This window comes from Lycium barbarum, chromosome 3 (assembly GCF_019175385.1).
Source record: "Lycium barbarum isolate Lr01 chromosome 3, ASM1917538v2, whole genome shotgun sequence".
NCBI classification, from domain to species: Eukaryota; Viridiplantae; Streptophyta; class Magnoliopsida; order Solanales; family Solanaceae; genus Lycium; species Lycium barbarum.
This window is the reverse complement of record NC_083339.1, coordinates 17,243,392-17,315,480: the sequence shown is the minus strand read 5'-3', so window position 1 is coordinate 17,315,480 and position 72,089 is coordinate 17,243,392. Positions and strand designations below refer to the sequence as shown.

At 34.9% G+C, this 72,089-nt stretch overlaps 3 protein-coding genes across 3 annotated transcripts; all 3 read left to right on the top strand.

Annotated features, from left to right (window-relative positions):
• The first annotated feature begins 38,035 nt into the window (after positions 1-38,035).
• Positions 38,036-39,736, top strand: LOC132633780 (universal stress protein PHOS32-like). The gene is made up of 4 exons (XM_060350248.1): positions 38,036-38,364; positions 38,878-38,987; positions 39,074-39,192; positions 39,445-39,736. The coding sequence occupies exons 1-4, from the start codon at positions 38,190-38,192 to the stop codon at positions 39,533-39,535; spliced, it is 495 nt and encodes a 164-aa protein (XP_060206231.1). The 5' UTR covers positions 38,036-38,189; the 3' UTR covers positions 39,536-39,736.
• A 1,778-nt stretch (positions 39,737-41,514) lies between these two features.
• Positions 41,515-43,024, top strand: LOC132630584 (universal stress protein PHOS32-like). Its single transcript, XM_060346154.1, has 4 exons — positions 41,515-41,804; positions 42,091-42,200; positions 42,318-42,436; positions 42,748-43,024. The coding sequence occupies exons 1-4, from the start codon at positions 41,630-41,632 to the stop codon at positions 42,836-42,838; spliced, it is 495 nt and encodes a 164-aa protein (XP_060202137.1). The 5' UTR covers positions 41,515-41,629; the 3' UTR covers positions 42,839-43,024.
• A 21,172-nt stretch (positions 43,025-64,196) lies between these two features.
• Positions 64,197-65,733, top strand: LOC132633779 (putative glycine-rich cell wall structural protein 1). The gene is made up of 2 exons (XM_060350247.1): positions 64,197-64,304; positions 64,887-65,733. Exons 1-2 carry the CDS (start codon positions 64,202-64,204, stop codon positions 65,387-65,389), a joined length of 606 nt encoding a protein of 201 aa, XP_060206230.1. The 5' UTR covers positions 64,197-64,201; the 3' UTR covers positions 65,390-65,733.
• Positions 65,734-72,089: the final 6,356 nt, after the last annotated feature.

The window sequence follows — 72,089 nt, the reverse complement described above, 5'->3', positions numbered from 1 at the left end:
ACATACAGAATCTCTGCATCAAGGGTACTTTTAGGTTGTGGAAATATGGGGATTCATCCACTACTGTGTGAATTCCCGACGACAGTAATTCGAATCGTAATTGTTACAGACGATCCGCTTCTGCAAGGAGAAAATCCGTATGTCTTCGAATTAGTTTTTACTTCAGGTTATGTCGAGACTCATTAAAAGTTTAACTTCGACTCTAGATAATTTGTTTCTATCAACTATAATAAAATATAGTCCAAATACTTACAAAAAGAATTTGTATCCATAAAGAGAGAGAATAAAAGAATAAGAAAAAAAATGGGGGCGCGGGGGCGTGGGGGGGGGGAGGGGTCTTCGGCGCGTGAGTTAATTAGAGAGGCAAAGTGGCATGGTGAAGTGCACACAACGAGGAAAAATGTTGGAGAAAAGGACCAAAATCATCCATAATGTTTGAGTTTGGATCAAAATCATACATATTCTTTCACATGGTGCACTAATAGTACATTATGTTTGCATAAGTGGTGCACTTTTAGTCACAATCCCAAATAAATTTAACGGAAAAGAACAAAAATGCCCCTGAACTTTTAGAAAAGGTATAAAAATACCCTTTATTCATCTATTTTGCTAAAACTACCCCTCAATTCAACTTTTTGGCTCATTTATTCTCCTTGACTAACGGACAACACTAATTTTTTTTTTTTTTAAAATAAAAATAAATTGCACATGACATTTTATTACTGAAAAATTGATTTATTCTTTTAAAAAGAAATCTGAAACCTTGGAATTTTTTTAAATTTGGAAAACTTTTTTTTAGCTTAAGTTGAGGGTGAGAGGCCTTGTGAGTAAAGTTGATGGAAATAAGAGGTGAATTGGTGGTTGATAGAAATTAAGAGGTTGCCCTTGCACGAAAAAAAGGTAATATACAGAAGTTTTTATTTTTAGGAGAAATCATTCCAATTAGTGCAAAAAGGGATTGACAATAAAGAAGGCAATATAAAGATATGACTAAGGAGAAAAGGGTGGGAAAGAGAGTGAAATCGTGGTGAATCAAGGAAAAGGCCTCAACCAAGTCAAAAGTAGTGCTCAAGGAAGGGACAATCCAAATTTGTATCCTACCCAACCCAAAGTCGTCATTAAAACTCGGAAAGACCTTGTGATCTACAATCGATTGTTTTTGAGCTAGTATGGAAAGAAAGTAAGGGCAAGCATATGGTTTGATACTTGTGACATCTGAGATTCTTTTTGAGTGCGAGTGTTCTCCCTTTGTCCCTCTATATTAATTGATATTTGTATGAAAGGGACTTTCTTTCTCATGAGGGCGCATGTGTTGTAATAATAGATGAGCAATTAGACCATTCAAGCGAGTCAATGGAATGTGAATGTGAATTGAGTAATCTCTAGAAACTATGTGAAGCTTTTGAGTGTCATAAGGTCATTGTTAGTGCATTTTCGAAATAACAAGAAGGGGTGGATATAGTAGAATGATTAGGTATGTTTTCTAATTATTAATACAAACCGATAGTCATGTGCATCTCATGTAGGCCAGTTGGCAAGTCGTGAGTCGTTTGCTTGAGGACAAGCAAAAGGTTAAGTTGGGGGTGTTGATAAGTCGTGGATTTTAGAGCTTTTTAAATCCACTACTTATACTGTTTGAGTAGTCTTTTCAAGTGTTTGTTCGTGTTTTTGTAATGTTTTCAGATTTTGTGAGTCAAGGACAAAAGAGGGACAAAATGGAACAAAAGGAGCAAAATAGCAAAAAGTTACGGCAAATATGCGGCACCGCAAGTTTGACTTACGGCCGCATCTTTTGCCCAGAAAAATGATAGTGAGCTGAACAAAATACCTCAACTTGCGGTGAGAACATCCAGTGAGCCAAGAAAAATGCATGAATATGCGAAGCAGATGTGGCACCACAAACTCAGTTTACGGCCGCATCTTCAGGAGGACTGGGAAGGAATGCTGAGTGATTTACGATCGCAAACTCGTGTTGCGACTGCAAACTTGGGCCGCAAGACATCAATTTGTTCCGAATTTTGACTTTTTGTCCTCCCTCTATAAATACTTGTACATAGTGCTCTGTGCAAAGCATTGAATATTCCCCCCTTTTACTTTCTAGTTGTCTTTTTAACATTGAGTGAGCTTTAAATATCATTTATTGTGGAAGGTTTTAAGAATATTCTCCATCTTTTTGTCATCTTCTCCATTAACATTATTGTAAGCTTTATGAATATTCTCTTTGCTATTACTTTCTATTTAATGAATATGAGTAGCCAAACCATTTAGCTAAGGTTGTGGGACCAAATATGTTAGTTATGTGATTGGGTTTTGTATTCATCCTCCATTTATGTGTAAGGATGTTTTTCTATTTACTCTTCAACCTTTAATGTCATTTAATGGTGTACAATATTATTTGTGCCTAGTTACTTTTCCTTTGCTTGAGACAGAAAGGGAAAGTTAGGAAAAAAGTAAATAGCAAGAATTTGAGGCTTATAAATCTCATCTAATAACTTGAGCTAGAGCTAGGAGAGTTACTTGAAATAAAATTGGTGTTCATATTTTTCACATTCTAAGGCTTGAGAAAGCTTAACAATGATATTTATCAATTTTTTTGAGAAACTTTTGATAAACTCGAGTAACCCATATTTAATTACATCTACACATATAAAGGAGTTGGATTGATACTTATCCGGTTGGAACTTCAACCTTAGTCCCTTAACCAATAGTTTACATTTTATAACAAAACTCTGAGACATTAATGATCAAACTTCCAACCAATTATTATTATATTCCCTTCTCCCCCGAAATATAGACTAATAGTCGAGCGTTACATTTAACTAGTATATTTCTTCATTATACTCTCTGTGGAATTCGACCCCAACCTTGTTGGGTTCTATATTTGACAACGACTTCTTACTCCTACTATTGAAGGTGTAATTTGAGTGTATCAACTCTTTGTTGGGTTTGTGAAATTACTATAAATTTTTCGATTTTTTTTAATCTTTGTGAAGAAATTGGTTCATTACTTTGTTGGGTTTGTGAAATTACTATAAATTTGTCTAAAAATATAATCTTTGTGAGGAAATTGGTTCAAGACTTTGTTGGGTATGTTGAATCATTACAAATTTGTCAAAAAAAGTAATATTTTTGGTTAAAGACATTGTTGGGTTTGTTAAATTATAACAAACTTTTTGAAAAAATTAATGTTTTTGGTTCAAGACTTTGTTGGGTTATTTAAATCATCCCACTTTTGTTGAAAACAAATCAATCTTTTTGGTTCAATCGTATGGGTTATTATTTAGCTGGGTCAGGTTAAATAATAGAGTGAGTTTAAAAAAATGCAATCGTGTTATTTTGAGGAATTTAGGAATTTCTGTTAAGAGGGGATATATTTGAAAACTTTAATGACGGGAGAGGTATTTTTGACCCAAATTCATAACGGAGGGTATTTTTAGCCCTTTTCCATAGTTGAGGGGTATTTTTAACTCTTTTTCCATAAAATTAATACCCTCGGCTCAAGTAACTATGAAAATGTAAATGAGACATGAAGAAGACAAGGCAACTAACAAGGAAAGCATAACAGAGCATCCATGCAAGAGAATAGTACAACAACGAATCAACAGATGATAACATACATTAGAAACAAGAAACTATATGAATAAGGCTAATGCTACGACGAATGCGGTGCACCAGACTAGCACCACCCAAATCCTGCCAATGCTCAACTTCCTACTCACCTTCTACCATAATACACGACCTCCATACCCTCCTATCTAAGGTCATGTCCTCGGTATGCTGAAGCTGCGACGTGTCCTGTCTAATCACCACCCCCACAATACTTCTTTGGCCTACCTATACCTCTCCTCGTACCCATTATATCCAACCTCTCACACCTCCTTACCGGGGGCATCTATAATAAAAGTAATGTAACAATAATAGCAAGACATATAATTAGATTTAAATAACAAAAAAGAGGAATAGTTGGAAAACAAATTGGGTATTGATACACAATAAAAGTGTCATTATCGTTTGAGTAATCAGTGATATTATCTGCAACCCGAAGGTGCCACATATCCCTGATAAAGAATTGAAAAAGCGTTGATGGTTCAGATTCAAGAGTCATGATGTATGCCTCTTTTCCTGCTTAAAATTATCCATTTCCGGACAACTTTCGAGATTGTCTGGAAAGTAGGGGGACTATCTACATTGGTAAGACCGAAGAACCTTCTAATGCCCAAAAACTTGGTCTTGATTTTGGTACGCCAATCCGAACAATCGTACTCCGGAAGGACCAGAATATTCGAACCTCCCCAAACTATTTACGTCTCACCAACAATTAGATTTTGAGATATTCGAGATTCCATTTAAACATATTTAATATCCATAATTTTGTCCTTGTAACGACTGTAAGTCAGTAACAGGCGCAATCCACATAGTCGGTTACAACTATCTTATCGGATAAATTTATCTTTATATCATTGTAAGCAGCAGATGGTTACAATATATATATATATATATATATATATATATATATATATAGGATTTTTAAAGATCTCGTTGAGAGCTTTCTGACCAAAGCTAGATCATAAAATTTAGCCTTGTAATTAGTGATAAATTGGGCTTTTAAATTCTAGGGTTTCATTAATACAAATTTAACCCTAGAAAATTCAATTATCTGTGTTTCATGCAATTTTTGTATGAAATATATTGTGTAATCTGTTACAACATATTAATGGAGCATAACTAGTTCATCAATTGTGTTTTTCATTGGAAAAACAATCTGTTCAAAACGAAAAATATTACTTCCTCTGTCTCGATTTATGTGGCAGCCTTTTCTTTTTATTTTTTCTTACAAAGAATGTCACCTTTGTATAAATAGAAACAATTTAAATTTAAAATTATGTTTTACCATCAATTAAATTATTTACAACCACATAAATGTATAAGGTTTGTTTTAGACCACAAATTTCAAAAGTCTTTCTTTTTTTTCTTAAACTTTGGGCCAAGTCAAACGGTCCCACATACATTGGGACGGATGGAGTAACTTTGATCATATGGTTAAGCTTTTGAATGATTTTTCTTGCAATTGATTATCCAAATCAGTCTTAAAATACGTTGAGGATCGTAACCAATGTTTTGATTGAAGATTCTTTGGCTGAAAATTATGGTTTTTTGCCGGAATCTTAATGTCACGACCCAAACCGGAGGGCCATGACGGGCACCTGGGCCCTATCTGTCGAGCACCGCTAAACATACTTTCATATCATAATCAAAATAAAAGTGGACCCCGATGGTCATCAGATGGGAATCTGCTAGATTATAGGAGAAATATGCTGAAAAAAGAGATGAGCCCGAAAAGACATACTATATAACTATGTTGGGGAAAACCGTGCAGCTGACAAAGCTATCATGGAATACTATACAACAAAAACATAGGCCGCGGGGCACATAAAACGTCTAACTAACCCATGACTGTCTATAAGCCTCTACTTGAGTTTATGACATGATAAGGTCGGGATAGGGTCTCGCCATACCCGCATGCACACAAAAGTATAACATACCAAAAGCACAACGGTGAATCCGAAACAAGAGGAGTGCTCTAATATCAGCTGAACAGCAACCTACAGAGGTGGATCGTCAACTTGCCTACCTGAACCTGCGGGTATGAAACGCAACCCCCCAGAAAAGAGACATCAGTACGGACATAGTACTGAGTATGTAAGGCATGAGAGTAACATAAAAGAGACATAAAAGTACATAGGATGAAATGAATGCAACATGTATGTCTGAACTACCACTGAGGGCCAATGATATGCATAAATATTATGCGTGCGTGCATAGGGGTCATACATATGTATGTGCATATAACGCCTGTCAAGTCTCTGTGAGCATCATCATCATGTGACCAGCTGATCAGGTGGTAGTGCGTATATAACGCCGTCACCTTCCCCAAACCCCATATATATAATGCATAATATACGTGTATATAACACCTGAGGGGTCATAGGTCTGTACATATATATGTAATGCAATGCATAAATATGATAAAAGTACATCCTGAATCTGTCGGAATGACGTAAGGTCGTTACACCTCCGAACATCGTTATGAGATAGCATTTTCATCAACAAGTGACTCTAGGAATCATATTGAATCTGAAGAAGGACTTAGTGAAACGACATTTTAAAATATGAATCAACAAGGAAAATCCCTAGCTACTAAGAATAGAATCTTTATGGAGTAGCATTACGTTTATGTTTCGTTCATAAGGATCATGCCAAAAGAAGGAAAGTTAGCTTTAACATACCTCAAGTCGCCAACAAAATTCCACAATGAAACTGTCGGGCTAGTATTACAATCTCCTTAGTCACTACAGTACACCTAGCAGCCAACAACACAACAACAACCTTACATAAGTCTCTTTAATTCCACATTACTACTCACTTCAAGATTTATATCATAACAGCCTAATATATGCTTTGTACATGACACTTACACACTTTCTTCCTCTAATTATACCAAGTATTATATCCTCAATACAACCTAAACACCATCTACCATCCTTTCAATAAGGTGTTACCTTAAACACATATTAACAACATGACTCAAGTTAGATTACATCTCAGCATAAAATCAAATTCATGTTTGAACCTTCCCTCCAACTCATTTCTTTCCAAAACTAGCATAACTATCATATACACTCATAAACATGGAGTTAAGATAGAATCTTACCTCAAAACTCAAGAACACATCAATTCTAAGAGTGCTTTGTCACACCCCATTTTAACCGGGTTCGATTTAGGAGTATGACGTATTGGTGATTCCTGTTTATTTTTGTTTTAAGGAGTCGCCACCTAATTAGTTTAATGGTGAATTAGGACACCTAGAGGTTAACTAAGGCAAAGTTAAAAACTAAACCTCAATTAATAGTGTGCTTAACCAATGTGATTCTAGGTAAGGGCTCTATATTATCCTAAAGGGAAGGAGTTAGGCATCCTTTAGAATCCGTTAACTTACGGTTATCCGACCAAACTTAGGTTAATTAATTAGGGCTAAAGATGCAAATATAATATTTAAAATTAACGAAAATAGCTTATAGATACTGCTAAAGTCTTAAAGAATATATTAAAATATGCTTTAGAGAAAAGATAGTGATTTGCATGAAAGAAGATTTTAAATGCCATTTTCGAATAAAACTTATAAAAATCGCTAAATCTCTAAGCAATAATGCTTTTGAAAAATAAGATTTGGCACTGAATATATGAATAGAAGAAAACACGAATTTTGTGCAATGTTTTAATAAATATTTGAAATAACTAAATGGCGAGATATTAATAATTCTTTTTTCGCGATTTAAGAATATAAACGAAAAATACAAAATAGCTAATGTGAATTTAAATAAACTTATATTGTATCAATATGGTGATATAGAAATGCTTAGACTTATTTTCTTTTTCTTTTTTTTTAAAAAAGGGACATAAATTTCCCTTCTTTTCATTAGTTTTATTAATTACACTTAGCTAAAATGATGTGTGATTGATTCCAAATTTGAAGAGTTATTTGCGAAAATATGCTTGAGTTTACATTTATGTAATAGCGGTGTTTTGAGAATCAAAAATATGAATTTATGCCATCAATTATTCTAGAAGCAAATATCATCTATTCTATGAATAATTTAATGTGGAGAGAAGAAAATAAAACTTACGGGATTAATTATTGGTTCCTCTCTTTAAATTTACTACCTATTCTACTAAAGCTAACCCACTAAATTCGCTAAGGTGCACTTAAATTAAGAAAATAAAACAAAATAAAAAGTTAGTCACATAATACAAGTTAAATGCAACAACATAAAACAGAATGTGTAAAGAATGTAGTGAGATGGGCTTAGCCCATTTTTGGGCTGCTGTGAACAGTGGCGCAGCCCATTTTTGGACTGTTGAGAAACTGTTCACGCTATTGGGCCTTGGCCCTGAATTTCCGTTCCCTTTTGTTTTGCTGCGGATAAAAGGCTGATGGGGCTGATTACGTTGGGCTTTTAGCCCAACATCGACTGCGGAGGAAGACAAGTCCCTCGGACTCATATGCGAGGTTCATGCATAAAAGAAAGATAAGAATTAGTACGCAATCATCATATGTAGAAAATTTAAAGACAAAATATTCATGTGCAAACGAAACATTCGACCCGAAAAACAGAGAACTGGCAACCGAAAACTAAATGACATATGAAGAAATGGGCAGTAAAGCCCAAATACCAAGCAAAGCAGTCAAATAGGTGCAAGCTCAATTAAAACGACAACAGTCACAGGGGTGAGAGCAGCCCCAAAACGTATCAAAACAACAAAAGGAAAATAAAGTAGGCCTATAATTTAGTATTCAATTTGAAATCAACCCTTTGAACACACATCAGTCACATACATTTTTTCGAAGAGGCCAACTTAGAAAAATGCCATTGTATAAAAGCGAGTCTACGAATAGCATTAATAACTAAATAGTATGCTAGCCCTTCGGAATCATTCTGGGAAAATAGACCGCCTTTGACAAGGAAAATTAAATCTCTAAGCCACTTTCGACACCTCGACTCAAAAGCATATATTCAAGCAAAAAATGGAGAAAGGGATCACTGCCACATAAAACTTCAAAAACGCTAATGCTTAAATATAAAACTAGAAGGGAAAACGACTTGAGAAAAGAATAGAGAAAGCTTAGCACAAAAGTTTAACATATCATTATCCATAAATAATAAACTCCTCCTCATACTCATATTAAGTTAAACTCATAGGCAAGATATTTAAATACTTGACAATCATTTGAACGTATATATATATATATATATATATATATATATATATATATATAGCAAATATCAATAGCAACAGATGCCAAACATGACTCTTTGTTAAAAGGATGAAGAACTAAAGAAACTAACCCATTAATTTGAGTAAGATTGAAACTTATACAAAATAGAATTAAACTACTAACTCATACTAAATTTAAACAGATGGAAAACAGCAGAGGGAAGATGATTAAAATACTCGATGTATGCAACACTTGAGAACAAACATCATTCTGACCCTAAACACCTACCTTTGTAGGCAGTGTAGTCATAAAGGAAAATAACACATTCGACATGCGGAACACAATCTTAACAGCACAAAGGCTTAAACTGAGCTCAATATAGATGTATAAGCCATAAACAAGGCATGCTTTGCGACTGCCAATAGTACAGCTAGAACAACCACGAAGCTGAATTAATTCATGCTGACAAACTTTAACAAATCATGCTGGGATTTAAACATTTGACTTCAACTATTGTACTCAAGCTGATCCATTAACATGATACCACATATTAGTCATCAATTAATCCTTACGTTGGCACAGTTTCTCAAGTCAAATGAACTAACACATAACCAACTATCCAATTGGAAGTTAAACCACACTAAAGATGAACACGTACGGCCAGAAACTTATCTGATGGCAAAGATATATATCGAGCAGAGTAACAGGGCACCAAAATGCTTCAATTTCCAGAGGAACCATTTTAAACAAAGGAAAACAACGCCTCCATATACTCAAGTAGCATATACACACACATATACATACATGCTTGCTTAATTATAAGGGTGTAAATACGACTAATCAAAGATCAAGCTAAGTGGCAAAGAAACCAGACCAATGTTTAACTAACATACACTTAACCAAATAGCAACTGCCTAATCTAAATTAGAAAAAATGAGCTTATAAGCAACAGCAATGTCCAATCAATCGCACTTCAAATTATTCATTCGGATGTCCAAACAGGAAGCCAAAACTGGTTAAAAAGAAAAACTATTAAGATTAAGCAAGAGCAAGATTTAAACCTAGCAGGCCTGCTATAAGTATAAAGCAAATTAAACCTTAATCGAGGGCATACCAAATATATCTTAAACTAAATTAAAACAGAACGAAAGTAAACTGCCAACAAACAAACAAATGAGATAACAAACTACGTCATATAAGCATTTGAACACATCCTAACGATATGTTGAGCTAAACAACAAATTAAGCATAGAAACAAGCTACATACTAGAACTGGAAGATAAAAATATGAAGTTTACTGACCTTAGACTAAAGCAAACATCATTCTAAAACCAACAAGCTAACCATATATGACTTATATTAACATGAAATCATTTAACTATGGACTTGTATTAATATTCCGCTAGACAGGCTCATGATTAGTTGAACTAACGGGGAATCATATCCATATGGGGAATAGCTAACGGTAAAGGGGTTTCATAGAGATGCCAATGACTCAAGCTGCCGCTACTCAACTGTCTTGTCGGTATGAATGACCATTAAACATGACCAAATACAAATATTGCTACTTAGCAACCAAACATAAATCTAATAAAAAGCTAGTAATTAATCAGACTTACTAATATAAACAAATGCTAAACTAACTTAATTTAGACCATAATAATCACCAACCAACATGCAGACACTTAAGAATCTTATATGAAATTAAACAAACTTCTAATACTAAACTCACTAATATGCCACACTAACAGTTAATCCAACATTAACAATCGCCAACATACATAAGCATACCAAGACACTATAAATTCAACTAAGGAAGCTTTTTTACCTTCTTCGAGTGCAGCGAAGTGAGGCCTCGAATCTCCGATCTACACTCGAAATAACACAAACTCCGAAATCTCGGTACTTATACTCGAACGAGCAAAATAGAATGGATTTAGTATTTTTTTTTTTGAGGTAATATGGAGGAAATTGAAACTGTTATCAAAAGAGAATTTGAACGATTAAAGACTGTATTTTCGGGTATTCCAAAGGGATTGAAATAACTCTTATTTTTCACAGATTTCGAAACGGCGATGAGTAATATTTCTTGGGGGTTTCTGCGGTTAAAAACGAATTGTGTTTGGGGAAATTTTATGAATCAAAGATTTCGTTCTTGGGGGTTCTTAACGATCCCAAAAAAATCCCCCCTTTTCGATTCAACCCTCCCACCATTTATAGGTCTTTTGACCTTTGTATTGAAGAAAGAAAGAGGAAACGGGGACAGCGTCGAAGTGGGGGCAACAGTGGCGTGGGGAACAGGAAGGCGTGGGAGTAACGTGGTGAAGTGGAGTGACAGAAGGTAACGTGGGGGAGATGGGAGACGAAGGGAGCAGAGGGAAGTGGGGTGTCAGGGGTGTAGTGGATGCGTGGGAGAGAGAGTGATGGGGTGGCGATGGGGACTAAAGAGAGGGCGACAGAGAAGAGGAGCGAAGAAGGAGGAAAGGGAATAGGGTGTGCGGCGTGAAGGAGAATGAAGGGAAATGAGGGGAAACCTTTTAGGGTTTCCCTTATTTTTCATGAAAATGGGTCGGATCCGGGTCAAAATTAAACGGGTATAGGCTGGTAAATTAAAATGATGCCAGGTGAATTAAAGTGTGGACTGGTTTTGTGAATTGGTCCAAAAATAGTGTGAGTTGATTGGGCTATTACATTTAAATAAAAGACCTATTTAAATAACTTGTGTAAAAATATTATTTAATATAAAATATGCAATTATTAGTGCTAAGATAAAAAATGGCGTTGTAATAGCCGTGCAATAATATTTCGAAAATCCACAGTAAATAAACACTATTATTTAATTATGCAAAGATAAATGCGATGCGTGTGCGTAAGCTGGTAAAATGTCGAAATGATAGAAAATTGTGAATTATAATAATAGTAATAAATAATAATAATAATAATAATAATAAGTGATAAATGGTAAATGATGATGAGGATAGTTAGTAACTGTAATAGAATAATGCAATGCCGGTATTGATAAAAGGCTAATAATTATAATAAAACATAATATATATTTTCCTTATTTTCCAAAAATATTAGAAGCGCAAATAGGTATTTCGGAGGAGAGGCGGGACAAAATTAGGTGTCAACATGCTTCACCTTGAAGTATCCTCCAAAACCACTACCAAGAGGAGAAACAAGCTTTATAATCACTTTAGAACCTTTAAGCACTTGATCGTCTCTTTTGATCCTTGAATTTTCTTAGGAGTTGACTAGATATTGTTGGAGAGGGTTTTCTAGAATGTTGGAGGTTAGGGGAAGTGGAGAAAAATGAGGGGTTATGAAATATATATATATATATATATATATAAAAGAAAAAGCTGCTACCGACTTAAATCTACCGTCCACATTTACGAACCGTAAAAATTATACGGTCCGTATAATTGGACCGTAAAATCCAATTAGTGGCTCACCCCTATTGTTATCAATCTACAGTGGGGGGTCAATCAGATTTAGGTCCGTATACCCGACCGTAAAACCCAACTTTTTTCGAAACATAATCTTGTCGATTCGTTTAACCTCTAGTCCTTTCAACACATACTAAGCATGGACTTAAACCCTTGTATACTCGAGATGAACATGTCTAATCATATGAAACCTCAAAAATAATTCTGTATCCCAAATCTATAGCAACCAACTCACGAAGAAACTTAACATATAAAAGTACGGGGTGTAACACTTAAAGAACCTGAATTGAAACTCCCCCCCCCCCCCCCCCCCCCTCTCTTTACTATTTTCGCAATTTTATGGCTTATTTTTAATGAGTTCTTGAGAAATTGGTGCTTGAAATCAATCCTAAAACATGTTTAGGACAAACTATTGAGAAAGTTGATCAGAAATCGCGAAAACCCATTTTTTTTTGGTCGGACTGACCCGCGAATTGGGGAAGAAGGGGCTGAAGTGACTGGCTGTGAAGCCTAGTTGTGGCCCCAAAATTGCATCAGCGAGTGTGGCCGATTTCTATGAACTTTGTTTTTTTGTTCAAATTTAAATATGATTTTTTTCATATTTTAAAAATAATTCTATCAAATTGAGAAATATTTTTTCTATAAGATATATCGTTCTGAGAATGTTAATTACTTATTAATTACTTTCTGTGAGATTTTTAAAAAATAAAAAATATGAAAAATCATTATATGATACATGGAACATATTTATGCAACTCACTCTCCTCAGTAGCGCAAGTGGTCGTTTGGTTAAAAAGGACCGTGGACCATTTTGTTATGCTGCAGATAGTACTGATCTAGTGACCGTCTTTGTGGCACTCAAACTGCAATTTTGAGCACCAAGAAAATTAAATATAATTTTTTTTAAGTCAAACACATTGACATCAAAGTCAATTTCATAAATAACATGGTTACACGCAAAGAAGTGAACGTAAAGTACATCTGCACAAACAATTGCAAACCATTGACTCAACCTATTCCTGGGATGCATCTGTTGTGAATGCAAGATCTTAAGGACAATGTACGCTTTGCTATAGAGTCATTGGTTTTTGATTTATTTTCCCAACGTTCACAAAATATTACTATTTTTGGAAAATCAATATAAGTTTGATCTGCATACACTTATGATCTGAATGTTTGTGTACATTCTTATTTTGAATGTTTATGGTACGTTTATATTATGGAATCCTTTGGCACATTCATATTATGAAATACGTTCATACATTCTTTGATACTATTGTAAAGTATGTTTGGTAGACAGAGACCAGTTTTCTCATACAGGTGATCGTCTCCATCAATTTAGTGTTGTTGGAAGATGAATGAGTTCGTAAGAAAATTATCATAAGGATAATTTTAGATCATGTGGCGTAAAGATCTTTAGCGTTGCACAAGTAATAACAAAATGTTATTACAGTGTTTTGATGGTGAAAACTAGTTTCACTCAGTCTACTTCGAGCGGTCTGATATGAGTTCACGTTTATTTAGTAGATCACAAAACTTAGTTCAGATGCACATGGTGTCTGAATATCATCTATACAACATTAACCTATTAGATAAAGACATACACTCAATGGGAAAGGAGAAAATGCTATAACACATGTTTTCATACCATGTGTGCAATGTCGATCAAAGGGGTTAACAATTTTATCTCAACTTATCATTGTGCGTGAGACCCTAATTCGAGTAGCCTCAGGACTCCTATCATTAGTTCAAAGCTTGGTTCGATGTTCGCTATTTTAGCATGCTACTAAATGACCATGAGAGATTCAATTTGGCGTAGCATGACTAGAAAAGCAAATTGAATTCAGGTTGACAGACTAGTGAGAAGAGAAAGATCATTGATAGAATCTCATTTAGTTTGTGTTTGCTGGCACCAATTATGACTTATGAGTCATAATTGGAACACAAGAAATTATAATACATTAGATCAAGAGGGGCGTATCAAGATGATTCAAATGATCTAGGGCAGTAAGCATACAGGTTTTGTGATCTAGTTAAAGACTTTCATGATGACGACGAGAGGCTATATGCTCCTAACAGATGTATAGCAATGTGCTCTCACAATATGTTGGTCGCATGACTGATTGATGCAAATGGGATAAGAAGGAAAATTATGTTTCTCCTCAGATCGATGGAGCTTGAGCACTCCCTTATGTGTGAGTACGAGATGTTGAAAAATATTATTGGGTCAGGTCACTCATAACGGGTGCTAGACGCCCATAATTCCACTAATTATTCCTCCTCTTAAACCCTACTTATAACCTATAAATACACCATTATGATACAGAGACAAGATGATCTTTTCCTAATGTTTCTTATGGAAAACAAACAACGACTAGGGTTTTGAGTAGTACATACAGAATCTCTGCATCAAGGGTACTTTTAGGTTGTGGAAATATGGGGATTCATCCACTACTGTGTGAATTCCCGACGACAGTAATTCGAATCGTAATTGTTACAGACGATCCGCTTCTGCAAGGAGAAAATCCGTATGTCTTCGAATTAGTTTTTACTTCAGGTTATGTCGAGACTCATTAAAAGTTTAACTTCGACTCTAGATAATTTGTTTCTATCAACTATAATAAAATATAGTCCAAATACTTACAAAAAGAATTTGTATACATAAAGAGAGAGAATAAAAGAATAAGAAAAAAAATGGGGGCGCGGGGGCGTGGGGGGGGGGGAGGGGTCTTCGGCGCGTGAGTTAATTAGAGAGGCAAAGTGGCATGGTGAAGTGCACACAACGAGGAAAAATGTTGCCTGGATTAGCGCAAGACGTTGTGGGGGTTTACCAAACGTTGTCGTTTAATATCTCTTTAATTGACGGTGTGTGCCTAAAAGGTTTTTTTTTTTCCGGCTCTACAAAAGAATTTTATGTGGAAATATCTTGACCATCTGTCTCCCATTTTCTTGAAGGTTGCATCTAGTGCTCAATTTAGGGCCTGTCTGACGATATTAGATGAAGGAATAATTATTTGGCATAACTATTTTTTAAAAGTAATTATTGATAATGATAATTTTTTTATATTTAGTAGCTATGCTGACTTTATAAATTACCATTCGTAGCTATACCAAAATACATTAAATTTCTGTGAGTGGAGTGGTTATTGGGTGTGGCTTTGCCCCTGCCTGCCTAGGTTCGAACCCAACCAACTAATTTCGAAAAGGCGGCTACGAATTGTAAGAAGGGATAATAAGGTAGTTATTTGTGTAAGTTTACCGCTGCTAAATTCCTCTTATACTTTTATCAAATATAATAGGGTAAACATCACTAATTGCCCGCCCAACCCAAACTAATTACCCGCTCATGCCCCCTCCCAAACTATTTTCGCTTCTACCCAGGCCAACCCAAACTAATTACCCGACGTGTCCCCCTCACCCAAACCCTTTCCTCCATGATATCATTGTAGTATATTTATTATCATGATGGTATCATGGAGGACTAAGAGAAGGACTGAAGCTGTCCTCCATGATACCGTCTCAGTATATTTATATACCACGATGGTACCATGGTCCTAAGGAGTGTCTCATTTAGGGTGCTCACGATTTGGTTAAAAACATATCCAAACCGAAAACCAAAATCAAATCGATAGTTACTTGGGTTAGGTTTGGTTTGGTTTTGAATTTTAAGAAATCGATAATATTTGGTTTGATTTTAATTTTACTAAAAGCAAACAGAAGAAAAAACCGAACCGAACCGACAAATCTTATACATAATTTTTATAATTTTATATATACAATATATTAGTTTTTATAAATACTTTTAAATAATTTATATACTTTTTAAGCAAAATTTTATTTATCTCTAGTAGGCTAATGAACTTTATACTGTAAGCCGATTTAAAAAAAAGAAATCCATGAATTCAAACTCATTTATTCAAAGAAACAACTATATGAGATTTACTTAGATTTATTTTTTGTATTTCTTATAAAATTTATTCACTTAATTAAAATCATAAATCTTAAGACATTTTCTCCATAATGCAAGAAAAGGGTAATAACGAATTATAAGTTGGAAAATGATAGAAAATTCTCTCCTAATTGTAGGGGGAAAAAACATGAAAGAGAGAAATACCGTTAATTTTCTTAAAAACCGAAAAATCGATCCAAACCGAACCAAACCGACTACAACAAAACTGATGGATATGTATTATATTTGGTTTGGTTTATTTTAATAATTTTAAAATCCGACTAGATTGGTTTGGTTTTGGTTTTAACCTAAAACAGACCCAAACCGACCCATGAACATCCCTAATCTTATTGAAGGACTGAAACAGTCCTTCATTATACCATCACAATATATGTATATAAGATGATGGTATCATAAAGGTTTTTTTTCGAGAAAAGTGCGTCACATCTTCCATGATACCATCTCAGTATATTTATATACATGTTGGTATCATAATTGGGGGGCATCTAGGGTAAATATTTTTTATTTTTTCTGGGGTACGAAAGTAATGGGGATATGAGCGGGTAATTATTTTGGTTTGAGGGGGCATGCATGATCTTTCCACAATATAATAAATATCCTTAAAACTTACTATAATATTGAGTATATATACTCCCTTCGGCCCAAAATAATTGAGGTTTTAGACTTCGGCACATGAATTAAGAAATTCAGTTACTCCAAAATATTAAGAGGTGTATTGACTAAAATACTCTTAATTAAGAGGGGCTTTGAAACTATAACAAGCATTAAATTTAGTCATTGAATTATGAATGTATCAAGGGTAAATTTGGAAAAAGAATAAACTACCTATTCTTAGACCAACTTTTAGAGGCTAAATCCTTCATTATTTTGGACCGGAGGGAGTACTACTTATCTTGTTTCATTTTTTGAGTCTCATATAATACAAATTTTGACTAATATTTTAAGATTTTTTTTTATATGAGAAGAATCGCAACTTTGTATTTTTTATATAATTTTTAATATCCAAATTCTAATCTTAAATACTGAATTAATTAATTTAATTTAGCTCCAAAAATTAATTAAATTAACTTTCGAGAAGCGAAACATAATAACTATTTCGTGACAAAAGGACTAGTGATTGAACATATAAATAAATAAAATTCAAATTCGGACCGGTTTATTTTTTCTAGACATTAAACATAAAAATTTGTCCTTAAAATGTGTGTGTGTGAGTGAGACAGAGTAATGGAAGACATTATAATCTTTTGTTACTCTCTTCCTTCACTTTTATTTGTCCACTGTTACTAAAAATATTTTTTTACTTTTACTCGTCACTTTTAGCATATCAAGAGAAAAACATATATTTTTTCTTCATGTTTTACCATCAAAATTAATTACTTATTCTTCAATTCATTCTCAAGACCTAAGACTAAATATCAATTTATATGTGTACTGTAGTAGAACACCCATATCAATTATTGTTTCTTAAAGGATGTGTAAAGTCCAAGCTGGACAAGTAAAGTCCATGAAAACCCGCAGCCGCCGCTCTTCAGGTACACACTGAATAATCTGCTCACTGTGCAATAGCTCGCAAACAAGATACCAGACGTAAACCGCTCACTGTGGCAGGAGTATATTGAAATAGTGGAGTCTCTACTATTTTACATACAAGAGTTTTGAAACTATTTAGAGTAACATATTTACAAACAGAAACTATTTTTCCTGTTTGGGTAAATATTTGAGAAGGTTTCTTGCAGAAAATTGTTGGAGAAAAAAATAGTGGCTGGTAGTTTGTACTTTAGACGTTTCTTGTCTGTCTTAAAAGAAGAATTTGTAGAAAAGTTACTCAAAACAGTTTCTTTTTCTTCAAAAAAAAGTGCGCAAAGCAAATAAAAAGCGTTATTGTATGGACAAACCACCTTAATATCAGCATTAAAGTGTATGATATAGGCATATAGCTGCTCATAATTATGGGGTAGGTTGAAAATAAGGTGTAATGATCGATTTAAAACAACCTTGGTACGGTCAATTATTACAGTCATTATTATTTGATAAATGAGGTTGAATATGTATTTATATGAACCATCAATAGCCACAAAGGCTCATATCACAATATTGTTCCAAAAATAACTGTAAGAGTACACAGTAGACATTAATCATCAGGCTGCACCAGCTTGTATTAAATTTACTTAAATGTTTGTAGACACCAAAGCTAGGACCTTATTTATTCATATATAATGACTGCCAAAAAAAAGAAAAAAAAAAAGACGTTACAGTACGAGGTAATTTTCATGTACAGTGCTGCAGTAAATATAGATTAGGCCTCGTAACTAGGAAATATTCTTGTTCTTGTAGATTTTTTAAAAAGCGTTAAAGAAGAAAAAGATGGTGATACTGATGACGAACTACCGTTCATCGTCTAACTTAAGAGCTTATTGAATTGTCCCACGTCAAGTGAATGTAGATATCCCGTATCCGGTCTTAATGATTTGAATAATTATCATGAGTTCTTTTGAGGTCGATTAAATTTAAATTTTATTTTAATGGGATTTTGACACATTATAGTTGCGTCTTACAACAATACTAGTTGATACATCTTTTTATAGTAATTATATATATTTAGCTAGCTAATGCAATTATTTTGACTTGGTGGCTAAATGTTTTAAAAACCTTTTTTTTATTATGTTATCAGAGCTAGACACATCCAATTCTTAGTTTAATCGATGTTGAAGCCTTATATTATGTCACTCCAATTGATGGGCTTGGCTGTGCAGGGTGTGTTAAATTGTCACACATCAAGTGAGAAGTTAAAATTTAATATCATTTTATAATCTTGAGCAATCTCATCTTTTGAACTATTTTTTGAGTTGAGTTAAACACAATATCAGTTTTTTTTTTTTTTTTATCAATAGCATGGAGTTAATTTTACTTCACAAACACTCTAGCTTTTCCCTTCTTTCAACTTGTGTTTAAAACATAACTTTTAGTCTACTTGATCTTCCCTAAAGTTTTTCTTTCAAAAATAATTGGAGTACCTATTGTGATTGACTATTCCAGATAAAGTTATATGCATAAAAAAGTCAAATAACAAAGGAACACACAAGATGTATCATACTATTTCAAATTTAAAGATTTAATTGATTCTAAATTCTTCAATTCAGAATAAAGAAATTTTCTTTGCCCGCTAAGAGTAGGTTACCAACGGCCTGCTATTATTGTTAATCACAGAGGATGTAGTCCATGAGGACTGCCAGCTACTTGATGGGCCTAATCCACTAAAGTAGGTCCATTTGTATGTGGGCTTTAATGTCTGATACGATGTCTATTGTCTTCACATCATAAGCTGTCACCCAATTTGTATGTCTGAAGACTTTGGACGATTCGACATAACGCAAGCCCAGCTTTGAATTCTCACATTGAACTAGACTGGGTCATTAGCACTTATGTCCCATTTTGTGCTGGTCTTTAATTTCATTTTTTTGTGCGGAGTGCCCTTCAAATGCACTAGTCATTAATTTTTTAGAGATGGGAAACATGCTCAATATCCTTTAATTGAATAGTTGATCCAGCCTCTTGTTGTTTGAAGAAACCCTCCACTTTAATTGGTATTTTTTCACGAAAAGCAGACATGAGATAAGAAATTTGGTGTTTCACTAAGATTTCGAATAGTCTTTAATTTTTGCCCTCAAATTGTTGGTCTTTCATTTTTGTCCTTCGCCTAAAACTCCTAGGTTTCGGGTTCAAACCCTCGCTCAGTCGAAAATTTAAAAAATAGGTAGAACTTGGATTTGCAAGGCAGAGTTTTGCCTGCGAAACTCTGCCTTAAGGCAGAATTTTGCCTTCAAACTTTTCCTGAAGGTAAAATTCTGCCTTAAGGCAAAGTTTTGCCCAAACTCTACCTTAAGGTAGAGTTTAAAACTCTGCCTGAAGCAGGCAAATCTACCTGCAGGCCTAACTTTGGCCCGAATAGGCCTAAGTTTGCTATAAAACTCTGTCTTGCATTTTTTTTTCTTTTTTTTACTGAGCCGGGGTTCGAACCCCAAACCTCATGATATTAGGCGAAGGGGAAAAATTAAAGACCACCAATTTGAGGGGCAAAAATTAAAGACCACCACAAAATAAGGGCATTCCTTTGAATTGCTCCTCTAATTTTTGCCTTCATAATAAATAATTTTTTACGGACATAAATTTTGCATTTTCGCATCATGATATCCCATAAGTTATGCTCCGACCCCTTTAAGGACTTATGCCTCGTTAGACATAAGTTCACTTTTCAAGTGCAAAAATTAAATATCAGTCCATTTGAAAGGAAAACCATGCAATTTCTTCGTCAAGTAATTGCACGGTTTTCCCTTCAAATGGACCGGTCTTTAATTTTGCCTTTCAAATAGGCTGGTCTTTAAGTTTTGCCCTTCAAAATCGAACTTATACCTATAGGGGAATAAGTTCTTTAAAGACGCTGGCACAACTTGTGGATATTTTGATGTGTAACTTATGCCCCTATAGACATAAGTTCAATTTTGGTGGGTAAAAATTAAAGACTAGCCCATTTGAAGGGAAAAACTAAAGACCAGCACAAAATAGGGACAAAAGTGCAAATGACTCTTTCTTCTATGGAAAATTTTGGGCAATTTGCACCATTGCCCTTCAAAGGCGCTGATCTTTCATTTTTGCCTTTCAAATTGCTGGTCTTTTATTTTTTCCCTTCACTTAAAAAGGTGGTCGAAAATACCCCGAGGTTCTGGATTCGAATCCCCGTTCAGTTAAAAAAAACGCAAGGCATAAGTTCATATGAAACTATGCCTATTCGCTATGTAGTTACATAGAAACTATGCCGGACATGGGAAAGGTTTCTATGAAACTACATAGAACCTATGCCGATAGGTATAGTTGAGAAATTAAGGCAGAACTTCATTTCCATGAACCTTTGTCGGACAAGGCATAGGTTCTATGTAACTTGGCCCGAATAGGCATAGGTACATAGAAACCTATGCCTTGCAAAATTGTTATTATTTTCGACTCTGTTGGGGATCGAACCCAGAATCTCTGGTACTTTTGCCACAAGCTTTCATTAAATGAGAAGTATGACAAAAAATTAAAGACCAGCGAATTGAGTGGCAAAAATTAAAAACCAGTCCGTATGAAGGACAATCCACATAATTTTTTGAAATTCGACATAACACAAACCCAACTTTGAATTCCTACATTAAACTAGATTGGGTCATATGCACGATTGCCCTTCAAAGGCTGTGGTCTTTAATTTTTGCCCTTCGCTAACAATCCCTTGGTTTTGGGTTCGAACACCCGCTCAGTCAAAAGTTTTAAAAAAATTGCAAGGTAGAATTTCGATTTGCAAGGCAGAGTTTCAAACTCTACCTTAGACAGAGTTTTTCCTTCCCCAGAAGGCAGTTTTTTTTTTTTTTTGAAGTTTTACAAACCCCTGCCTTAAGCCTAACTTTTGCTCGAATAGGGCTAATTTTGAACAAAAGTTAAGCCTTAAGGCAGAGATTTGCCTTAAGGTCTAATTTTGGATAAAAGTTTGTCTTAAGGACTCACTTTTGGCCGAATAGGCCTAACTTTGCTACAAACATCTGCTTTGCTGTTACACCCCATATTTTCACACGTTAAAGTCGCATCATGAGTTAGTCGACGCAAGTTTAAAAGAAATTATCTTGAGGTTAAAATGGATTGAGCTTATTAATATAAATGGTTATAAGAGTCTATAAATAAAATTAGTAAGTGGCGGAAGGCTTGGAGGGTGAATGAATCAAAGAAGGATGAGTTTCGTCAAAAGTCGGCAAGTTGGGAATACGATAACTTGTTCTTTGGGTGAGATTAGGAGTTCTTAACATGCTAAGAAAGTAATTATATGAATTATTTTAATCGTATAATGGTCGCTTGTTAAGTTTGGGAGTCAGCCGAGTTTTAATACGAAAGTCGACAAAGGGCTTCGCAAGTTAAGTTTGTAATTTCACTGAAATTTGGGTCATATTTTGCAGAGCTTTTATCTCAATATACTGGGAGTTACGGGATGATCCAGCTACCAAATTGAAGGTCTATGAGTCTAATTTCCAGAGCATTTTACTGTTCGTCGATATGACATCGGAGTAGAGAGATATTCGCATTTCCGTCCAAGGCTGCAAACTGCCTCGGGGCAGCGAGTATGGTCAGTCGCTTCATTTTAGCCCTTGTATATATATGCCCTTTTGAACGATTTTTGCCCCATTTCTTCAGCTCCAAAGACTAGCAAAACCCTAATATACTCCCTTAAACATTCCTTTATCAATCCTAACCAAACTTAAGAGCTAATCAATCAACTCTAATGCAAGGAACAATGTGCAGGCAATCATAGAATCGTGATTTTCTCGCTATTTCGCTTCTCGGAAGGAAACTTCACCGTGAAGTAACTTGTAGTTTGGAGTGTTTTCATTATCCAAGGTATATTTTAACTTCTTCTTAATCTCTTTGAGCTTCTACAAGTAATTAATCATAGTAATTGGTGGAAAACCCCATAGAACAAGCTCTTCTATATTCTTATGAAACTCTCATGACCTTAGCTTATTTGATGGGTTGCTTTATATGGTTTTGTTGTGTTGTGGTGATATGGATGGGATCGTGTTGAAGAGGAGAAGTATAAAAGTAGAATATGGTAGCGTTTTTGTGGGGAATTAAGCTACAAAGAGTCTATGAATTCACGCCTATGAGTTGCTCGATTAAATTTCTAAGTGAAGATTCCAATAAGCTATGAACTTGGTTTTGATCTCAATTGGTTCGTTTTATGTAGGAAACCATTCGTAAGGCATTCGAGGACTCGAAAAACGTATATAACTCCATCAACGAGGTATGTAGGGCTTTTCTCTTCTTTTCTTGACATGACTAGAATTCAAATGTGTGTTTTTTGAAAAGTTGTCCTGTTAACTTGTGTCGATCATATCCAAGAATGAAAGAGCTAGTCTCTACTTCCTATATGACTTATATAAAAGAACTCTCTATGCTTCCATATTCCGTTTGGTTTTCATTTGAAAGGTCTTCCATTAAACATGTATCGAGGGTGTTCCAAAATGATTAACCTTACTTCTTCTCATGAATAGTTCACATTGAAATTCTCACATTCCTTATCCTTCTTGTTTACCGAGAGAAGTATAGTGTTCATCGTGGTACTTTCCCCGTTAAAGTTGAGTTGATATCACTCCCTAACAGTGAAGGTTGTTTCCTTGATTTATATATGGCTTGTGTTGTAGTACTTTCCTGCACCATGTATCTTTCTTGTCAATTGGAAAAAGGTTGTTCACTATGTTTCTCTTCATGTTGAAGTTGAGATAATGGTATTTTATTCAGTTGAGCCGATCTTTATCACTTATATAATCCTTATTGAAGTATATCTCCTATTCTCCACATGTGTTGTTTCTTGAATTGAAAAGATAAAGAACGTAGCGACAATAACGATAGTCGGGGGATAACGACGATAGGTCACTCCGACTCTTATTATGATGTCTTCTCTGAGGTCAGTCTTGCATTGCATATATATGGACAAATTTCTTTCTTTACCGAGCCGTGTTGTAGGCTATTGGGTAGGTACGTAGCTGTGCACCTAGATGTGTTTCTTTTTTACCGAGCGGTGTTGTAGGCGGCCGGGTAGGCACGTAGCTGTGCATTGCCACTGATTAGTTGGGAAGAAATAATGTTATGATGATGACCTCACCCCACAAAGGGATTTATTATTATATGATATGATGTGCCTCTACAGTAAGGGATGATTCTACGAGTATGCATTTACATTTATGTCATCGTTAAGGTCGCCCTCAGTGGCCTCGTTCAGAGTTTTAGGTTGTCTCTACATCTCTTCACATGTTATTTGTATCTCTTATGCTTATGTTATGTTTATGCTTACCGCCTTACATACTCGGTACACCTTTCGTACTGACGCCCCTTTTGTGTGCTGAATTATGCCCACAGGTACAAATAGACAGATTGGCGCGCCTCCCCAATAGGGTGCTAGAGTCTAGCAGTGATTGTCGCACTCCATTTCTCCGGAGTTGTTGGTCAAATTCATTTAGTAGGAGACATGCATGTATATATACATATATGGTTATAGGTGTGTCGGGGTCCTGTCCCGACTAGTTGACTCATTGTAGTACTCTTAGAGTCTTACAGACTATCAGTCAATGTATATGTGTTGTGTTTGGCCTTGCCGGTCTTCTGACTGGTTATCTTTATTGGGTGTGGCCTTGTCGGGCCTAGTTATGCATATATGTGTTGTTGGGACTTTTCTGCTTGCAGGTTGTCATGATATACTTCTTGCAATTTAGTATCAGAGCAGGTAGGGCTGCGTATCGGGTGGTTCGGTTCGGGTTTGAAAGTTATCGGTAAACTTATCGGTTATCGGTTTGTAGACATGTTAAACCGTTAAAGAATCATTAAAATATCGGTTAATGGGTTATTGGATAATCGGTTTTTGATTGTTATCGGTTCGGTTATCGCTTTAACCGTTAAGATATCACACGAAATTTTTTCAAGAACAAAGAACCCATCTTCAAAGCAGAATCAGAAACGAATTAACGAGATGCAAAATGAATAGAGTAGCTACAAAAGAAAGTGCCTGCAGCAGTTAGCTATAAATGGAGTTTAAAACTGGAAGCTGGCTGGCATCTCTAAGACGTTAAAAACTTGAAACCTTTTCTTCATATTTACATGAATCCTAGTTCCCAGACCACTGCTGACAACTTTCCAATTTGACAATGTTGTCTTTTTTTATGCTTCTTCATCCGAGTCCTCAACAACTCTCCTCATTTTTGCTCTCCTTACCCGTTGCATTAGTGGCACAAAATTGTAGAGAGGAGCTGTTAGCTACCTGCAAGTTATTTCCACAAGCATTTGGTACTTGATGCTTGGTAAAGTTTGTTTCACACCTTTGGAAGCAATTAGAAGTTTTGACATTAGGGCTAAGTTCTTGTAAAACCTTGCAGCTAACTTCACCAGTGAGAAATAAATTGACTTAGGATTTACTAAGTAATTATATATGGAAGGGTAATAATGGAATGAATTCACTGGGATGGACTCCACAAATTATATCTGAAAGGTTATATATGGAAGGGTATAATTGTAATTAAATAAATGGGTATCGGGTTATCGGTTCACCCGTTAACAAAAGTGGTGAACCCGAGACCCGAACCGATACCCCAATAACTATAGAACACCACCCGATACCCGAACCATTAACCCACTAACCCGAACCATTAATCCAATAACCCAATTATCGATTTGGGTTATTGGTTTAACCGTTAACATGCATAGCCCTAAGAGCAGGTCTGTCCTAGGGATGTCTGTAAGCCGTGTCTAGTAGAGTCTTGATTATGGATGTGTACGTGCCACATTTATAATCAGGAGGCTACAAGACATTTAGGTTGTTACCTTCCTTGAAATCCAGATCGAGCGGTTAGAGCGGAGTCATAATTATTTAAACTTTTTTTTTTCTTTTTAGTAATGCCGATATTGAAGAAAAGTACAGTTGGTAGAGAATTGAACAGAGACGTCGGAGAAGGTACTAGTCGTTTTCCATCCCCTGATATGAATCCTAGAACTGAAATGACACCAGAAAGGAACATGAGTTATTCTATAGAAGGAGACCCATCGATGGAAGAGGACCCGTTCATGGAAAAGGACCCGTCTATGGCGGAAGATCTATTGTAAAAAGAAACCCCATTGCCATTTGTAACTAGCAAGTCTGTGAGTTGCACACTAAGAATGTGCCTTCTGTTAAAGGCACTCTAGCGAAGTGATAACGTAGAAGAAAGCGACATAAGGAGAAAAGGGAAGATGTGAAGGCTGGATACCCCCCTCCCCCTATCTGTTTCAGACCTCAGATTTATACCGACACTCGTGTGATACGATACCTCCTTTTTAGTTATATATATATATATATATTGAATTTTTATATATCTTGTTAAATTTTATTGTTGAGACAGATATGGCCAGTATGTTGCAGACTTCAGCAAAGGACAGTTGAGGTAAGTTATGGCTAACCTATTATGATTTTTGTATAAATAGACGGCCGTGAGGGGCCAAATTGATATTGTTATGTTGTTGTGTGGCCCTGTGTGGCTTTGGACATTTGTATGTGCTGTTTGACAGGTTTTTGGATAGTCCTATTTCGAGGAATTAGTTTGTCACACCCCAGCCTTGGGAGTTATGGCCGGCACCCGGCACCTGAAAGGCCAAGCGAACCAACTATGATATCTGAAGTCTGTAACATGAATCATAGGCCGAAAAGGCAGCTGAATAACAATAAGAAGAAGTATATCATGACAATCTGCAAGCAGAAAAGGCCCACTAACACATATATGCATAACTAGGGCCGACAAGACCACAACCAAGAAAGACAACTAGTCAGAAGGCCGGCAAGGCCAAACACAACCCCTGTACACTGACTGATAGTCTGTAAGCCTCTGAGAGTACTACAATGCGTCAACTAGTTGGGACAGGATCCTGACACACCTATAACCTTATATGCATATATACATGCATGTCTCCTACTCAATGAATTTGACCAAAAACTCCGGAGAAATGGAGTGCAACAATCACTGCTGGACTCTGTCACCCTATGAGGGAGGCGCACCAGTCTGTCTATTTGTACCTGTGTGCATAATCACAGCGCACAAAAAGGGGCGTCAGTACGAAAGATGTACCGAGTATATAAGGCGGTAAGCATATATATAACATAAGCATAGGAGATACAGATAACATATGAAGAGATGTAGAAACAACCTGAAACTCTGAACGAGGCCACTGAGGGCGACCATAACCATGACATAAATGTAAATGCATGCTCGTAGAATCATCCCTCACTGTGAAGGCACATCATATCATATTATAATAAATCCATCTGTGGGGTGAGATCATCATCATAACATCATCTCTGCCCATCTTATCAGTGGCAATGTACAGCTACGTGCCTACCCGACCGCCTACAACACAGCTCGATAAAGAAAGGAATACATCTAGGTGCACAACTACGTGCCTACCCGACTGCATACAACATGGCTCAGTAAAGAAAGAAATTCGTCTATGTATATGCAATGTAAGACTGACCTCAAACGAGACATCATAAAAAGAGTCGGAGTGACCTATTGTCGTTATCCCCCGACTATCTTTATTGTCGCTACGTTTTTTATCTTTTCAATTTATGAAACAACACATGTGGGAAATAGGAGATATACTTCAATAAGGATTATATAAGTGATAATGATCGGCTCAACTGAATAAAATACCATTAGCTCAACTTCAACATGAAGAATAACATAGTGAACAACCTTTTTCCAATCGACAAGAAAGATACGAGGTGTGGGAAAGTACTACAACACAAGCCATATATATATATCAAGGAAACAACCTTCACTATTAGGCAGTGAAAAACTCAACTTTAACGGGGAAAGTACCACGATGAACATTATACTTCTATTGGTAAACAAGAAGGATCAGGAATGTAAGAATTTCAATGTGAACTATTCATGAGAAGAAGTAAGGTTAATAATTTTGGAACACCCTCGATACATGTTTACGGAAGACCTTTCAAATGATAACCAAACGGAATATGGAAGTATGGAGAGTTATTTTATACAAGTCATATAAGAAGTAGAGATTAGCTCGTTCATTCTTGGATATGATCGACACAATTTAATGGGATAACGTTTAAAAAAAACGCAATTAAATTCTAGTCATGCCAAGAAAAGAAGAGAAAAGCCCTACATACCTCGTTGATGGAGTTATATGCGTTTCCTGAGTCCTCGAATGCCTTACGAATGATTTCCTACCTAATACGAACCATTTGAGATCAAAACCAAGTTCATAGCTCATAGGAATCTTCACTTAGACATTTAATCGAGCAACTCATGGGCGTGAATTCATAGACTCTTTCATAGCTTAATTCCCCTAAAAAAAACGCTACCATATTCTACTTTTCTACTTCTCCTATTCAACATGATCCCATCGATATCATCACAACTCCAAACAACACAACAAAACAAAATAAAACAGCCTAACAAATAAGCTAAGGTCATGAGAGTTTCATAAGAATATAGAAGAGCTTGTTCTATGGGGTTTTCCACCAATTACTATGATTACTTACTTGTAAAAGCTCAAAGAGATTAAGAAGAAGTTAAAATATACCTTGGATAATGAAAACACTCCAAACTACAAGTTACTTCACGGTGAAGTTTCCTTCCGAGAAGCGAAATAACGATAAAATCATGATTCTATGATTGCCACGTTGTTCCTTGCATTAGAGTTGATTGATTAGCTCTTAAGTTTGGTTAGGATTGATGAAGGAATGTTTAAGGGAGTATATTAGGGTTTTGCTGGTCTTTGGAGTTGAAGAAATGGGGCAAAAATCGTTCAAAGGGGTATATATATACAAGGGCTAAAATGAAGCGACCGACCATACTCACTGCCCCGAGACAATTTGCAGCCTTAGACGGAAATGCGAATATCTCTCTACTTCGATGTCATATCGATGAATGGTAAAATGCGCTGGAAATTAGACTCATAGACCTTCAATTTCGTAGCTGGATCACCCCGTAACTCCCAGTTTATTGAGAGTTAGTCGACGCCCTTGAAGGCCAATCCGCACAAAACCTTTAAGGCGATTGTGTTACACTCCGCTGGGGTTCGAACCCAAAACCTTGGGGTATTAGGCGAAGGACAAACATTAAAGACTACCAATTTGAGGGACAAAAATTAAAGACCAGTGCCCTTGAAGGCCAAACCGCACAAAAAATTGAACTAGATTTTCTAAGCTGGTTAATTGGGCCTACAGATCCAGGTTTATGATGTGGATTTGCACCAGGTATTAGTTTTCATGTGATATTTAAAGCCTAGCTACTTTTTTTCGAAATATTTAAGTTTTAACCTGAGAAGCAAACTTCAAACAAAACCAGTGATGCTTCTTATTCTTCTTGTTATTCTTTTTCTTTTTGTTACCTTGGTGTTCCTCTTCTCCTCATACCACATCTACGATCTTTTAACAATTTCATTACTAAATAATTAAATCCTAATTAGTGTAATTTCTGAGAGTTCCTCTCTTTTTTTTTTTTTGCGTCGAATAGGTGAATGATTATCAAAAAAAGATATATAAAAAGAAACCATTGTGTGCGTAAATTTATGCAATTAAATTGATAAAGAATATAATTTGTGTGAGCGCGCGTGTTCTTTCTTTGATAATTGGGCCTTTACAATATACTTCGATATTATTTCATCATTCCTTCCACTGAGTATGCGTATACGCTTGCATATATGAGCCTTTTACATACTTGTTGAGCCAGTGGTTCACAATTGTTAGCCACCAAACAAGAATCGTATTGCATTTTTCTGTGTCACTTAGTTAAAATAGTTGGGAAAATATTTTTGAACTCTGTAAGATATGAAATGGTGATCGATATGATTGGAGGTATGTAGTTTGAACTGCTATTCAAACTTTAGAGTTGAGGTCCAAAGTTAGGATCTGACTATTACACTTTCAGATCTGAAGGACTGAAATTTAAATTCAGTTTTGCGATTTTCAATTTTACTTGCACAAATTGTAGTTTGATTTACTTCAAGCTTTCTTTTAAATAGTGGTCCTCCAAGCGGCTATTGTGCACTTATCCCATTTATGACACTGATTGTAAACTTTTCTGTCCAAAGAGTGCTGGATGGCCAAAGCCAACTAAGTTATTTGATTTAAAGTTCCTCCTTTTTAAATCAACTAATATATTATTCACTTTTCACGATTTCATATCAAATTCTACCAAGTTGAAGAACAAATAGGTTAAAGTTCAAATAATTTTCTTTTTTTGGGACTGGCTTTTCATTTTTTCTAGGGAAAATGGTCAAATTTACCTTTACCGTTGTACAATCCGTCAAGTTTACCCCTATCTCTAGCAATCTTTTATAATTACTCCCAATCCAAACGGTTACCCACGATTTCCCATATTCTTTTTATTTAAGGCACTTATTCTTCCCCTAGACTAGCTTCAACAATTGTTGGGTTGATTCTTTCTTATCATATAAATTACTCTATGAATCCAAATAATTAAATAATTCCTTTGTGTTTCTTCGCGTATGGAATGGATTATTCAAGCTCCTTAAAATGTTTGCGACTAAACCTAATATCTAAGTGAAACAATCACAAATATGCAAATAAAAAAATCGAATAAAACTTCAATTGCCTTCGATGTTGCTTCCAGGTACTTGAGAGAGATTTCGGGAGGATGATTGAAATTATTGAGGAGAGTGATTGAAAGAAATTGGAGAAAACGATTAGTAACGGGAGAACAGAAAATATTATTGAAGCAATATTTACAAATAACGATTTTGGCTACATAATACCAATTTCTTAAGCTAAAGAATAAATATGTCTACCGGGTTCCAAGAAAACCAAAAAAAGGTTGGGCTATATTATATCATTTACTGTGCTGAGTAGATTGACATGCAGCGCCTAATTGTCAAATTGGGATTAACAAGCCTAAAGAGTCGAATGTGTTTTATATTGCTAATGATAGTGATAAGACTAGAGAAGTATATAGGAAGCTTCATTTCTTGTCCTACCCATATTTGTCTTACATTCTCACCTGGAGCCTTATCCTGTTTGGCAATGCTCCAAATTGTTGTTTTTTTATTTTTTATGTTACAGAAAGATATTTCCTTAGAAAAATGATGAAAAGGAAGGGAGTTGATAAGGAACTAAGGTATGTACAAAATCTCTATATAATATTAGTTTAATTTAATATGTTATGTCGATTATACATCCTTGTTCTTAAAGTTTCAACTAATATTATGTACCTGCAATTATCTATAAATAATTTAGTTGTGCAAATTTTTCTTTATATCATCAATGAGAGAACTTAAATTCAAGATATAGAGCTTGTTTGGATGGGCTTATGCCTATAAGTTGTTTGAAGCTTATAAGCTAAAAAAAATAAGTTGGGTAGTCTAACTTAAATAAGCTAAGTCAAATGGGCTCAATTATTTTTAAAAGCTAAGTCAAATGAGCTCAATTATTTTTTTGAGCTTATTTTAAGCACAAAATGACTTTAAGCTGGTCAGCCAAACACTCAAAAAAACTGAAAATAGCTTATAAGCAACTTATAAGTCAATCCAAACGGGCTCATAATTATAAAGGTCGACATAAAATATAATGTCATGGCCCTCGGATGCATTCATTGATGTTCTCTTTCCACATAATAATGCTTAAATTATACTGTATGATATTCATTAAAGAAATATAAATCCTTTCAAACAGATCAAAGCTATTCGCCGTCGGAGAGATCCATCCCCTCCTAAAATAACAAGAAAACATATACAGTTACAAATTAAAACATTGGCTCCTTCATGACGATAATATAGTAATTTTTTAGATAATTTTGAAATACATTACTGGTTGACGTTTAACTAAAAAAATAAAAATGTCTGCATTGACTAAATACAAGCAGGTTCCAAGAATATAAGTGTTGATTTGTGCAAACCACGTAATCTACAAACAAGATGCCATTATTTATTAAGGCTTACACAAAATACCCTCTTAAGTCTTTTGTAGGCTTGATTTTGTTTCTTAAACTGCTATGCACGTAAAACATTTTTATTAGAAGGCAACGGTAACATTAGAACCTAAAACTTATTTCTCATATAATATGAAACTAAATTTTGTGTACAATTTCATCTAAATTTTTTAACACATTAGACAAGGGACACTTTTATTTATGTATTTTAAGTCATACAAAGAATCATGCTTCAATGTTCTTTACAATACAAATGGATCAGTATCGTATGAATATTCTTGTAAAATTAAATCTATTTAAATTTATTTTCATAATTCAATACTGTGACTCGTACAATAAAGGTAAAGCTATACTGGAAACAGTAATAGGTTCGGAATAACGATTCTTGTCCAGAAAAAGAAAAAAAAGAAGTTAACACTTCAAGGAATAGATAAACCATTTTTGTTTCGGAAAATATATTGTCTGAATTGCTCAATGTTGTTATTCATTACAATTTTCGTCCTTTTATATCCTTGCCATTCAAATAGTCTTGTATTTGCTCTTATCAGTAGGGATGGGCATTCGGGCCATCAGATTGGATATGAAATTTTTTATTTGAATATTCAGTTTTCAGATTGAAGAAATTACAATCCAAATCCAATCAAATAAGTTCAGGTTGGATTGAATATTTTAAGTTTGGTTTCGAAATATTCGGCTTGGATATTTCGGATTTGACTCTTGAGACTTAAGACAAACTTATTAGAAACGAAATTCATGTGTTAGTTTCACAGAGGTAAATCTAAATCATAATTGTTCAGTAAAAAAAGCCTTCCAGTTCAAATTAAGATTAACAAATCCAAGTCATGTCCAATATAGTAAATCCATACCAAATAAAAGCATTATGGAAAAGTGGAAATGAACAAAATAAAATCTAAATAGTCATCTGGAAAAATAACAAAGAACTCTGCACTGGGTGACACTAACGTGAGACTTTTGAGACTTGAGAAGTAAGAAAATCTTATATTATATTTGATTTAGTAGAGAATTGTATATTGGACTTAATATTTTAATGGATAGGGCCTTAAGTACTAATTTATTGAACTTTTAGAAACTAAACTTATTAGTACCGGACACAAATGATGTAGGTAGGGCTAGATATAAAGTATAAAAATTTCGGATTTTTGGATATGTACTAAATCCATATCCAATCCGAAATTCATAAATTTTAAAAATTAAATCTGAAGTCCAATCCATAATTCAAATATCCAAACCAAATATTTAAAAAGTTCGGATTTCGAGTTGACTTAAACTGTACCCACCCCTACTTATCAGTGGGGGAACTTCAACTTAAAATGGGTGGACTCCACGTGCCAAATGTTTTTCAAAAAAGAGGTCCAAATAATTTAGCTCACAACTTTTGATTATCTTTACAACTATCCTCAGGACGGAGGAATTAAGGACAAAAATGAGACCCTTTCTTAAATGCAAGGATAATATTAGACCAAGCATTTAATAAAATGGATCGCAACAAGTTATTCATAATTTTTGTCCCTAATTAAATCTTAGAAGATTGATTTTGTCAATCAATTTGACAATAAGGGACAATATTGATTCATCAAATTAAGCTTCAATCTTAGCAGGCGTTTGGCCATAAGAATTATTCACTTTATTCTGAATTTTTTTTTTCACTTTTCAACGTTTGGCCATAAGAATTCTGAATACAACTTGAAGTTGTATTCCGGAATTTCAAAAACTCCAAAAACTTGTTTTTTTAAAAAAAATTCACTTTTTTCACTTCTTTACAACTACATTTCACAAAAAACTACAATTTCAAAAACTATGGCCAACTCCAACTCCAATTCCAAAATTCCAAAAAAAAGTGATTTTTTTTTTGTTTCTATGGACAAACGGGGCCATAAACTAAGTAATTTTAACTATATTAGAAGCATGAGTTAGGGGTGATTTCGTCGTCCACCTCCAATTCATGTAAAAAAAAAAAAAAAAAAAAGTGGACCCCATACTAAAAAAATCAAGCAATATAAAAAAAAAGTGGACCCCGTATTAAAAAAAACAAGCAATATCAAAACAAAAAACGTGCACCCCATATTAAAAAATCAAACAATATTCATGTAATTCCCAAAGTATCCCCATTAAGTCGATAATGATGGATTCATTGCCACATGCCTATCAACCCATTAGTAGGAGTAAATGAAATTATTGTACAACAAAAAACGTGGATCCCATATTATTGCATTTCTTTAAAAGGTTAAGCAGACAAACCATACAATTTTCTTTCTTTTCTTATATTAGCCTGAGATCTAATCTAGATATTTAACTGTTGTATTTGCTATTCCGCCATGTCATTTATTTGTTATGTTTACTAAAATAAATATACTTAAAATATTTATATTTTAAAATAAGATAGAATTTAATTACTTTTTCATTTTTATTCTTACTCTAACAAATGTGAAAAAAGATTAATGTCGTAAAAGAAAAAATAATATTAAATGGAGATCAAATATTAAATAAGGTAAATTAGTCAAATTATAATTCTAATTGACGTTTCCTTAAAAAAAAGGTGCAAAAGATAACATGACAAGTAAAATGAGATAAACCAAGAATATTCACCAAAAATTAAAAAATATTAGTTCTTCGTTTAAATAGAAAATCAAATTTCTACTTTGTTTCGTTTTAAACATGTAAAATTAATTTAATAATTTGAATTAGAATTATCCAAATCAAAATTTGATAAAAAATAATAAGTATTGTTTAAGTCCAATCTACATACATTATCAATAGAATATTTTGCACCTTTAAATTAATCCAATTAAAATTCAAAGTATCAACTGATGCTTAAATATTGTTATTGTTTTGTCTCAAATAGAGGAAAATAGTTTGCTTTTAAACAAGTCTTCTCTTTTAAAAATTATTAATAAATTTTTGCAAACTTTGTATTCGTAGCAAACACTAATATAATAAAGTTTTGGATACGGAGCACAAATTATAATGTTATATTAATCATGTTTTGAACATAGTGTGTGTATATATATATATATGAATAAAAATAGTGCAAACTTATATGTATTTATTAGCAATATAAAATATATATATTATCACTACCCAAACACAACTACATACACATAGATATAGTATAATTCACATACATACGCCATCTAGTAATTTAAGACAAGTGGAGGGGGTGATGCACCAAACCAGTGGATTACAACCTAATACCTCCATATATTGTATTCAATTCAACCTCTACTATAGTTGATGCACTGTACATACAACGTGTTCTTTCAATTTGTTTATTTACTTAAAATCTTAGGAATCCACTTTTTTCGGTTAAAAAAATCTTAGCAATCCACTTGATGTCTGCTATCGACTTTTATATTGAGTATTGACATTATCCACCAAAACTTGGGCCACCTGGATGAATCTTGGAGGGTATTCTTTTTAGTAGAATTTGTTTTTTTTTTTTGAGTAAATTTCGTGGATGATCACTCAAATTTAGGGTTTGCTTCAAAATATTATTTTATTTATTTTATGATAAAGCCACCCAACTATTATTATTTTCTCAAAATATATTAAACATCTCAAAAATCTCCTTCTCACCTAATTGACATGCCATACCATTTTTTTTTCCATCATGATCTCTTTGATATTTGCACAGCAATATGATCTCTTTTACGCTTTGGTTCATTATTTTCAACTTTAACTTTAAATAGAGAATTGAATTTGAAGTTGCAAATTTGGTTTGATGAATAATCCAGATGAAAGTATTATGTTCTAGATAATTAAAACTTTCAAAAGCACTCCTTTATTTAACTTTAACCTCAAAATACTATTTTTTTTAATTCCAACTAAATATTTTCCAAATGCAAAAGTACTATTAAAACTTATGATCTTAAACATTTCATTATAAATAAAATATAATGAGAACATTGTCCACATCCTACCCGATGTTGGAAAATATCAAAAAATTACACACTACATATTTAAGGATAAATAATTCAAAATACAAAGGAAAAATTTACATTAACTTTATTTCTTAAAAAAAAAATATAAGATTCAATTAGATTTTTTAAAAGTTAAACTAAAACGAAAGTAATTTTTTGGTTATCTATGTAATTCCATTATAATGTGGAAAGAATGTATCGTTTAATGTGGACAACATATGATAATTAAAAATATTTGAAGAATAAAAAGATAAAAATGCTTAAATTTTAATTTAAATTGAAAGATAATATATTTGAATTGAGATAAAAAATACTTAGACTTGGAAAAGTGGCTTAATAGAAAGTATAGTTTAATACCTTTGCCGATGTTTAACCGGTTCATATTTGATTGGGTATAAAGTATGAGTTTGGTTAAATGAGTTTGATAAGTTAAATAGGTAAATTATTAAGAAAATGAGCTTTAATGACATGTCATGCCAACTAGGAGAGAATGAGACTTTTGAGGTATTTAGTATGTTTTGAGGAAAATAGTAATAGTTGAGTGACTTTGTTGTCCTAAAGAAAACAAAAGTGATATTTGTAGACAATTTCCCAAACTTAGGTGATCATCTAAGAATTAACTCAATTTTCTGGTAGAATTATTTGGTATTTGAAACCCAATTATGATCCAATATTTTCGTGAAATCTAACAAATGACGTTTGTTAAATATTTGACAGATTTAATAGTGTTTAAATTTGACAATTTAAATGACCAAAACACTTCAGGAATATATTTAAAGGATTATTCTGAACCTACTCAAATATTAATTACAAATTTTCCATTTTTCTCTAAAAACAATAATATGAAAGTAAGGTTCGATTGGCACATAAAACAAAGAAAAATTTCGTGTCAAACTTATCCATTTAAGAAACAATATAATTTTGTCATATAAGTAATGGAAGAATGAGCTTTCAGTGATATTCCAGATCATAAGAAAAATGAGTTATAATTTTGTCATACTTCTCCGTTTACTTTATTGCCAAAACTGATAATAATCAAATTAACAACACACCATAATTGCTCGTTAAGGAACAATAAATATGTAATGTAATGTCACTTGACAAAGAAAATATTAGATCACCCGTTTTTTTTTCTTTGGTGAGCCAAACAAGAAACACAAAGAATGAATGGTAAGATCGAAAAGTTGAAAGAAAGAAAGGAATTTCTTATTAGACGTATAAAATTGACTAAGTATTATTCGAATAAATATAAAGTCAGAATGAATGATTTCTATTACCAATTCTCTCTCATCAGTTGAGACTGATTATTCAAATAAATGGTTTTTCTAAAACTCTTAGCCGAATTGGAAACAAAAGAAATAAGCAAGTTTTACGGAGAAAATTTATTAGATACTCAATAATTACATTAAATCAATTAACAAATAACATATTGTCTTTTATATGCACTTTCAACATTTCACTAATGTTAATTAATACAATATACTTTTACGATCACCCAAAGATGTAGTAATATAATTGAGATCGCTTCACTCTTAACCAAAGGCCTATGTGAGGAAATTCTATATTGGTGGTCTCCTTATATTGCTTTGGACAATCTCCCCCCATGAGCTAACTGTTGAGGTCGATTCATACCCGAGATTCATTTTTTAACGGCCTCGAGTTCAAGCCTTTAAAAATGACAAAACTCCCATTAGGAAGTATTCTATGTAGTGCGAATGCGAATTTGAATTAATCAGGTTATATTGGATTGTGAGTATCAAGTACTTTCTCTGTCCCAATTTTATGTGGTACACTTTCTGGCTGTTCCAGAAAGAATGTCATCTTACTATATTTAGAAACAATTTAAATTTATGAGATAATTTATAATCACACAAATAGCTAAAGATTATTTTGGACCATAAATTTTAAAAAATTTCCGTTCTTTCTTAAATTCCGTGCCTAGTCAAATGGTGTCACATGGGACGGAGGGAGTATTGGCGTATATATTTTCATTTTTTCTTTTAGCTCTATATATTATTGGTCAGTCTATAATTGGGGTATATTAAACATTTATCCATATGTAAATCGTTGAGTATTTGAAAACGAAAGTAGACTATGAGCCCGTTTGGATTGGCTTACAGCTTAAAGCTGTTTGCAGCTTATAAGCTGAAAAAAATAAGTTGGGGTAGTTCAACTTATTTTTTTTGGCTTATAAGCTGTTTTCAGCTTATAAGCTGCTTTAGATAAACTAAGTCAAATGAGTCCAATTATTTTTTTGAGCTTATTTTAAGCATAAAATGACTTTAAGCTGGCCAGCCAAACACTCAAAAAAGCTGAAAACAGCTTATAAGCCAACTTATAAGCCAATCCAAACGGGCTCTATAGCTGCCATAAGGGTGACCGATATTCCTTAAATAGCTGTCCAAAGCGAACCAACTTTATACCTTTTGCCTTTACAATCTCTCGTGTTATAGCTTTCAATTTTGCACACGCAAGAATAAGGTGCTTAATTTGCATCTCTTTAATTAGTAAGTTGAACCACAAAGAAGAACTAATCATTAAGCAAAAATGGTGAAAGACAGGACAATTGGTGTGGCAATGGATTTCTCAAAGAGCAGTAAAACAGCTCTTGAATGGGCAATTGATAATTTAGCTGATAAAGATGACACTTTTTACATCATCCACATCAAGTCTCATTCTTCTGATGAATCACGTAATAAGCTCTGGGCTGAGTCTGGTTCTCGTAAGTTACCCCTTTAGTCTTTCTCCTCCTTTCATTGTCCCTTTTGTGGATGAATTAATTAGCTTTTATGTGTATATACTAACAACGCAAAGTATTTCCCCCCTGTATTTATGGTAACCCATCATCCCAAATTATGTGACACCGCTTGACTAGATACGAAGTTTAAGAAAAAAGAATAGAGTTGAGAAACTTGTGGTCTAAAACAAGTCTTAGACGTTTCTTGTGGATATAATTAAATCATACTTATCATAAAGGAAAAATGAGACTTTTAAAGTTAAATTATTTCTAAATCAAGAAAAGAAGCATTCTATTCAAATTAAAAAAGAACGCGTGCGACATAAATTGAAATAAAGGGATCAGTAAAGTAATTTGACTTACAACTTCTATCGACAAAATACCTGTAATATCTTTTAGGTGATCTAATAGTAAAAATATTTTTTATCGGTCAACATATAGAAGTTAAATTCTCTGTGGATCAAGGTGTTAATACTTTGATTTTGTTTTGTTTGTTAGCTTTGATTCCGTTGGCGGAGTTTAGAGAGCCAGAAGTGTTGGAGAAATATGATGTGAACATTGATATTGAGCTTCTTGATATGCTTGATACTGCTTGTAGACAGAAAGAGGTGTTCCATCTATCATCCACCTTTTCATTTTTTTTTTCTTCATTTTGTTCATTTTTTCTTAAAATATTTATATGATCATTGTATAGATAAAAATTGTCACCAAACTATACTGGGGAGATGCAAGGGAGAAACTGTGTGAAGCTGTTGAACATCTGAAGTTGAATTCTTTGGTTATGGGGAGCAGAGGCCTTACTACCCTCCAAAGGTACCCCCTTCCACATTTGGCCAATCGGCAAATATAATTATATACGCTAGTTAAATATACACTATTATATACTACTATAAAATATGTATATTGGACATTGATATACAAAAAAATATACAGTTGGACTGTTATTTTAGTGAGCGGCTATTTATGTCAACTTCCCTTGTTTTTTCTTCCAAATTTAGTTGGTAAAATTTGGTCTTTTTATTTTGTTTATGCAAATTGATATTTGGATATGTCTTGGTAAAACAGGATATTCATGGGAAGTGTGACCAACTACGTAATGTCTCATGCAACCTGCCCCGTGACTGTGGTCAAGGATCCTGATTTCCACAAGCACTGATCAAGAATTATGGGTTGAATGAGACTAACAAATTCGAGTTACGATGCCCATTGAATAAATATGAAAGCTGTAAAATGGTTTTTAATTATTTTCTCTAGTAATAACAATTCCCTACTTAATTTCAATGCTAAATGAAACAGATAGTTTTTCTGGTGTCAATAACTAATGAGAGATTGATGATATGCTCTTATTTGTCTGATCTATGTTGTCTTTCATTCTTCTCGGACAAGAAAGAACTATCAAGGTTTTTTTTTCTGTACCCGGAAGCTAGGTTACGGTGTCAAATTGCGCGCTAACCTAGATCGGTGTTGGTGATTAAGACAGCAGGACGGTGTTCATTGAATGAAGAACATAGTGAAATGCGATTCTTGGAGTGAATTGCAAAATCCCGCGAACAATCGAGTCTTTGAATGCAAGTTGAGCCCGAAAACATTAGGCTGAGGGCACGTCTGCCCGTGCGACATGTACCACTGTACCATTCGCCATGTACCAATAGCCGTGTACTCGGATTGGAAAAATCAAAAGAGCGTACATACTAATGATGATGAGTTTGGTAAAGTATCTCATCAATTATCAAGGTGCATATTAGCTGACTCATACACTACAATTTAAAAATCATTTCAAACTGTTTGCGTTAGTGAGTATATATGATCAATGCGACCGCCAAAAGATGTGGTGCATAGCGGACGGGGCTGCTCCACCCTTAATTAGAAGTCTTGGGTTTGAATGGAAAAATCTTTGGTAAGGAGCATTTCCACCTAATGGGACCCCTCGCGACGCGAATCCGAATATAATCTAGCTCCAACGAAGGTACCGGACACCGGATGGAAAATCAAAATAAAATATATGATCAATGCGGATTCATACCTAAGAGAATGCATGCAAAATTCTCCTTTTACTAAACTATCAAAAAGGAGTTATCAACAACATAACGTGACTCATTAAGTAACAACAAATTGTAATGTCATTTGAGATAGAAAATTTTGAAATGTGTGGTTTCTTTTCTTTGAATTTTAAGCTTAAACAAAAGAAATAAGCAACTCAATTCCAAAAAGCATATCCGTAAACATTATTTACACTATATCAATAAACAAATGTCGTGAGCTTTTTGCCTACTCTTTGAATACATGCATCTAATGTAAAATTTGCTAAATATGGTCATTCTGGCATAAAGAAGGTACACGGACAAAATAGGTAATATCAAGATCAACAATACAACTTAGATTACTAATTAAGGAACAATAAATTTGTAATGTCTTGTAAGCTACGCGGTTTTCTTCTTTCCTTGCAAAATTTTAAGCAACTCGAACTTTAAAACACATCCACACTTTTTTACAAGAAATTAACAAATTGATAGACACATTTCATTTACATACATTTTCAATACTTTATTAAAGTTAATTAATGTAATTAATTTACATTTTACCTCTATATATTACTTAACAATGATTAGCTAATGTAATTTGGTGCTTGTAACAAATCCAGAATTTGAAAATTACGAGTTTGAGTTCAGTATTTCATCACAATCTATTTAGTTTACTGAATTTTAAAATCTACTCACTTTTACTTATTTTATCGACTTTTTAAAACATATACCTACTTCAAGCTAAAAATTACTGTATTCGGATGAGCCTATAAGTGGTTAACAAGATCATCCCCTGTAGGGACAAAGCCACAGGTTCAGTTACAGGTTCACATGAATCCTTTTTTCCAATTCTCTAAATATTTATAATCATCTAATTGTGAACTCAATTATTACTATATATATATATATATTAATTTAAAATTACTATAAAAATTAATAAACTTAAAATTTTGAATCCGCCCCTGTAAACAACTATGTGAATAAATTTCTGTCCAACAAGAATGACTTCAATTTGTCCATATTTTAGGTAAGTGAAAGAAGACAAGTGGCACTAACAAAATGATACCTAAAATAGCTGGTCCAAACGAACCCTGCTTTATATCTCTTTGCCTTAACGCGTATCTCCTATATCTACTTTCATTTTTCACGCGCAACAAGAAGGTGCTCCATATCTCTTTCATTATTAATTAGGAGAAAAACAAAGATCAAGAAATAATCAGCAAGCAAAAATGGTGAAAGACAGAACAATTGGTGTAGCAATGGATTTCTCAAAAAGCAGCAAAACAGCTCTTAAATGGGCCATTGATAACTTAGCTGATGAAGGTGACACTTTTTACATCATCCACATCAAGACTCATTCTTCTGATGAGTCACGTAATAAGCTTTGGGCTCAGTCTGGTTCTCGTAAGTTAATTTGCTTCTTTTCTTGTTCTTATTTTTTTTTTATGGATTTGAATTATCTACTTGTCTATCTATAGTCAGGTGATCTGATTCTGGGAGTTGGTTTCTCAAATAGTCGCTGAACTAATAGTTATTATGTCAGAAATCAAGAAAACGGATTACTTTACGAGATAATAATTATTAGTTGATTGACCATTTGAGAAATCATTACCTGACGGTAGAGAAGTTAAAATCTTTGTGAAACAGGGTGTTAATTAATACTTTGATTTTGTTTTTGTTTTTGGATTAGCTTTAATTCCTTTGGTGGAGTTTAGGGAGGCTGAGGTGTTGCAGAAATATGATGTGAAGACTGATATGGAAGTTCTTGATTTGCTTGATACTGCTACTAGGCAAAAAGAGGTTTTCAATCAATCATCCACCATTTTCCTTTTTTTTTTTTTTTTTTTTTTTTTTTGTGGGTTGATAATTTTAGTTTGTTTAATTTTTCTGATTTTTTTTTATTTGATCATTGTATAGATAAAAGTTGTGATCAAGATATACTGGGGAGATGCTAGGGAGAAACTATGTGAAGCTGTTGGAGATCTGAAGTTGAACTCTTTGGTTATGGGTAGCAGAGGCCTCAGTACCATCAAAAGGTAATTTTGGCTGTAATTGTGTTAAAAATATTCACATAATAAATATAAATAATAAAAAATTCAGTATCATTTTTTTCTAGAAGCTAGAATATATAAATTCAAAATTTTTTAACTCGCGCCTGAATTAATTAAGAAATACCTCTTTTTTTACTAACTAGAATCTATAAATTCAAAATTCTAAAGCCTGAATTTATTATTAAGAAACATCTGTTTTTTTGGTTCTTTTTTACTAAATAGCTGATCTTTGTTTTTTCTGATTCAAGTAGTATTTTTGTCATTAATATTTGGATATGTATCTGTTGGTAAAACAGGATAATCATGGGAAGTGTGACCAACTATGTATTGTCTGTTGCGACCTGCCCTGTGACTGTTGTTAAGGATCCAGATTTTCACAAGCACTAGAGATCAGGTTTTGTTGGTTATATATGAGTGAAAAAATGCTACTTATGATACCATTTTCGAATAAGATGAAGGGTTTTACTTCTTGTAATTTCTTTTATGACGACAATTTCATTACTTTCAATGCTAGATGAGACAGATCTTGTTTCTGGTTTCAATTAATAATGAGAAATTGATGATTTACTCTAATTTATCTGCTCTTATGACTAGTTATCTCCCCTTCAAACCCCCTTTGCGCCTCCTATCTTCTGTCTAAAACAAGAACTCCAATTTTTTTTTAGACAGTTTTTTGATACTTATATTGGAGTATGAGGTAGCAAGTATCTCGTGAATTAATTGAGATACATGCCTACCATTTAAAATAGGGTAAAGGATCAAATACGTCCTTGACTATTAGAAATGGAATAATTTTGTCATTTGTCAAAAAAGTATCTCCTTCCTACCCCTATTGTTACCAAAGTAGCATAGTTTTTGTGGCCTGACAATAGCAACAGTTGAAGGGCAAATTTTGACCATTTTCAAAGTTCAAAAGCAAATTCAATTTTTTTACTTTTATGAACCAATCCCTTTTAAAATTTTACACCCTTCACTTTGGTAATGTAGAGTTAAGAACGAGACACTTTTTTAATAAAGGACAAAATTGTTTCATTTAGCGTAATGAAGGGGCATTTATGACCTTTACCTTCAGAAAAAAAAAAGGTTGTTTCACTGTTCTTGGGTTAGAATTCTTGAGATTGGTAATGGCTTTTCAAGTTGATAGCAATTTACTGATCTGTATTGTAAACTTAGAAATAATCAAATAAACTCCTATGCTTACATAAACAATTTTCAACTCTTATCCTAGATTAGAAGTAATCAAGCTTCAACATGCCATGTGGAATATAATTGAACTTCTTTTTTTTTTTATTTTTTTTTGTCATACACTTAGAAATATTTGCAAGTCAAGATCCTGGTAGGCAATAATAATCTACGCCAACTTGCTTGAATTAATGGACCAAGTTGATGGCATAGCTCCTCCACATGGCTAGCTATTAAATTTGAATTCATTAACCATTATAATATGCCTAGATCATAAAATGATGTATTATTGCAGCCATAAAGTCAGTACCCGCAAGGGTGACTCAGTTGGTTGAGCATGGGGCTTTCATAAAAGAGGTCTCAGGTTCGAAATCCCCTGCCTACAACAGCAGGGGATTTGCCTTCTGGGTCGAGTTCGTCACACGGAGTTTGCCTAGTGCGGGTTATCTCTCCTCTAAAGTTTGCGAGCTATTGCACAGAAGCTGAGTTTACCCTGTGTGCATCCGAAGGATAGCGGCTGCGGGTTCCCATGTCATATAAAAAAAAAAAATTGCAGCCATAAAGTCAGTAAGTATTGAAATGCCTGCTACTACTGTTTGGTGAGATTTAAACAGTGCAGCATGTTATAAAGTTTTCCAAGCATAGGAATGAGAAAACATTATGAAAATCACAGATCTTAATTAACATGTCTTTTGGACTTATTATATGATAACTTATTTCTTTATTTGTTCGTGGTTGGATATAAATATACAAACAGCGGGGGAAGTAGTTAATAGGATCACATGGTCTGTCCCCTGTATAATGGGAAGGATGATTGGTAAAAATAATTGCTGAAGAAGCTAGCTTTCTAATTGGGGTGAAATTGAGTAAAATTGCCTAAAGCAATATTGCTCGAGTTTTTTTAAAAATGTTATTGTATTCGTGTTGCATTCTTTAAAATACATTATTTTTAGAGGATTCGATAAATATCTATAGACAATTTTGAAAAGTTTGAGAAACATAGCCTAAAACATCAACTTTGATCAGGTTGTGTAATGTGTGTATATGACTATAAATTTGTCCCCGATTTAACTGACCATGTTAGGATTTAACTTCACGGAGTCCATCATGTGCTTGTATTTTAGAAAAAATAAAATTCAGAAATAGGTTGGTATTTGATTTGAAAGAAACAATCGGATAACTCAGTGAAAGCATTTATTAAGATGGTAAAAATTACGTGCTGAATTGTGTGAAAAGTTAGGATGTAGACTCAGAGGCAGATGGAACACTAGGGTTCAATTGAACCCCAAATTTTTAATGCGGGGTATAAATTTATGTATAAAAATTTACTAAAATTACAATAAATAGTAGATATGAACTCATAACTTTAGAAATACAGTCAAACCTCGCTATAATTGTCATTCGTTATAACAACATTTCGCTATAATGGCCTGATTTTCTCCGGAACAGAATGACATCCGTTATAGCGGTACACTCTTTGTAAAATTACTTCTCTATAACAGTCATACTCAAATAGCGTGTAATAATATTTTATAAAATTTATTATGTGACAACAAAAGTGTTGATGAAGAGCCTCAACCTACTGCTACTTGGAGATAGAAGAGTCAAATGTTAAGCACTTAGACAGCCTTCAAGGGAAAACTATTGAATTTCCTTTTGCTGAAAGTTTGGACAAAATATTTCATCAGTTGAAGCGTTATATTATCACTAAGAGAATAGAATTTACGAAACAGCCTACAGTTGTAGAGTTCTTACGTCAGACTTGAAATATTTAAATTCTCAATTAATTTAAAATGCATATGTTCCATATATTTTAATTCTTTATTTGTGTGGTACAACTAGTTATGGATTTAGTAGCAATTTATTAGTCTTTTCAATTTTTAATTTATGAGATATGAAAATCAATTGAGATTTTAAAATTTACAAGTATATTATTTTTGTTTATAGCATAAAAAGTACAAAAATTTAATTGTTTGCATACTTTTATTTATAACAGCTAAATGAGATCTAAATATTGAATGTCAGTATACATGCATAACAACACCTCACTTTAGCAGCCATGAAATTTACGAACAAACGCTGCCACTATAGAAAGGTTTGACTGTATAATGGTTTAGTGCTAAAAATATAAAATGTTAAACCCCTACAATTTAAATCATAAATCCACCTCTGTGTAGACTAGTGTTGGCTAAAACAAAACTAGGAAAATTGAACGGTAAGGTAAAGGCAGAAGTAAAATGGAATGCTTGAAGTAGAATTGAATTGGACTAATTTTGTGTGTTGGTTGGATAATGTACCATACAAGGTAGTGCAATTTATATAAAAGCATTTGGCCGTCGACAAGCTCAAAACCACTGTCTAAATAGGGCAAGCTACACGTTTGGCTAATCGGTCAACAATAATTACATTCACTAGTCAAAAATATTCTGATGTTAACAGTACCCGATGGTTTTTCTCAAAAATATTTCAACAACTCACTGATTTCACCCCTGATTGCTGAACCGTCGTTTTATCACCTTTGCAGCTTGTATGGGGAGGCAAACATGGGATGAACTATTTTATTCAAGGAGAGTAGATTGGCACCTTTTCATTAAAAAATTACACAAAGTAGAATCTTATATGGGTTAATTGTTGTTTTATGTATACATATACTATATATTTACTAATCCAAGCTCTGATATTAGATGACATATGAATTCATACCCCGAAGCAAGTACCAAAAAAGAAGATAATATTTGGGAAAGATCCAAGTAATTGAAAAAACCTCTGAAATAACACAGAAGCCTAACAATTAGAAATTACCAGAACCAAACCTATAGGCATAACCCTGGAAAAGTAAAGTTGAAAATCACCTTAATAAGCTTAACATCAACAAAAGAATTCATCCTTACACTCTTAAAGAGTTCCTAATCATATATATCAAAACAAGCTAACGAAAATATATCCTACACCTAACTACTCCCTCTATCTCAAATTATCTTGTGATTCTATTTTACACGCCCCTTAAGAAACATTAATTAGAAGGAGGTTTTTAACTATTTTACCCTTCATTGGTAATTGAACAGTCATAACATCACCCATAATTGAGGTGGTTGTAATCTTCAAGAACATTTCTACTATGGGTAAAATAGGATAAATAATTAATCGTCTTGAACTTCAAGAACGTCAAATTATTTTTAGAAACCATGACAGATAATTTGGGACGAAGAGACTATTCACAGTAGCTACTAATGGCTATTACAAAAATGGTCCGAATGGCCTTAATTGTACAATTGCAGAATCTAACAAATCGTTCAACGTGATCAAGCACTACCCAAAACAGTTCTTTTTTGACCAAAGTATACCGACCGATTTGGTCAATCAAAAATACCGACTAAAAAATCGACCAAGTCAGATGAAATAAGTAAAAAAAAAAAAAAAGTTCATTTTTTTTAAGAAATCGACTGAATTGGATTGATCCCTTAGTCAACTCGGGAAATAGAAAAATTGTCCGACACGATCGGCAATTTTAATAGGGAAATAATATTTTTGACAAACTGACCAATGTGGTTAGTTTATTATTTAAAATTGATTTTTGGTCGATTTTTTTAAGTCAATTCTTCAGTCAACTCATTTAAAAAGACCGACCGAAGTGGTCGGTAATGTTTTTTAATAAAAAAATCGACCAGATATGTCGGTTATTTTTGGGCAAAAATGCGGTTCAAGAGTCTAAATAGAAAGACAAAAGCGTTAGATCAGCAAGCATCAACGACCTAGTGGTAGAATAATAACTTGCTATACAGTACAGACCTCCATTTGATCTCGACTGATGCATTTTATAATTGTGTAATTTAAGAAAACCGACTTGGTTAATTTTTTTTTTCCTAGCTGATTAACTGATAGAGTCGGTGATTTTTTTTACAGACCAGCTTTTTTCAGGCCCACCCAATACGATCAATTTTTGGTTTGTAATTCTTTAAAATCAATCACGTTTGATTGATTTTTTTTCGCTTAAAAGTGACCCGTTTTAGTAGTGTTCCAACAAGACTTTAAGGAATTTCCTCGAGGAATAATTATCAAGAGGGAAGTGTTATACCCTATTTTAACCGAAGTCAAAATAATTTACAACATCCCGGTAATTCCGGGGTTAATTAAAGTTAAGAGAGTCGCCACCTAATTATTTATGGTGAATTAGGACACCTAAGATTAATTAAAGTCTTTTCTAAAGTTAACTCCGTTTTAAGGTCTATTAACCTAAGATTCTAGGTAAGGGTTCAACTAACTTAAAGGGAAGGTATTAGGCACCCTTTAAGATCCATTAACAATGATTAACCGACCGTTCTTAAGGTTAATTAGGCTAAAATGTAGACGTAACATTTTACAACATTTAATAAAATATCTTTGTGAGTATTGCTAAAGTTATAGTGAAAATACAAATATGATATTATAAGATTAATATCAATAAAGTTTTAAGGTTTTATAGTATTAAAATATGATGAAATCGTCGGAAATCGAAAAGGATTTTGATGTCTAAAAAATGTGATCCAAGCCTTCATCATTTAAAATATTATGAAATCAACCTGAGTTTTCTGAAAAGGGCGTTGTTGTTATTTAGCCTTTGGCGTCTTTCTTGGAAAATCAATTTGTTTAGCCAAAATTTTAACGATTAACCAAACACTTAAATTCATTCTAAAATCCGTTACTTAGTCTTCCCAAACTACAATTCCCACAAACCCCGCTAAGATCCGTCTAAGTCAAGAAAAACAAAAATAAGATAAAGTTAGTCATATAATATAAGTCAAATACACACAATAAAGTAAAAGAGCAAATATAACTAAATAGCCTTAGCCCATTTAAGCACGGCTGCAATCAATTTTCTTTTCACCACATGGGCTTTGGCCCAAGAATCTATTTTTATGCACTGTGGGTTGGGGCTGACTCGAGAAGAAAGTTTCGTTGGGTTTTGGCCCAACATCGAATGCGGATGATGAGGAGTCCCTTGGACTCGTACGCGATGGTCATGCATAAAACGAAAGGAAAGGATTAGTACGTAATCAATAAATAAGGCTACACATATATAACGCAAATTCAAAACAGACCAGTGGATTATGTATATATTGTGTATATTTAAGTATATCTCGTGTATATACATCCATAGGGGTATTTAGAAGGTTAATATCGGAAAGATGGTACAAGTGCAAGCAAGATGGTTGTTATACCCTATTTCAACCGGGGTCAAAAATAATTTATAACATCCCGATAATTTCGGGGTTAATTAAAGTAAAGGAGTCGCCACCTAATTATTTATGGTGAATTAGGGCACCTAAGGTTATTAAAGTAATTATCTAAAGTGATTTTATTTTAAAGTCTACGAAACCAAAATTCTAGGTACGGGTTCAACTAATCTAGAGGGAAGGTATTAGACATCCTCTAAATTCCATTAATAATGGTTAACCGACCGGACTAAAATTTAATTAGGCTAAGAATGCAAATATAATATTTTACATATTTAAGAAAATATCTTGTGGGTGTTATAGTAAAAAAATATGAACATGCTGTTTTAAATAGGATTTGTAAAAAGGATAATAGTTTGTATAAAAAGACTTCAGTTATAAATAAACCAAGGGAGGTATGGGTTTGTACAACATTTTATAACTATTTGGAGAAAGTAGGTTATGCCGACTAACAAATTTAAAAGCGTTATTGCAAGATTAATATCGGTAAAGTTTAAAGTTTTTATAGAAAGACTATTAGTTCAATATAGATTATGTAAATGTTGTTTTAACAAATACGTATTTCAAGGGTTGGAAAAGAGCTAAAGTGAAAAGTTATCCATAAAAAGAACCAGTTTGCTTTATTTTTATTTTTCAAACAAAGCTAACGTTAGTGTAAAAATTCGTGACGTTTCTGTCTGTTAGAAAGCTAAGGCTTAAGAAAACATCATATTTTATTTAACTTATATGATAAGTTCATCTATTAAATATTAGCTAATTTCAACAAATAAAATCCCTATATGATCAAATAAGTATTCTAATATCAACTTGGAGAAAGATCCACATAATTAAGCAAAGTAGAATCATCGACAATTAATAATCACACCACAAAAAATAGCAAACATTCTAGCAACAAGCAACACTAGCGAATGAGAGGGAATGGAGTAAAGCCATATTTGGCTTCGGTGGAAAAACGAAATTTCAGTGATTCGCCAATTGATTTGCCCCTCCCTTTCCTTCTGTTCAGAGGCATTTCGAGGGACCGAGAGGCATAAAAGAGGATGTAGATGCACATTTCAGGCCTTTGCGGCGTGACGTCGAGTTCCAAAGTGAAACTCTTCGACTCCGGTGTTCATGTAAACAAAAAAAGTGATGAAGAGTTAGGATAGTGATATGAATCATTTTATAACACCAAAAGCTAATAAACAAAGTAAAGTAACATGATCATTCGATTCATAGCCACAAATAAACCCAAGGAAGACACTGCACAGATACACATGATTAGGACGAGCACACTCAGTTTGATTTTCCACCCAAACATGACAAACGAATGGTCACATATTCCATGCCCTTTGGAAATTGCTTTTGATTTTAATAAATTGATGTCGTCTTTTATAAGAGATCCCTAAGTACAACAGGTAAGAAAAAAGGATTAAGTATGACCCTTTAATGACTAACTATCAATATAGACCCATGTCTTGGACCTGGCAGACTCAGCGATCAAAAAAGAAACAATTTGAATATCAATTTCCTTGATTTCTAAACACAATCAGTGACTTATCTAATGAGCCAAGGACAACCGAATGTTTTCACTTTGCCAAGCATCTTGAAATCATCACGAAAATGTCATAGTTATACTTGATGCATATTTATAGCTAACATCCCACATACTATAGATTTAACTAGAGACATCTTTCTTTAACAGGGGAACCGATATCCACCATACTTTCTAGACAGAAAGAAAGCAAACCATAACTGTAGGAAACTCAAATGCCATTGATGGCAGAGGATGAGCAGCTATCAAATTAAGACCTCTCTTGGCACAGATGACTTCAAGAAAACACATATAAGAGTTCAACTAGCCTTTAGCATATTCAAGTATTTCATTTGTTTGCAAGTTATTTAGACAGAGGCACATCCACTAGGTCTAGCAGGTTTCAAGTTTCAAATTATGACTAAATCCCTCAAAGTAGGCTGGATTTTAAACTTAAACGAGACTCACGACAAGATTACACTAACACAATGAAATCTGGGCAAGGCATGATTTTTCCCTAATAGAGCCGACATTCTATTATCTTGAAGAGAAAGGAATAAAAAGATGGAAAAGAATATCACAGGACCATACCAAACAGGTTGATTTACACCAATCTATACTTAATATAATAAGTTGTAACATGTAGATGACTGAGTTAAGAAAAGAGAGCCTAAACAGAGACACTGTTGAACCTAAAGATAACCAAACAACTCAATGCTTTTAGGAGAGAAGGTAAGCTTAAAGACTGAATTTTAAAGAATCAAAAACAGCAAGTTGGACATTTTCTGGTTTGGGACAAGTTGATAATTATACAAACTAACTACGTCTTAACTCTTCTCCTACTTTAATTCAACAAGCTCATTATATAATTCTGACATGTTAAGGACATTAGAGATTTTACGCATATTTAAACAGATGATGAAAACAAGAAAAGACGCAACGATTTAAAGCCACCTTTTCCTCTATCCGGCATAAACAGAACAACAGGTCTTTGACACAAATTTACCATTCCACAAACACGAACTTATGGCTTCAACTTAAAAGAGTAAAACAACATTCAGGTTCAATTTAATGGGCATTCATAGTTCCGAACAGATGTACGCTAAACAGATCGAATCAAACAGTCCTCCATTTTCAAATTAGTCGTATGATTATTCATGTTCGAATAAAGGGACAAGACTTGTATATATCTGTCATAATCAACAATATTTGCATACTCACAGATTGACTAAACCAGCTTGTATTAAGAAACTAAGCTAAGACTAACCTGAGATCGGATCGAAGAGGCGTAACTATCAACCGACATGTATTCCAAACCAAAATACCCTATAACTAAGTAAAACTAAAAACTAAACTAAAGTAAGACATAAACATACAGATGCTATTAATTACTAAACTGAGACTAAACCAATTAAGACACGGACACATAAACATTATTCATTACTAAATCGAAATTAGACTAACTAAACCATGAACATGCGTAATACTACTAAGCTGCTAAACTGAAATTCAACCAAACGGAAGCAACAACATAAACGAACACATCACAGACTTTAGATTCAAAATAAAAAGAACACACTGACCTTTTGTGGGTGCAGTGAACAGGGATGTCGAGGTCTCGAATCTGCCCTCGATTTCAAAGTGACAACAGAGAGGATCAACGACTTAAAGTGAATATTCCCTGATATAGTGATTTAGCAAAAATGTAGATGTTTAGGAGGGGATAAGGCGACTCAAACAGAACTCGAAACAGAATGGAATTTTACCGAATCCACAATTTAAAGTAGTAAATGAAAAAATAGAAAAATTGAGGGTAGTAAAAGTATCCCTCCCCCCAAACGTCTCATATGGGGTGCATTTATATGAAATGTATACTAGGGTTTCAGCTTTTGAATTCTCGATTTTGGCTCCAAAAACAAAAACTAAAAAGCCGTTTGAATCAACCCGTGAATGCTCAGATCTCTAAAAGTTTTCTTGGCTTCTTGTGCTATGCCTTTGTTGACCGAATCTCGTGACAAAGAGAAGAGGAGGGAAAAGGTGAAAAAGTGGGAAATTTGCCCTGAATTGAAGGGGCAATTTTCTATCCACGGTCGATGGAGCTTGTCATTTTCTCAATATGGAAGGGAGAGAGATGAAAGGTATTGCACGAAATGGGGGTAATCAAAATCTGTGAGAGTAAAGGGAGTTTGATTTTCGCTGTAAATGGAGAGGAGAGAGGAGAGAAGACGACAAGAGAAAGCTGTGCATATTGCACGAAAATGGGATGTTCCATCTGTAATGGCTAAAGGGGAGGAGCGGGCATCTGAAAATGGAAGGGAGAAGGTAGAGAGAGAGAGCAGCGAGGGAGAGAAGGGTGCAGCGTGTTGAGGGATTAGGTTTACCCAGGTTTCAACTGATGAAAGCTAAGGTTGGACCGGGTCGGGTAGAAGCAGGTATGGGCTGGACTGTTGGGTGAATTAGGTAGTGGGTAATGGGCCGGACGGGTAGAAATGCTAGTGGGCTGGTGATTTAATGAGTTTGAAGTGTGGGCTTGATTATTTGGGCCATTTATTTGGCTGATCTAAAAGAGTTTTGTGGGCTGGTGGGTTAATGAATTTAAAGTATGGGCTTCTAAATTAGATCAAATATATTAAGTAGGAATAACAATAATAATAACGATAATAATAAATTCCATAATTAGCGTTAATATATAAAATATGAGCAAAGTAATAATAGAGTAAAATATTACCTAAGTTATACATAATAAGTAAGTAGCGATGTACGATGTATCAATACTTAACAATATTGATATAGTAGTAGAAATTATAATAAAGTAAGGGTAAAAATAAGATATTGATTTATTAATTGGAATAAAGGAGGGGCAAAATTGGGTGTCAACAATGGTGCAAAGACAGAAGCAGTCTGAGAAAGGGAATATGGGAAGAGAAAAATGTTTACATAGCCATATCCAGCATAAACATCAAACTTGATCATTTTTTACGGACATAGGCACAAAAAGACCTGAACTAGTCTAACTATATGTGGTTCTTGCAACAAATCAAGGACATGACAAAGTAGCAGATGGTTCTACATTGAAGCATAGTATTCATCATCAATAATCCAGTCAAAACAAGTTACAACCCAAGTCTTTTAAAGGAAAAATGCTGGTTTTGTTAATTCCCTTTGGTTTAATAGATTCAACAAAGAGCAGGTTAATATGTGACGAGTTTAAAGGACATATAAGCCGTTCCACCTAGAATTTCTTCTTTTGTTTTATCTTTCAAATGATCAAACAAACTACAGGCCATTCAAACAGGCAGTACTTAGTCCAAGTTAGGTGGAAACTTACTCCTTTAAGCTTTTATAGTCCTTGCCCTTTTATCAAACAACACATGTGAAAAGTCTAAACATTTTAAACCTTTACTAATGCATCATTGATCACATAGAGAACTCAAATTAGTATACAGATGCTTGTTTGCCAAAATTATGACCATTTGAGATTAAGACCTTAGCTACATTAGACAAAACTTCTGATTAACCATGAAGGCAGATAAAAAGTGTTCGTTGAGAGACTAAAACATGCTAACTTTATGCAAAGCAGTTCAAAACAGTTTCTATGCCAAATTAAATAGAAACAGGTTCAAATAGTCATGTTAAAGCTTTTCAATGCTCCTTCAAGTTTAGTTTACATATAAGGACTCCATATAACCAATTTAAACTCTCTATTTTGCCATTTATCTTGGACTTAAACTATTTAGGAATCCTTCAATGATGAACTAGTGCAATATTTTGAAATAATCAGGTATCCATAAGTTTTTTTTTAAAAAAACATACAGATGGAAAAATTGAACAAGTGATGACATTAAACAACTGTAGCCTTCAAACAAAAATATTTCTTAAGTCATATTCCTAGATATTTGACTAAACCCCAATTTGTATGTATAACACCTAACTGTGAGACCACATATTAAGAAACTAAGATAAAATGGTTAAAGCAGAAGGACATGGCAAGAAACTAGGCTAAAGTGGGCGATTCACATAATTCACAACACTGACTAGTGATAGAGATGGCGTGTTTATGCAAGACAAGTAATAAACTACCCTTTCTAATAGTTAAATAGACAAAGGACTATTAGACTAAACATGATCAAACCTAAATCAACATCACTAGGCATATATAAATCCCTTAAACTATTTTAACATGGCAGCATCAAATTAGAATAAATTGTAACTAAAAACTAACCCGATAACTAAACTAAACAGAAGACAAATATTACCCTAAAACATGACAACCAAATTAGACAGGCAACAAAAGTAGACATAGCAAAACCAAATTAAGCAGACAAAAACACTAAAACACACCGAGGAATGTAACATGCAATAAGATAGAAGAGAACAGAGGATTGCTGACCTTCCTCGTGTGCAGCGAACAGGGTTCGGGATCTCGGATTTACGCTCGAACACGAACGACGCCCGAATCTTTTCGAATACAAATCTCAACACCCAAACACACGAAACAAAGAAGGTTTTTGAAAATAAGAGAAAGTGTACTGGGCTTGTTGGAAACTTTCCTTAAAGCTAATTCATGGACTAAACAGGACTCGGTTTTGAGTGAAAGACTCAATTAGGAGTTTTGGTACCCTGGACCCAGATTCCAAACCATTTTTTCCCCTTTTTCGGCTCAGGACTTTGGGTGACATTTATAGGTGTCAATCCAGACCTAGGGTTTCGATTTGGGCGGGATGTTGGACTCAATTCAAAGTTGAGTCAACCATGTGTGTCGATCCGAACGTTGGGGTTAGTTTCAGATTTATGACATCAACAAAGAAGATGGAGACAAAAGTCCTAATAAAGCTTTGTACTCGAAAATCAGAAGGGTTGATAAAGCAAGATTCGAATTCAAAAACGGACAAGAACTCATTAAAGTTTCGGATTGAAACAAATGCAAAAAGAAAACAAGAAAAGGATGAAATGCCTCTTCCACATTGAACCCGTGACGGACCATTAATTAGCTTTCCCGATTTAACCATGCAAATCCTATTATTCACGAAAATTTCTGTGATTCTTGCTAAATTTGCTGAAGAAGAGAGATAGGGGGAGAGAGAAAGGAAAGAGGAACGATGTGCGGTTGCTGTGTGTTCTTTGTCATTTAGGTCTTAGATGAATGATAAGTGGGCCGGGTCGGGTATAAAAATAATGGGCTGGATCGAATATAGGGTAATGGGCTGGTCTCGCCTGGTGGGCTGATCTGTTTTAAAAGACTAGTCACGAGTTGGGCTAGCTGAACATGAGTTTGGGGCCTGACTTTGGACTAATTTCTTCCTTTAATTAATTTCCTTTGGGCTTCTTAGTAGTTAGTTTCTTCAACTTCTAAGTGACTAACTTGTACATATATAATGATGATAATTAGTTAGTAATATGTAGAAAATAAAGGACTTAGTAAAGTATAATTAATTTAACGAGTACAAAATCCGAGAGTGAAATGATGACGAATCATTTTGAAATTTGTGATAAAGTAATGCTAGTAATATGGATAGTAAAATAGTGAAAATGAAAGTGACGATATTAATAGTAGTAGCAAATAAAATAGTAGTGAAAATAGAGTATTTAGCTCATTAATAAATTTTGAAGCCCAAGGAAATAAATTGAAATAAAGGAGGGACGAAATTGGGTGTCAACAAGAAGAACTAGGAGTTTTGGACAACCAAGGTTAACCTTCATCAAAGTTCAATCACAATATTATATTTAATATCGAAATAGTGGTTGTGAATGAGAAATACTACAAGAAACTAGAGTTTACTCCAAACCTACTAATGTAGGCTATGTGTTCACTAAACGATATATGAACGGACCTGGTTGTCTACCAGTCCCCTTATGTAGTGCAGTAAGTAAATACGATAAGATTTTACCGTGGAAAACTCCTTGCTCAAGGGACTAAAAATCACGACCTACCACGTAGGATTTCAACTCCACTACAGATTATACTCTCTTGCAATCTAGGAATTAAACCCTTAATCCCTCACCCTTACAATAACCCTATTGTAAGCTACACGCTATGACTAACTCTAGCCACACACTCGACAAAGTTTGACTACCTCTAGCCAAACCAACTAATACACCTTGACTAACTCTAGCCAAGGGTACCACTCAATAGCTACAAACAAGTGTACAACTACTGAGAATTCAGAATACCTATAAAAACTTCTTTAGAGAAGAGTAGGTTTACAAGATAGAGAACATAAACAAAGCTCAAACCAAACTAAGGAGATTTGCATCTTCAGTTGTTGGGATCTGGTCCTTCAGTCTGTGGTCAGCTTGGTTTTGAATACTAGGAGAATCTCGTGACTGCTGCACTTTAAAGTGATTCTAGGTTTTCCAAGTGATGCCCAATATGTTGGAGCAAGTTGTATATATATTGGGGAACATATGGGTAGGATAGACGCCACTCATCACGTTTGACTTAAAGCCAAACCACAGCAGCTCTGTTGTACTTGTGTGTAGTTCTGGTGTACTTGTGTGCAGCTTTCTAGCTGTTGTTGTGCACTGTACGGTGTACAGAGAGAACATATAATAGACCAGGTCCCTCTCTGTTTTTCAGCCGTTTGATAATCATCAAAACATAGGATGTAACACAACTTAATCAATTTTCCCCTTTTTGATGATAACAAACACCGAGTTGATGTTCTCCCGGTGACTTATTTTAAAGCAAGTTGCAAGTTATCGTGTTCCCCCTGAGAACACAGGCTATTTTCTTCTTTATTCCCTCCATCTTTGAACATGCATCTAATATTTTTCTCCCTTTTGGCATCATTGAAAAGAGACAAAGTTAATCCAGCACAAAGAAGTTCAATAGCATTAACTCCGAGCCATTTGGGCAACACGACATGAACAGTTTATGAACGAGGAAGAGAGTAACAGTGCATAAGACAGAGAGACTCCCAAAATAGCAGAGATGGCAAGCAGGAGATAGCAATCAGATTAATAGTGTATAGTAAGTTACCTGTCGTAGTGCCAAATCATACAACGAAGGAAAAAAAGATAGCATACTTACTGACTTAAGGAGGAGGAAGAACTGGTGAGAGAGTGGGAGATGAAAACTGAGGGAGAAAGGCTGTCAGGAGTTTATCAAAACGTGCATTACTGGAGCACTGATCTTGCAGCATCCGGTCACGAAGGAAAACGAACCTTTTCTTAAGCCGTTCATTTGCGACCTTCAGACGTAAGTTTTCAGCATTGGCAGCCTCCAAGGCAGAAGAGGAGCCAGACTCCTGTGTCATTCGAGATAGCTCGACTTTGAAAAGATTATTGTCAGCAGTAACCCTATGAATATCACCATTTGCAACCTTCTGAGCTCTAAGAAGCATAGAGATGGTAGAGACTCTGCCAACACCTCCTGTCTTGGACACACACCTCTTAGACCCCTTCGAATTTTCTGTGCCTTCTCTTTCGAGTTGAGGAGCACTTCTACCACTCTGTTGGTGCATAGAGAAACTAGATTCCCTTTGACTACTACTTGTGCTCTTTAGGGAGGAACGAGGTTTGGTGACTTGATGATTTATTTCTCTGAGGGTTTTGTTTTGAGCAACTTTCCTTTTTGGATCACACTTTTCATACCATCAAAAATCGAACATCTTCATCCAACAAGATATCCCTGTCCTTAGGTAAGTCATTCGTAAAACCATGTTCTTTTGCATAGAGCGCAGAAGACCCAGATTCCTCTCGGGCTAAGAGAGCAGGTCTCTCGTTGGAGTCCCTGGTTAGCTTTACAGACCTAGATGACAAATTACTAATAACACCCTCACCGTTATTCATGGCTTGCAAGGTTTGTGCAAGAACAACCAACATCGCAGCATCGCTGTGTGGGATATTGGATCCACCTTTTTCCCTTGTTGAGGTGCACCCATCTAGCTCCTTGGATGATTAAGCTATTCCCTTGTTTCTTTCAGAGGAAGGTAAGTTTCCTTCAGGTGCAGAAAGGAAAAACCCATCTTTGTTCACTGGTCTATTCATTTCAATTCTCACCGACTTACCTTTTGGCGTATTGGCAACGACTTTATTTGTAGTTTCCTAACCTTGTATTTCAGTCTCTTTGGTCAGGTCAAGCTGGTCAGCTTGGTGAGAATTGGGCAGGAAGGCTACAAATGTTCTAGGAGATAGATTCTTGCGAGTCCGAAAGAGGCCAGAGATTTTTGATCTTGCAAAGGATGGTAGATTATTGTCTGAGAAGCTCGAGATTTGGTTGCAGAGGCAGGGAATGCAAATTTGAAAGGGGAGGAAGTAGAAACAGTTTTAGCTAAGGTTGACATACTGAAAATGCTAATACCAATACTTGATGATAAATTGGTTAAAGAGAAAATAATTTTGAAGGCGAATCTAGAACGATGGAGAAGGAGGAGTAAAGTAGGGCTGTGGACTTGAGTGGGGAGAGAGAAGAAAAGAATCATGAATTTATGGGAAGGTAGTTGAGTGGAATTAAGTGGATCAATTTAGGGATGACATGACACTATAACAGTTGCAAAATTTATACACGCATTGAAAGGATTAGTAACCTGAGTCACAAGGAGCAGGCCCCTTGACTGGTTTATGACAGATTTAAGAGAGATTCTGGGGTGTGCACTGTCACATAAGCTTGCGTTGGTTTTGAGACTGCCATGCGTGTATACCTGTAATAGTATAAAAGTGAGTTAGATGCCATCGAAAAACACTTTATTGTATTATAACTCTTCTTCTATCATAGCCAAAAATAAGGAAAATTAGTTAGGCTTGATCAAGCCCAACTCAAGACGGTTTTTTTCAAAGTGCTCCCTGCTCAAGGCCTTTGCGAAGATATCAGCAACCTGGTCTACTATCTTGCAAAACTTCATGCACATTATACCTTTTTCAATATTATCTCTCAGAAAATGATGTCTGACATCAATGTGCTTGGTTCATTTGTGATGTACATGATTTTTTGCCATGTTGAGTGCATTTGTATTATCACATAGCAAAAATACACAATCGGTGAGAACATTGAAGTCTTTGAGTTGTTGCTTGATCCACAACAATAAAGTGCAGCAGGATGCAACAACAATATATTCAGCTTCAGTAGTGGAGAGACCTACTGAGTTTTGTTTATTTGTTCCCTAAGATATCAAACATGATCCCAGAAAATGTGTCATGCAGATGTGCTCTTCCTATCTACCAAATCACTAGCATAGTCAACATCGGCATACCTAATCAATTCAAAGTTGTCTCGTGATGGATAATAAAGGACTAAGTCTAGAGTCCCCGTGAGATATCTCAAGATTTATTTTGCCGCCTTCAAATGAGATTCTTTAGGATAAGATTGAAATCTCGCACACAGCCCTACACTGAACACTATATCAGGCATGCTAGCCGTTAAGTATAATAGAGATCCTATGATGCCCCTATACATCGTCTCATTTACAGGAGTACCAGGTTCGTCCATGTTAAGTCGAGTGGCAGTAGCTATAGGAGTATTAATAGGCTTATCATTTTCCATATCAAATCTCTTGAGTAGCTCTTTGATGTACTTATGTTGACTGATCATAGTTCCTTTTGATGTTTGTTTTACTTACAGACCGAGAAAGAAGTTAAACTGTCCTATCATGCTCATCTCGAACTCACTCCCCATGAGCTTTGCAAATTCTTCACACAATGAATTATTTGTAGCACCAAAAATGATATCATCTACATAGACTTGTACAATTAACAAGTTTCTTCCTCTTTTCTTCAGAAACAGGGTGTTGTCGATCTTTCCTCTGGTAAAGACATTTTCAAGAAAACATTTTGACAATCTTTCGTACCATGCTCGAGGAGCTTTCTTTAGACCATATAATGCCCTGTCAAGCTTGAGCACATGCTCTGGATGTTCATGATTGTCAAAGGCAGGGGGTTGTTTGAGAAAGACTTCCTCCTTGAGATACCCATTCAAAAATGCACTTTTGACCTCCATTTGGAACAATTTGAATTCCATATGAGATGCAAAGGCTATAAGAATCCTGATTGCCTCTATTCTAGCCACAGGAGCAAACGTTTCATCGTAATCTATTTCTTCTTCTTGATTGTACCCTTGAACTACCAGCATGGCCTTGTTTCTGGTAGTGTTGCCCAGTGCATCAAGTTTGTTGCGAAAGACCCATCTGGTCCCTATCACTGTTCTATCTGATGGTCTAGGGACCAGGTGCCACACTTTATTTCTTTCAAATTAGTGAAGCTCTTCTTGCATAGCAGCTATCCAGTCAGCATCCATCAAGGCTTCTTTGATGTTTCTGGGCTTAATTTGGGATAGGAAAGAAGAGAATGTGAACATATTTCTTGCCTTAGATCTGGTTTGAATACCTGAGTCCAAGGGAGTAATTACGTTTTGAAAAGGATGAGATCCTTTGTGCTTCCATTTAGAGGCTTGAACCACCGAAGTGGATGGACCAATTTTCTCAGTGTTGGATCTATCATTAGCATTGATTGATACGTGGCTTCCACTTTCTTGATCAACTTTAGGAGTGTCTGAGACCGTATCTACCACCCTATGTTCTGCTTCAAGTGTAGTAATTTGAGAATCAAGTTCTTCCGCACTTTTTGAAGGACTATCAACATCTGTTTCATTAACTTGTTTGATTTAATTCATTGACTCTGTCTTTCCATTTGATATCTCATCTGCTTCATTTGGTACCTTTAGAAAGGGTCCATCTTCATCCTCATCATTACGAGCCTTGTCATTTCCTTTGGGAGTTTGACTAATCAAAGATCAGATGCACACTTTCCTCTACACATTGCATCCTTTTGTTGTAGACCTTGTATGCCTTGCTGTGGGATGAGTAACCTAGGAAGATCCCTTCATCACTTTGAGCGTCAAACTTTCCCAGGCCTTCCCGGCCGTTGTTTAGGACAAAACATTTGCAGCTAAAAGCTCGTAAGTATGTCAGCTTGGGCTTTCATCCATTTAACAGCTCATAAGGAGTCTTTTCAAGTAGAGACCTGATCATACATCTGTTTATTATATGACAAGCTGTGTTGACAGCTTCAGCCCAGAAACTTTTAGACACACCACTCGCTATCAACATCGTTCTGGCCATATCTTCAAGAGTTCTATTTTTTCGCTCCACAACACCATTTTGTTAGGGTGTTCTGGGGCCAGAAAAGTTGTGACTGATACCATTTTCAGCACAGAACTCGTCAAACTTTGCATTTTCAAATTCAGTACCGTGATCAGATTTAATTCTCACAATATACACACTAAGTTTTACTTGGATCTGTTTTACAAAGGCATAAAACACAGGGAATGTTTCGACCCTGCTTTTCAAAAATAGATTCCAGGTAAATCTGGAATAGTCATCTACAATCACAAAAATGTATTTTTTTCCTCCTCATCTTGAAATTCTCATCGGTCCACATATATCTATGTGAAGAGGTTCAAGTGGCCTTGAGGTATTTACTTCCCTTTTTGGTTTGAAAGAGGATCTTACTTGTTTCTCTTTTATGCAAGAATAACAAGTCTTGTGATCCTTAAATTTTGCTTTTGGAATCCACGAACCAGGTCCTTCACAGCAAGTTTGTTTAGTAACGAATAGCTTACATGCCCTAGTCTTTTGTGCTAGAGCTCAGGGTCATCCTCCATTGTACTTAGACAAGTGAGATCATTTTTACTTTGAGGACCAAAACCTGCAACATATACATTCATGAATCTTTTAGCCATCAGCACCACTTCACCAGTTGTGAGATTTGTGACAGTGCAGGAGCATGACAGGAACTTTACTTCATTCCCTTTGTCACAGATTTGGGACACACTTAGCAGGCTATATTTCAGACCATTTACATAGTACACATTCTCAATAGCATGAGAGAGTGTCCTTCCAACTTTACCCACTCCAAGAATGTACCCTTTTTTGTCGTTTCCGAAGGACATACTTCCACCTTGAAAGACTTTGAGTGAAAGAAAATCATCTTTTTTGCCGGTCATGTGCTTAGAGCAGCCACTATCTATCTGTTCACCTCATCCTTCTCTTTCATCGTTACCATCTGCATCTAACTTGGCCATGAGTGCAGGAATTGACTCATATTCATCGTAAGCTTGCTTGTGGGGAGGACTCCCTTTGCTGGGGAGATCTGATTTTCTACTGTGTTTTCGAGTTTTTCAATCATCCTTCGGAGTCTGCGACTGAAGCATTCCATGTCAGGTTCATCATCGCTTGAAGCACACCATTTGTAATGCTTTTCACTAGCCCCTGATGGTTTTGTATTTGATTTTTCTCCCTCTAAGTTTAGTGCAGCAGCCATTTGAACGCCTCTTTCTAGGTGTTAACCTTTTAGAAAGAACCCGCTCTGATACCAATTGATGTAGGCTATATGTTCACTAAACGGTATATGAAGAGACATGGTTGTCTACCAGTTCTCTTATGCAGTTCAGTAGGTAAATAAGACAAGATTTTACCGTGGAAAACTCCTTGCTCAAGGGATTAAAAACCACGACCTACCACGTAGGATTTCAACTCCACTACACCGAGCAACTTCAGATTACACCCTCTTGCAATCTAGGAATTAAACCCTTAATCCCTCACCCTTACAATAACCCTATTGTAAGCTACACGCTATTACTAACTCTAGCCACGCACTCAAAAAAGTTTGACTACCTTTAGCCAAACCAACTAATACACCTTGACTAATTCTAGCTAAGGGTACCACTCAATAGCTACAAACAAGTGTACAACTACTGAGAATTCAGAATACCTACAACAACTTCTTTAGAGAAGAGTAGGTTTACAAGATAGAGAACATAAACAAAGCTCAAACCAAACTAAGGGACATTTGCATCTTCAGTTGTTGGGATCTGGTCCTTCAGTCTATGGTCAGCTTTGTTTTGAACACTTGGAGAATCTCCGGACGGCTGCACTTTAAGGTGATCCTAGGTTTTTCAAGTGATGCCCAATCTGTTGGAGCAAATTGTATATATATTGGGGAACATATGGGTAGGATAGAGGCCACTCATCACGTTTGACTTAAAGCCGAACCGCAACAGCTCTGCTGTACTTGTGTGCGGCTTTACAGCTGTTGTTGTGCACTGTACGGTGTACAGAGAGAACATATAATAGACCAGGTCCCTCTCCGTTTTCCAGTCGTTTGACAAATCATCAAAACATAGGATGTAGCACAACTTATCACCTACACACTCAAGGAATTGAATCTATGACTCTTAAGTTGTGACTGAAAAAATGAGAATACTGAGGAATTAGCTGGGAATCGATTTTGACTTTTTGATCGCAGTATTTGATCTTTGAGTCGATAACGAGGTTGGAGCTTAGATTAGATTCTGAAGGAAAAAAGAGGTGAGTTAAGATAATGTATTTTGCTAAGGTTCTTTTTTCACGACATGTAAGTTGTTTCTTCAAATGTCTTAGAACATTAGTATGTGCTTTATTGGAGTAAGCCAGTGCACAGTATCCATGAAATGTTTTGAAACATACCTAGACGATTACCTACATTAATTCAGAATATTTAGCTATATTTTGCAGGACTCTATTTGTTTACATGATTCATAATGCATGGAATTTGATCATCATAATGTCGAGTAATTAAGTCATTGAATTTTAATTAAGACTTCCAAAAGTTCAAATGGAATACATATAGTGGCAAATAATGTTTCTACTTTCAATATTTAAAAGCGAAACGCATACTATAATTCCCTTTAGTAACTCTCTTTCCTTTATTGATGTTCAATTACGTATACATTCACTTCATTCTCTTTTCCTTTTTGTTTTTTACGTTTTGCAACTTGCAAGCGTTTATAGATTGATTAATTGTACTTCCATTAATAATAGTTACTGACCATGCCATTACCTATAGTATTTAACCCCCCTTCCTATGCAGATGTTTCATAGTACCTCAAAAATCCACAATCTACTTAAATACTTTAGGTCTTTGATGGCTACTCCAGCACTCAGCCTCACAAAACAAAGACCACGAAAGCAAAGTAAGATATATTCCTCTTTCATCTTTCTTGATGTGATATATGTATTTATGTTGCTCATACTTTTCAAAATTGCTAACGAGTTCGAGTCGGATATCCTCTAAAAATATAATAATTAAATTATGCATATTAGTTGAGCCGACAATAGAAGTCTTAGTGACTAGTGTTCGGTTGATCCATTTCCGTGGCAAACACGGTGGTGTCATCACAAAAACTCTTATTTTTATTGGTGACTGCATGGATCGCTACAAAAAGTCGTCACTGAAGTCTCATTTTTTGTAGTGGTTGTTGGAAGTTGAGCTACCTAATATTGAAGGGGGTTCAATTGAGATTCATTCCACTAAAATAACACTGAGGAAATGAAATAAAAATAATTTTATATGTAAATAAATTATTGAATTCCTTTGACCCTAGGGAAACTTTACTGTCGTAAAAAAACGATTTAAAATGTATTTTTTTTATCTCATTTTAAATTTAAGTGTACCATTTGTTCCCTTCGAATTGTCTTGATAGAACTTCTAGTTCTGGCACTGACGAAAGGCTACATATATTCTTTAACCAAGAAAATGCTATTTTTCTGTGCAGTGCTAACAATAGATGCAAAGATGAGATGCAAGTTGATGCTTGTTGTAGTTCTCGGAGTTCTAGTGCAAACTTCCTCTGCAAGGAAACTTCTTGGGGATACATTATTACCCAATTTACCTAACTTCAACGGTGGATTTGACCAAATTTTAGGAGGTCTTGGCAGCGGTGGCGGCGGCGGTGGAGGTGGAGGAGGAGGTACTAATGGTGGATTTGGTGCTGGTTTCGGATTTGGCGAGGGTCATGGATCGGGTGCAAATAGCGGGTTTGACCAAATTGTAGGAGGTCTTGTTGGTGGTGGCGGCGGCGGTGGTGGCGGTGGTGGAGGTGGAGGTGGAGGAGGTAGTGATGGTGGATTTGGTTCTGGCTTTGGATATGGCCACGGTCAGGGATCGGGTGCAAGTGGCGGTGGTGGAGGTGGCGGCGGTGGCGGTGGCGGTGGTCAAAATGGTGGTAGTGGTTTTGGCGCCGGAGCAGGATGGGGCCATGGTGGTGGTGGCAATTAATACCACCATTTGCTCAAGAAATTCCTTTTTTTCATATAACTAATGAGAATCAAATTAAAAGCAAGTAATTTGCTATAAGGATTCTGTTTTTCTCTTGATTAATTCCTAATTACTATGGCCAGTGGTTCTTGAATAAACATTTTGCTAGTGCAAACTTTTTGATTATTAGATGCACGGTACCAATGTTCGAAATGATGTACCTCTACTCTTGTTTTGTTTTCAGCACTTTATTAAAATAATGATACAATTTTTTAAGCCCCGACCAAATAATCTAGTGACCAATTTCTTTTAACTTCAAATAATAAACTTACGAGTTTAAACTGAGTTTAAATTCTGTGTCGAAAATATAAATTTTCTTTCTATTCTATCTATGAAGAGTCAAATTTTTAATTGAAAAAATTCATTATGAGAATAAAATGAGAAGAGTATTTTCTGTTCTGACCATTCCGTTCTCCCTCTGAAGAGACAAGAAAAATCCGTCCACCATTCTCTTTACTGGACCTTAGGGAACAACATGTTGAAACAGATTAAGAATGAAGTTTATCAATTCTTACATCAATTTCAAATTAATATACAATAGTAAGTGAATTCACAATTAAATGTGTATAAGTAATTCTTTAATACATACTTATATAGAACCCGAGCAAAAGTTACTAATTAAGTTCTCATAACTTCACCAATGACAATATGTATTTTGTAATTCAATGATACTTGTTAGAACTACCAAAAGAGTATGAATTTTTGAATTGCAAAAAATCATGAAATATTATGAAAATATCATCATCCGACAGAAATTAATGGATTCAAGTGTGAGTTGTAAATATTCTCCCAACTGTTTTTGGTTCCCAAAAAGTGTTTGGTACCCACATTAATTGGGACTAGATTAAATTTTGATTTGCATCGAAAAGTACCACATTGGGGAATAAAGTGCTTCTTAACTAAGGATAATTCCATATCTAGGGCTTGAATCCGTGACCTCTGATTATGGTCAAAAGAGTACTTAGTACCATTCCACCACAACTATTATTGGTCACAATTTTTTTTTCTTGATATGCTTATCACATCTCATTAACACACTGTAATATCTTTAGAATTCTATGCTAATTTTTCCCTTCACACATTGTCGATGCATTCAATGGGCACAAAAAAGGAACAAATTCCACTTAAACCCTTTGATCTTTTGTTTTTTGGAAGCAATATCTCATTCACCTTTTGAATGGCACATTGAACCCTTTTAGTTTTAAATCAACGACAAATGGTACTGGGGCGCAATAGCAATCGAGTTGACTGGATTTGGTCTCCGCAATGGCGCTCAGGTCCTCGCGATCGCGATCCTCTGTGCCCAAGTATCCTTCCGCGATAGTGTTACTCTCCCATGCGATTGCGGTGCTCTGCTACTGAATTCCTCAGGACGATCAGGCTGAGGGCAGTGCAATTGCTTCATAGGGTACCACGATCACGACTTAGCATGAGTCTACCATGTGTCGAATAACTTTACATTTTGCCAGGTGTCCTTATCATATTACATGTGGGTCCTCATTAAATGATTACTATTCACCCGCGTTGTAACAGTAACGAGTCGCGGAGGGGTATTTTTGTAAATATGTGAAAGTGATGGTCTAAAAGGCACATAGGACAAAAATGAAATCACTTTTGTCTTTATTGTTATTGGTATGCGTAGGATGTCATTAAATATTAATGATTTAATTATCTAATATTATTAACAGTTCAGAATGAAATAATTAAATGTATGGGGTGTTGGTATGCGTAGGATGTCATTAAATATTAATGATTTAATTATCTAATATTATTAACAGTTCAGAATGAAATAATTAAATGTATGGGGTGTTGGTATGCGTAGGTATGTTGCGTAGGGGGTAGGCCGTAGGCGTTACGTAGCCAGACGTGCAGAACAGTATGTGCCTTCACGATTATATGATGTTCAGTGTTGTTTAATATTTTTAGGATGGTAATTAATATTAATTACTGTAATACGGAATAATATTAACAGTATAGAATTAAATAATTAAATGTATGGGGTGTTCTGCAGTATGTTGCGTAGGGGGTAGGCCGTAGGCGTTACGTAGCCAGACGTGCAGAACCCCTAGTTATGTAAGTTAAACCTAATCGTCGAAGACGAATCAACGAAAGGCATAGTGCCCAACGATAATTGTTTGTTCATGTTAATGGTAACCCCTGGAGGGGTTAATTATTTCATCATGAAATATTTGGGTGTGTTCCCTCTCTCTATGCTTAACATTTAAAATGTTATGTACCATGACGAGACACAGATGTCTCTGTGACGAGGAACAAACATTGTTTGCCGAAAAGAAAATCAAGAATTGCCGGTGAGAGAACAACATTTATTCAGGTTCTTCTTGGCCCCGCAGGGGCATTAACAACTCAAAAGAGAGAAAAGAGACAAAAATGAAAATCACTTATTGGTAATTACATAGTTGGCGAATAATTTTAATTGTTTGTGTGTGATGGTGAATCTGTTCTTTGTAATCCGTATGATTGGTCTTGGATGTGTATGCAGTCGTTGCCATGGGGTAATGCGATACTCAGGAAATGAAAATAATATGTTTTTTGGGGGATGACGAAATGTGTGTCGTAGGCTGATGAATGGAAAGTGATGGTAGAGGAGACTCTGGCTAGTGATGATGATGTAAATCGGTATTTGTATCTGAAGTAAATAGCGCAAGTGCAGTTGCTGATCTAAACTAGGAACATAGTGGTAAATATGTTTGATCATATGTAATTGATGGTGAATGAATTGTCTGCGATGTAATTTAATAATGTGTTCTTGGATATCTGGGGTTAATTTGGATATATTTGGTAAAGTTGTCATGTTTGAAGTATTTGAAAAATATTTGGCGGGGTGTGTTAGCGTATAGTTGAGGAAGATAGGATGGGAGATGAATAGTGTATGAGACCTATACAAAAGTCTGGTGAGACCGGTGTATCGGGTCCCTATATATAGGGAACTCCTTAGTCTCATCTTGGCCATCCGTTCTAATATTACCGGATGGCCAAGATTTTGCCAGGTGTCCTTATCATATTACATGTGGGTCCTCATTAAATGATTACTATTCACCCGCGTTGTAACAGTAACGAGTCGCGGAGGGGTATTTTTGTAAATATGTGAAAGTGATGGTCTAAAAGGCACATAGGACAAAAATGAAATCACTTTTGTCTTTATTGTTATTGGTATGCGTAGGATGTCATTAAATATTAATGATTTAATTATCTAATATTATTAACAGTTCAGAATGAAATAATTAAATGTATGGGGTGTTGGTATGCGTAGGATGTCATTAAATATTAATGATTTAATTATCTAATATTATTAACAGTTCAGAATGAAATAATTAAATGTATGGGGTGTTCTGCAGTATGTTGCGTAGGGGGTAGGCCGTAGGCGTTACGTAGCCAGACGTGCAGAACAGTATGTGCCTTCACGATTATATGATGTTCAGTGTTGTTTAATATTTTTAGGATGGTAATTAATATTAATTACTGTAATACGGAATAGTATTAACAGTATAGAATTAAATAATTAAATGTATGGGGTGTTCTGCAGTATGTTGCGTAGGGGGTAGGCCGTAGGCGTTACGTAGCCAGACGTGCAGAACCCCTAGTTATGTAAGTTAAACCTAATCGTCGAAGACGAATCAACGAAAGGCATAGTGCCCAACGATAATTGTTTGTTCATGTTAATGGTAACCCCTGGAGGGGTTAATTATTTCATCATGAAATATTTGGGTGTGTTCCCTCTCTCTATGCTTAACATTTAAAATGTTATGTACCATGACGAGACACAGATGTCTCTGTGACAAGGAACAAACATCGTTTGCCGAAAAGAAAATCAAGAATTGCCGGTGAGAGAACAACATTTATTCAGGTTCTTCTTGGCCCCGCAGGGGCATTAACAACTCAAAAGAGAGAAAAGAGACAAAAATGAAAATCACTTATTGGTAATTACATAGTTGGCGAATAATTTTAATTGTTTGTGTGTGATGGTGAATCTGTTCTTTGTAATCCGTATGATTGGTCTTGGATGTGTATGCAGTCGTTGCCATGGGGTAATGCGATACTCAGGAAATGAAAATAATATGTTTTTTGGGGGATGACGAAATGTGTGTCGTAGGCTGATGAATGGAAAGTGATGGTAGAGGAGACTCTGGCTAGTGATGATGATGTAAATCGGTATTTGTATCTGAAGTAAATAGCGCAAGTGCAGTTGCTGATCTAAACTAGGAACATAGTGGTAAATATGTTTGATCATATGTAATTGATGGTGAATGAATTGTCTGCGATGTAATTTAATAATGTGTTCTTGGATATCTGGGGTTAATTTGGATATATTTGGTAAAGTTGTCATGTTTGAAGTATTTGAAAAATATTTGGCGGGGTGTGTTAGCGTATAGTTGAGGAAGATAGGATGGGAGATGAATAGTGTATGAGACCTATACAAAAGTCTGGTGAGACCGGTGTATCGGGTCCCTATATATAGGGAACTCCTTAGTCTCATCTTGGCCATCCGTTCTAATATTACCGGATGGCCAAGATTTTGCCAGGTGTCCTTATCATATTACATGTGGGTCCTCATTAAATGATTACTATTCACCCGCGTTGTAACAGTAACGAGTCGCGGAGGGGTATTTTTGTAAATATGTGAAAGTGATGGTCTAAAAGGCACATAGGACAAAAATGAAATCACTTTTGTCTTTATTGTTATTGGTATGCGTAGGATGTCATTAAATATTAATGATTTAATTATCTAATATTATTAACAGTTCAGAATGAAATAATTAAATGTATGGGGTGTTGGTATGCGTAGGATGTCATTAAATATTAATGATTTAATTATCTAATATTATTAACAGTTCAGAATGAAATAATTAAATGTATGGGGTGTTCTGCAGTATGTTGCGTAGGGGGTAGGCCGTAGGCGTTACGTAGCCAGACGTGCAGAACAGTATGTGCCTTCACGATTATATGATGTTCAGTGTTGTTTAATATTTTTAGGATGGTAATTAATATTAATTACTGTAATACGGAATAGTATTAACAGTATAGAATTAAATAATTAAATGTATGGGGTGTTCTGCAGTATGTTGCGTAGGGGGTAGGCCGTAGGCGTTACGTAGCCAGACGTGCAGAACCCCTAGTTATGTAAGTTAAACCTAATCGTCGAAGACGAATCAACGAAAGGCATAGTGCCCAACGATAATTGTTTGTTCATGTTAATGGTAACCCCTGGAGGGGTTAATTATTTCATCATGAAATATTTGGGTGTGTTCCCTCTCTCTATGCTTAACATTTAAAATGTTATGTACCATGACGAGACACAGATGTCTCTGTGACAAGGAACAAACATCGTTTGCCGAAAAGAAAATCAAGAATTGCCGGTGAGAGAACAACATTTATTCAGGTTCTTCTTGGCCCCGCAGGGGCATTAACAACTCAAAAGAGAGAAAAGAGACAAAAATGAAAATCACTTATTGGTAATTACATAGTTGGCGAATAATTTTAATTGTTTGTGTGTGATGGTGAATCTGTTCTTTGTAATCCGTATGATTGGTCTTGGATGTGTATGCAGTCGTTGCCATGGGGTAATGCGATACTCAGGAAATGAAAATAATATGTTTTTTGGGGGATGACGAAATGTGTGTCGTAGGCTGATGAATGGAAAGTGATGGTAGAGGAGACTCTGGCTAGTGATGATGATGTAAATCGGTATTTGTATCTGAAGTAAATAGCGCAAGTGCAGTTGCTGATCTAAACTAGGAACATAGTGGTAAATATGTTTGATCATATGTAATTGATGGTGAATGAATTGTCTGCGATGTAATTTAATAATGTGTTCTTGGATATCTGGGGTTAATTTGGATATATTTGGTAAAGTTGTCATGTTTGAAGTATTTGAAAAATATTTGGCGGGGTGTGTTAGCGTATAGTTGAGGAAGATAGGATGGGAGATGAATAGTGTATGAGACCTATACAAAAGTCTGGTGAGACCGGTGTATCGGGTCCCTATATATAGGGAACTCCTTAGTCTCATCTTGGCCATCCGTTCTAATATTACCGGATGGCCAAGATTTTGCCAGGTGTCCTTATCATATTACATGTGGGTCCTCATTAAATGATTACTATTCACCCGCGTTGTAACAGTAACGAGTCGCGGAGGGGTATTTTTGTAAATATGTGAAAGTGATGGTCTAAAAGGCACATAGGACAAAAATGAAATCACTTTTGTCTTTATTGTTATTGGTATGCGTAGGATGTCACTAAATATTAATGATTTAATTATCTAATATTATTAACAGTTCAGAATGAAATAATTAAATGTATGGGGTGTTGGTATGCGTAGGATGTCATTAAATATTAATGATTTAATTATCTAATATTATTAACAGTTCAGAATGAAATAATTAAATGTATGGGGTGTTCTGCAGTATGTTGCGTAGGGGGTAGGCCGTAGGCGTTACGTAGCCAGACGTGCAGAACCCCTAGTTATGTAAGTTAAACCTAATCGTCGAAGACGAATCAACGAAAGGCATAGTGCCCAACGATAATTGTTTGTTCATGTTAATGGTAACCCCTGGAGGGGTTAATTATTTCATCATGAAATATTTGGGTGTGTTCCCTCTCTCTATGCTTAACATTTAAAATGTTATGTACCATGACGAGACAC

Coding starts and splice junctions, on each gene's coding strand:
- LOC132633779 (XM_060350247.1), top strand. CDS start 64,202: ATGTTTCATAGTACCTCAAAAATCCACAATCTACTTAAATACTTTAGG. Junction 64,305..64,886: donor ACAAAGACCACGAAAGCAAA/GTAAGATATATT, acceptor TTTTCTGTGCAG/TGCTAACAATAGATGCAAAG.
- LOC132630584 (XM_060346154.1), top strand. CDS start 41,630: ATGGTGAAAGACAGAACAATTGGTGTAGCAATGGATTTCTCAAAAAGC. Junction 42,201..42,317: donor CTGCTACTAGGCAAAAAGAG/GTTTTCAATCAA, acceptor ATCATTGTATAG/ATAAAAGTTGTGATCAAGAT. Junction 42,437..42,747: donor GGCCTCAGTACCATCAAAAG/GTAATTTTGGCT, acceptor TTGGTAAAACAG/GATAATCATGGGAAGTGTGA.
- LOC132633780 (XM_060350248.1), top strand. CDS start 38,190: ATGGTGAAAGACAGGACAATTGGTGTGGCAATGGATTTCTCAAAGAGC. Junction 38,988..39,073: donor CTGCTTGTAGACAGAAAGAG/GTGTTCCATCTA, acceptor ATCATTGTATAG/ATAAAAATTGTCACCAAACT. Junction 39,193..39,444: donor GGCCTTACTACCCTCCAAAG/GTACCCCCTTCC, acceptor TTGGTAAAACAG/GATATTCATGGGAAGTGTGA.